Source organism: Podarcis pityusensis, assembly GCF_964106645.2.
Source record: "Podarcis pityusensis genome assembly, chromosome: 8".
Classification (NCBI taxonomy): domain Eukaryota; kingdom Metazoa; phylum Chordata; class Lepidosauria; order Squamata; family Lacertidae; genus Podarcis; species Podarcis pityusensis.
This window is the reverse complement of record NC_138033.1, coordinates 23,207,577-23,279,426: the sequence shown is the minus strand read 5'-3', so window position 1 is coordinate 23,279,426 and position 71,850 is coordinate 23,207,577. Positions and strand designations below refer to the sequence as shown.

The following is a 71,850-nucleotide window of genomic DNA, read 5'->3' as shown; positions in this document are numbered from 1 at the left end:
CATATTTCCTATAGGGTGAATTTTTGCACTCCTGTGTTTGTGTGGATCGGATAATCTCATACATACAAACACACGTTATTTGAAATTTTAGAATCTACTTTGCTGGGGTGGACACAGAAAAAAGAAATTTCCACAAAAAGGGAAGACAGAAATCACTAGAAAATCTGGTGAAAATATTTATTTATGTTTATTATAAAATATTTGTGTTTACTATAAAATAAAAATGGAAATGATGAGGGGCGGATGGAAACAGACGCTGGGGTCCCTCCTGTTCATCGTTCAGCAAATGGGTTTATTGTTTGTCTGAAAGCAGACAGCTAGAGACAGAGGCATATATACCTACGGAATCTATTTCGACCCAAAGACCGTGATGATGGCATTTTATTTCACCAAGGCAGCGATGAAAACAGTCGAGCGAAAGCTCGCAGCCGAAGCCCGCCCGCCCGCCTCCTCCTTGCAGCGCTTGGCTTTAAGCCGATTTGATGCGCGGCAACGCTTTACCTTGCGTCGAACGACTGGGGGCCTTAACTGGGTTGTGGGTGAGACCACCAATCGCCCACGGAATTTCCTCCGCCTCCCTTGGCTCAGAATCCCTCCTTCCAACCACCGCCACACGCGACCCCCAGCCTCAGTCCTGACCACAATATGCTCCCAAATCTTCCCAAATTCTTCTACCAAAGGGCCGAGGAGGGATGTGGTAAAAAAAAAAGCCATTTAAAAAATCTACCAAGATTCCACCGCAGATTCTCTCTCCCTCTCTCTCTTTCTCAGGCCTTGCGAAGGCTCTCCCGGCCGCCCCCTTGCCATTATTAACATATTAGGGGGTCTCACCTCTGCCTGAGTGAGCGCCTTCATTTGGCAAACTTTACGCCTAGGGAAGTGTCTCTTTCCCTCTCCTAAACTTAAGAGAAGGGTGAGGAACACCTGGGCTCGGCGCATCCTTCTCTAAGTCGCAGCGGGCGGCTTGCCCGAAAGGGTTAACGTCTTTCTATAGGGTGAACCGGCGTCTCTATTAATATTTATGCGAGGCTACTGAAGCCACAGCACACACGGGGTCGGGGGTGGGGGAGGTGGGGGCTCAATATTTGATATAGGCAGGCACATATGTGCATCTATGGGCATTCGTGTGCGTGTGTGCAGATGATAGATAGATAGATAGATAGATAGATAGATAGATAGACAGACAGACAACTGGGAAGAACGGAGGAGGGGCGTCCTATGTATCCCCTAGCAAAGCCTTTTTATTTTTCAGGAAGGGGAGGGGGGAAATGTATTTTCAAAACCACAATTCGAAATACTCCCGTTAGCTAACATCTGCTTTATAGCTACGCTCTCGGTCAGTAGAACTGACGGATCTATCACACAATTTTGTACCATTTTTGTGCATTCAGTCAAAAAAAAGAGTTGCTCCTGGTTGTTTTCTCTCTTCCACCCCCCACGCGGCGGGGAGGGGGGGGGCGCAGTTTATACACGTACACCATATACAGTATATATAATTTTCGATCATGTCAATTTCACTTCCATTTCTGGGCTTTCCATAGATCAATCGATCGATAAAGATACGGCTGTGTATGTGTGTGTGTAGCACATCAACATAGGGGCAGGTTGTGCTTGTTACACTGCTATTTTTAAAATGTACACAATGTCGCTGCAGGCATGCCTTACCTACATATTTGGGTTTATTTTTAGAACAGAACGCTGCAAAGGGTGAATTTATTTTCAGGTTGGTTTCCTCTGATATTTTCGGTGGGTCAGCCCCCCCCCCCCCCACTTCCCATCCCGCATTGCCTTATCCTGCTTTCCCCTCTCAAAGCGCACGCACCTCAAGGCCAAACTTTTTCTCCTACCCAACAGTGTGGGGGCGGGGAGGAGAACCCTTAACATATTTTTTTCTTTTTAATGGCTTTTCTTTTAGCAAAATAATTTAAATAAATATACCTGACGTGTTGTCCATGTTTGAAAGTACAGAGAGACTCGTTTCATTAAAAAAAATACGTTTGGGGAGAAAATTGTGGAAGCAAAATTCATTGTTTTCAACGGGAATGTACTGGACAGACAGATAGACACGCACATCAGAAGGCAACTGTGAAAAGGAAACGCCGTTACAATTCACAGTATTTTGCCTCTGCTTTCTATGGTGGGAGAGAGTCCTCCCTTCCGTGTACATAATATATACATACATTTACACATGCATATATCAGCTCCAAATGGCCCATGGTAGTTTATGCCACATTAGCAGGAAGGAGATTCCTAAACGGATTTTTCCTCCGAAGTAAGTCTCCCTGTGCTCAGTGGGCCTTACTCCTTAGTAAACGCCTTTAGTCCTTTGCAGGTTGCGTAATCGGTTATGCTGCAGTCCTGTCTACGCTCGTTTTACTAGGACCTAAATCCCGGTGAACCTCAGCGGGGATTTGCTCCCGAGCAAAACGCTGCCTCAAGAGAACGATGCTGGTTAAAGTCTTTGAAAGGCTGCAAACTTACCCGGAAGTCAGTCCCATGGAGCGCAATGGGACTTACTTCTGAGTAGACAAGCACGGGGCTGCGCTGTGAAGGTGCCACTTCAAGATGCAACACCCTCGGAAGTGAAAAATACTAGGCGCGTCTACTCAGGAGTAAGAGCCGCTGAGTTAAATGGAACTGACTCCCAAGTTCAGAGGAGCGCAGGCTTGCTTTTTGTTTCATCGCTACACCTTAAGGTTTATTTCCCTCTCCCCCTCCACGCGCACTTCTCCCCACCGATTATGAAATAAACGAGGTGGGGGGGGGGGGGAATCGTCCTTAATCCCGAAGAGCTCACCAAGGTCAAGAGTCCTAGTCCTAGACAACGACCCCTTAGCCTCCCAACACACACACACACACACACACACACACACACACACCCCTCTCCTCCAGACCATTTGCTGGCTTGCTCGCTTTACTCTGGTTTTCCCCTTCATCCGCCCCACCAACACACACACATCCTTAGATGCGTTTGTTTCTTCCCCAGCAACCTAGCCAGCCTTTGCAAAATCAGGGGTTGCGGGCAGTGGAACTGGGGGGTGAGGTTGATATCGATCGGTCCTTCTCTGATTTTTTCCTGCAATAATTACACACCTCCAAGAGGTTAATATTGGGGGTGGGGAGGGCGCGTCCAGGATGCCTCCAGCCCTGTGTCAATAAACCTATCTCCAAAACTGCAAAGCGCTCCTCGTTCTCATCCTGGCTTCCAGTACAGGCCTAATCCGAGAGAGAGAGAGAGAGAGAGAGAGAGAGAGAGAGAGAGAGGGAGGGAGAGAGAGAGAGAGAGAGAGAGAGACTCTCACCGGACAAGGGAAGGAAGGTGATATTATTGGATCCGTTGATAATGCAGACTAATCATTCCTTCGCTCAATTCCCTTGGAATTAAACGGAATTGTAAATACTGTAGCGTTGGGAATTTTTACGTTATTTTATAAGATTCTCTCTCTCCCTCCCCTCTCTTTTTCCTCCCTCCTTCTTTCCTCCACTTGGCCCTCCCTCCATAATCCTGACCCATTTAAACAAGCTTCAAGCTTCTCAGTTTTAACTGGACGTGGATTTTTGGCATCAACCCTGTATGGTCATCGAGCTTTCAAAAAAGAAAGATTTTTCGGATGGCCATATAGTTTTGCCGCTGCGGTCGTCTCACACACTGATAAGGACACACAGAGTGGGGGGGGGGGTTGTTCGTGTTCTGGTTGGTTGATATGTAGGTGCCTATAGACTCTGCAGAAACCAGACAGAGAGATTAAATTGAACCGGCGTCTCTTCTTGGCGTACTTCTGGGGCGTTTCTGCTGCCATATTTTGTTTTGTTTTAAAAATAAGAACCGCGCCATCACAGTATGTAGGTCGCTTCAATAATAATGATGATGATAAAAAAAAACCACGGACTCTCTCCCTCCAAGCCTGCTGCTAACAGGCGACCTGTCTTTACTTACCTCGAGATCCTCCTGAGTATTAAATAAAAAGAAAATAAATCGCGTCCTTGACTCTCGCTCTCCCCCCGCCCCCACTCCCCGAAATAAAATATAGTGCAAGTTCCCTAGATAACCGCTTCCTCCACCTCGGAAACATCATAAGCCCTCAGACCACCCCCGCCCCACCCCAATGCCTCTCCTTATATCTCCCCCCCCCCTTGAAATATGGCATCCTCTCCCCGCACCCCCTCCAAAAGAAGGTCCCGTCCTCCTGTTCGTTTTGTGCTCGGCCTGCGAGTCCCTGGGGCTTCAGTAATCTGAGGCAGCTGAGGCTCTTCTACTAATCCTGCTTTCAGCATCATTTGGGTTGCGGGGGGGGGGGAGCGGAGCAGAGTGAGAAGAAGGGAGGGAAGAGGAGGGCGGGAGGAAGGGAGGGAGAGTGTAAATTGTACATCACAAGGCATTTTCCGCACAGTCCGCGGATGCTGGTCGCTGGATGCACAGAGAAGGAGAGAGAAGGACCAGGAGGATCCCAGGACGTTTCTTGTTTTGTTGATGTCAAGAGATCTCCCTCTGGCCGCCTCCCTCTCACGCCCCGCCGCTGCCCAGCAGAGGAGATGAGGATTTTTGACTCCTTCACTCGCTCGGCTTCAGATCCGCAGGGAGGGATGTTGCGCCGTGGTCCAGGGGTCACTGTGAAGAGCTGCATCCGACTCAGGAAGACCACCGAAAGCCTTTCTTTTGGCCCGCGACGGGGCTCCAGGGGTAGCGGGGAAAGATTGCTGGTCGCTTTTGCGCAAGAGAGACGGGAGAGGAGGAGGAGGGACGGACACACACACACACACACACACACACACGTATATATATTCCTTCCACGGAAGCCTGCAAGGCACTCATCCTGCCTTCCACTCCTCCCCACCCCCGCGGGGAGGAAAATCCTCCTTTCTAGAAGATCTGCCCTATTTTCCTTGTTGACTGAGCCATAAAATTGCATCTTCTTTTTTTAAAAAAAGAACCTCTCTCCCTCTTGCCAACCGCCATTTGTTTGTTTGTTTGTTTGTTTGTTTGTTTGTTTTCTCCCTCCTCCTCCTCCCCCTCCTCCCTGTTCTGTCCCTCTCTCTCTCTCTCTCGCTTCCTCCGTTGACCTCTGCTATCAAGACGCAATTCGGTTCCCGAGCAAAGCAGGAGGGATTTTGGCTGATTGATGCAAAGCTGAGAGGCGGTGGAAGAAGAGGCTCTCTCTCTCTCGCTCTCTCTCTCTCTCTCTCTCTCTCTTTCTCTCTCTCTCTCCCCCACCCTCGCTCTCTCCCAGGCATCCATGTGCACACGCGCACACGCACACACATATCCACGCCGCCCTCCCACACACTTGATTTCAAGCTGTAGATTTGAGAGGGGGGGGAGGAGAGAGAGAAGAGGAGCAGGGAGCAGCCTCGCCGCCAAGAATTAAGCAAGCAAGTCACAACAACTTCGAAAAGAGCTGGAGAAGAAAATGGGTGGGGAGAGGAGGGGGGGAGAGAGAGAGGGTGGGGAGGGGGGGAACCCTCTGGAAGCGGGTGCCGCAAAGACCTGGAGAAGAAGCGACGGCAGCGGCAGAGAGAGAGAGAGAGGACAATTAAAAAGCAGCGACGGCAACAGCAAGAACGCAGCAGCTCTGGAGACAAGAAGAGGCATCATCCGCATGCAGCAAAACGGCCCCTTCCCCGCAATTGACACACACACAACTTGGATCGCAGCGTGATGTTCCCTGTCTATTTCTGCTCCAGAAGAAGAATAAGAATAAGAAACGGTGCAGTTCAGCCAAGAGGAGAGAAGAAATTAAGGGAAAACGGGGATCCGGGCTAATCCGCCCACCAGCAGCGCATCACCCAGACACAGACGCAGAGAGACGCAGATGCCAGTTATAATAAGAAGAGAGAGGCTTGAGAGAGCCTTCTGCAAGATTGGGGGGGGGGGAGTCCTTCGTGCTCCCTTGCGAACGTGCGGTGGTGCCGTTTCCCTCCCGCGCTTGGGCTTAAGCCCTTCGTGTTCACAGCGGACTTGATTTAATTTCAATACAATTAAGGCACGCGGTGAATGCCAAGAGAGAAGCCATTGCCTGCCTGCCCGCCTGCCTTCACTTGCTGCCTTCACTGCTGGCCGCGATGCGCTCCGCTGTTGCTGGATGGGACCGCCGAGAGGCTTTCGCTACCTATTTTCCCGGGGATCGAACTCCAATATATATATATATATATGTATACATTAAAGAGATCAGATCCTCCCTGGCTGGTAAGAAAATGAGAAAATAAAGCACTTTTTCATTTTTATTTGCTGCATGTGTGTGTGTGTGTGTGTGCGCGCGCGTACCCGCCGCGCGTGCCGCAGAGAGCGAGCAATAAAATATTGTCTCTGTGAACGATTTCGGAGAGTGCGGGGTTTTGCTTCTTGCGCGAAGACTCCGGGCGGGAGGGACCTTCGAGTCTGTAAGGCGTTGCGGTGCTGGCAGCGATCGCTTGCATTGAGGGTGGTCGCGCTAAGAGGCTCTCGAGACTCCCCGTCCTTGCCTCCCCCTCTTAGGCACAGATGACTAAATGTAGGTAAAGGGAAAGGAGAAATTATTTGGAGGGGGGCAGAGAACCGGCTGTGCCTGGAGGTGGCTGGTCCCCACTCCTCTTGCTGTGGGCGGCAGGTGCGGAGGGGAGGCGAACGCGTAAATACAGTTGAAAGAGGATGTCAATTCCAGGCAGGTTTTTTGTATATTAGAATACGCGGAGCAGCAGCGCCTGCCCGCAGCCTGCGTATTGTCCTGCGCATACAAAAAAAAAAAAAAAAAAAAAAAAAAAAAGTCGAGGGGGTATTGAGAGCTGGAGAGAGAGAGCTGGCTTTGTGGATCTCTTGAAAGAGCAAGGAGCAGCTTGAAACGGGGCGTCGGTGGCGCGTGTGTTGAGGTGGAATAGCAAATGCTGCAGTGAGAAGGCATCTGTCTGTTTCTTCTACCTGATCGGGTTTCTGTAGCCCTCACAGAGTGAGGACCGGGCCAGGTTGGAGGGATGATGGGATGGATGGATGGAAGGAAGGAAGGAAGGAAGGAAGGGCAACGGGTTTTCTCTCCCACTCCTCTCACGTTTGTTTAAATGGACTTAACAATCAAAACCTTTGGGGGGGGGGGAAATCCACGGCTGGAAACACAAAGATTGGCTAAACAGGAAGAGAGAGGGTGAGAGATTTTCTCCCCCCCCCCAGCTCCATTTTGTCACACGATCTGGAGATGGGTGAAAGGGACCATGGAAGACCCGTGTACATGATAGCTTGGATTTAGAAAAAACGTGGGTCTCTTGTGTGTTTTTAAAGTCTAACCTGCCCCCAAACTTCACACACAACCACGATTTATTTCATGAGAGGCAGCGACCTAACCTCAGGCTCAAATATGGTCCGATCTCGGATTTTAGCAAGAGACCCAAAGAGGAGATTCTAATTTCAGCACCACGGAGAGCTCCTCGCGCGGTCCTTGGCAGGGCTGGGATAACAGGTCTTTGTTGGCTTCTCTCCCCCCCCCCCCATTCCTAAGCAAAAGAAAGAATAAGAAAACCGGGCATCATAATCCCAGATGGTTAAGGTTGCAACCCGACCTCCCATTTACCTGGGAGTGAGCCCCTTTTAACTCAATGGGACTTGTGTCTGAGTAAACACGTGACATAGGACCGGGCTTTAAATGATTCCAAAGAGCCTCTCTGCGTAAAATCATTTAAGCGGTTGCTTGGCGTCTGTAGGGCAGATATATACAGATATAGACACTACAGTTGATTGAGGTCCCTTTCTCTCTGTCTGTCTCTTGCAGCATCATAGATTGCAGTAAGGAAAAGATAGCGTTTTCTTTCAACTCCGTTATTTTATTTTATTTTTAGCATAATGATGTTAATGTTTACCAGCGTTGCTTTACCTCTCGGTGCCGGGCGCGTTTGCCCATTACCGTAATGCCCCCGCTGTGCGCATCTCTTGTGCTCATTTCTGCAGGAAGGGGAGGAGCAGCCGTTCCCCCCGCGGTCCGCACCATCTGCCTGTGTGACCTTTAGCTTTCTTAAGGACAGAATCGCGGGGGAAGGCGCGCGGGGAGGGCGGGGTGCAGAGATGAGCGAGCAGCGCCTGATGGACTGGCTTTAAAAAAAATAAATAAACAGGAGCAGATTTTGGACAGCAGTTGTAGGATTTCAGCCATGGAGCCTGGGTTTCAGATCTAACGGGGAACATTTTGCTCTGTTCCTTCTCTCGCTCGCTCTTCCTCGCTCCCTCCTCCCCCGCTTCCCTCCTACCCCCGGCCAGCTGTTCAGGGGATTCCGCCCAGATTATGCAAAAAAGGGTTTTAGCTCCTTTCCTTTCCTTTTGTTGATTTGAGCTGCAGCCCCACACCCTCGTCCAGAAGGATAGGGCCCCGATCCTCAGGGCTGAGATACAAAAGCCATTTGTTGCTGTCATTTACCTGGGAAGCTCAGGGAAACTGACTTCTGCTTAGATCTGCATAGGATTGCGCTGTTGCTTGCTTGGGAGTAAGCGCCATTGAACTCAATGGGACTGACATCTGAGTCGACATGCACAGGATTACACCGTTAATCCAGCGGAAGCCGAAGGAGCAGTCTCAGCTCCTGCTTGGTGCAGAGCAAGGGGATTAGTCTGCCCAGAGGATGAAAAAAACCAACAACCTGCGTTTCCCTTCAAGGGGGAAATTATTTAATTTTTTTAAAAAAAAATCATCGTAACCAAACCATCTGAACGAACTGGGTTGCCCGTTCGGGTTAAACTACATAATCAGATAAGAAATCAGCCTAGAGTACATTCATCATAGGAGGCATATTTAGCGCGCGCCCCCCCCCCTTCCACCTCCCCAGCACATGCTAATAGCTGAAGACTCGGCATATCGCCATCTTTACTTCTTCTTTAATGGCTCTTTATTTAATCACTCATTGCTCGGTGCTAGTCCCATACTGGGCAGAGGGGGAAAGGCATTTTCCCACTGAGTTCTTAAAAACAGGGCATCTATGTGGATGGGAAGAAATGAAAATATGTGGTGGGGAGTGAAAACTATTGTTGCTCCTATTTATTGCATTAACATTTCCATCCCGTCTTTCTGTCAAAATAACCAAGGTGACAAATAATATAGTCATAAGCACTCATACTACAAAGTTATTAAACTTAATAATAATGGCAATCGTCATCATCATTACCATTGCTGCTGCTAGTAGTAGATTTGATAGAAGGGGATGCATCTAGCAAATCTGCATTTGAACTTTGTTGCTGTGTTAATTCGTGAGATGAGGTCTCTTTTTCTCTCAATAACCCAGGGCAAGGTGCTGACTCCTTCAATGATCCGTCATAGATAGATAGATAGATAGATATTTAAAAATTAAACTATGGAAGAAGAAAAAGACATCCAGCTCAATCCTATGCATGTTTTCTCAGAAGTAAATCCTATTGCGTTCAGTGGGATTTAGTCCCAAATATTGTCCACAGGATTGTTTGAAACCTATGCACCCTTATGTGGGAGGAAACCCCATTTAACACCAGAAGAGTTATTTTTGCATAAACATGCTGTTAGAAGTCCTTCTGTTGAGGAGCCTAATTTGTGTGTTGGTTATCATAAAGCATTAATCTAAACCTGGCACAGATAAAAAAGCAGTGGGTGGGAAGTCTTTCTTCTCGATGAAAACCAGAGTGTTTTCTAACTGCTTATTTCCAAGAATCACCTATTTTTTACTATTTCCCTTGCAGATCTGGATTTCTAGGGATCCCTTTATATGCACAATCTTTTATCATGTACACGGGTCTCCAACCTGGTGCCTATGGGCACCATGGTGCCCATGAAGGCTTTCACTGGTGCCCCTGTGCAGATGCCACAGAATCTGAGCCTTTTTAAAATTCAAAGTAAGTCTCTAGCCCTCCTAGAAAGAAAGTTATGGGACAAAATGTGCAGGTACCTTTTAAGTGAATTTTGTGAAATAAGGGTGAGTGTGGTGTGGTGTGGTGACCTTGTATCTTTTTCCTGGTACTGAGGAATGTTTCCTGGTACTATTAGACAGCAATAGCATCTCTGCGTATCTGTGTGCAATCAATATTGTGTGATGTCCACAATCAGGACCTGCAGCAAATAGCTGGCTTTCCACGGTAAGCGTTAGGTTGTTGGGGGAGGGAGATGTCTTCCTAATTTTTTTTATACCACACCCCTCCACAGCAGCTGTTTTGCAACTGGCAGCCCTGGCACTCACTCACAATTTGAAATGTGCACTGCAAAAAGATTGGCGGCCCCTGATATAACATTGTCGCAGCCGCTTACAATACAACTGATGCTCCTTGCTTGTTTTGTTGGCTTTTTAAACTATTTAAAAATTGTTTCTGTTTTAGAACTTCCAGGTTAAACAGCTCCATGGGACAAATAGGACAGTCCATCTTTCTTGGAGTCTGTGTGGATATTTTCTATTCTTTCACAGGACTTTCCCCTCCAAACAACTTTACTCAGAATGGAAAAGGCAGTGGTGAGAAAAGAATCAGGGGACCAGTTATTGCACACGTATGTGTGTGGGTGTGTGTACACGTACATGTACACACACACACACACACACACATATACATATTCTACAGTCTTTATAAATTGCTAAAGAACTCCACAGGAATATATTTCATCCCACTACTGAGGAAATCTGTCTAACAAACCATTCAAGCATGTGTCAAGCCATCTGCATCCTTGGAGATGGAGTGACAGCTAATTATAACCCTCCTAAATGGCATCCCCCCTCCTTCACTTCACCCCAATATAGGGCTACGTAACTGGCAATCTTTTGAGAGACATTCTTGTGTTAAGGTCTTTTCCCCCCAGCCATGAAAGAAAAACCTTGGTGTTCGGTGTGGTGCACCAAACCACTGATATTTTCACCGCAAAGTGAAGTCACTAAGATGCAGCCTTGGTTTCCAAGGGCAGCTGAGTGTTTGCTTGGTTTTTATATTCAAAAAATGAGCTTGGGGAAGATGGTGATGTATAATTTTGCTCCCTTGAGTGTCTTTCACAAAGGACAGGGGCTCTAGCTCAGCGACAAAGCACGTGATATTCATGAACACAAGGACACAAATTTTGTGTGTCTAATGAAGAGATTTTTGAGGCCAGGATTGAAGAAACCCTTTTGCCAGAGCTCTGGAGAGCTGTAGCCCAAACTCTGTTGTAGCTGTTGCATAGTCTGTTGAGAAATATCACATCATGTATGTTTTAATTCTCTGTCATTCATTAACTCCCTGCCCTTTGAAAGCTAGCGTGGCAAGGAGAAGAATTGCAGCCTAGTCTTCTCCCTGAGCCATTTGGGCTTTTTTTTTTCACGCACAGGGAGGTTTGCCTGTTTTTACATATTCAGCAGTGCAACACAAACATGCTGCCTGCAGCTCACCTATCGTATGATATTGCCTGAACATGCCATTCGCCTCTCAGTTGCTGAATCAGATCAGATGACTATTTATCCACCTGCTTGCTGTAAGTCAGGACCTTCCACAGACTACTACTCCAGCAAGCTGATCCATATAATCTAGACCTCAGTGTCCCTCTGGCAGAGAGCCAGAAGGAAAGTACACATACCAAGAGAAAATAGGCCAAAGCATTCATGTGGCGGGGTGGACCTGCGTCCCCCCGTGATGTTGTTGGATTACAGCTGCTATCATCCCAGACTATTAGACATTCCAAGTGGGAGGTGGAATCCACCAACATCTGGAAGGCCACAGGTTCCCCATCCCTGAATGGGGAACCTGTGGCCTTCCAGATGTTGGAAGCCCAAGTGCCACACAGCAAGGCATCTCATCCATCTCCAATCATCAGCCAAAGTGACCCACTTCAGGAGTACGGGAACCTGCAGCTGCCCAGATAGTGTTGAGCACCAGCTCCCATGAGCTCCAGCTGGCCAATAGTCAGGAATGATGGCAGCTGTAGTCCAACAAGAGCTGGAGGCCTACAGCTTCCCTCACCCCTGACCTTCCAGGAAATTTATTCCTTTCCCTATACCTTGGCTGTGGGCAAAAGCAACACACTTGAATCTTTTCAAGAGGAAAGTTACTGGGGCAAAACTCCATACCACCCAAACTCACGTCTCCAGTGGTATTTCAGCACTGCACCATTGATGTAAAGCAAATCAGCCTTCTTCAACCTGGTGCTCTCCCAATTCTTTTGGGCGACGACTCCCATCAGATACAGAGATCATGGCTGTGTGTTGGCTGTGGCTGATGGCAGGCGTAGTCCAAAACATCTGGAGGGCACCAGGTTGGAGGAGGCTAGAGTAACTTGACCATCACAACTGTAGGGTGGTCTCCTATGACTGGAGTTATACTTTACAGTATATAATTAGAATCATGTTTAATATTGCCTTGCTGCTCCACTTCCATCTCCTGGGACATTGGCTTGGCTTTCCTTCCTCAACCATTCAAAGGCATGGTGTTTTGGGACTGTGAAACAGCCGCAATGGACCATCAGGAGAGAGGTACTACCAACCAGGATGGATAAATATCCCATTTTCTCCACTTTGCATACCTGGGGTCTCAACCAAAATCCTTCGTCTTTTATTGGTATTGACTCATAGAATGCCACATGCCTGCAATCTGTGCTTCTGACAACCACTGGCAGTTTAAGGGCAAACTTCGCGTGCTATAGGAGATCTGTGATCAGGTTCACCGTCTTTTTTGAAATAAGTTTAAAGCAATTTCAGGGTTCTGATTTTGATCAGAGCAACCATACTGAGAGAGTGGAAAACTGGAGGGAGAATAAGCACCCCAATCTCCCCTGCCCCAAGATGCTTTGTGAAATTGGGATTAAGTCTCAGCATATATACTTTTTCCTACTCCAGTGCTTATAGTAGCTTCAAGGGATGACTTAGATTGAAACCAATAACATGGGCTACTTCTCTGATCAACCCTGAGACCCGGCATGGCTGCTTTGAAATATAAATAGACAGACAGACATTGGGAAATCTGATCACAGATCACCTACGTCACGTATGACCTGTACATTCCAGTGATGATCTTAGTATTGTTATATATTTTTCTGATTATATTCTTCTTGAACTGTACTCACACGACAGATGAAGGAAATAAAAACACAATTCGGCCTCAATTTCTTTTTCCACTGGTGTTATTTAATCTGCTTGAAATGCAGCAAGGGTGTGTCTAGAAATAAAATGTTATTGTCTTTCCCTGGCTAAAGCTGATTTTGACTGTGTGTTCAAACTGTTCCATTTCGAGTGACAGTAGGACCACTGACATCAAAGAGGTCTATCTCCTGGTCTCCTCAGCACAACTTCATAGCAATAAGTGCAGCTGGTGTTAAGAGTCGGCCTGAGGAGGCATCTGCTGAGCATCCATGGATTCAGGTTGTTCTCCCACTCCTTGCTCTGGCCTGGACAACAGCTGATGATGAGAAGGAGGAGTCACAGATGCCATTGCCTGCTTGCTCATTGGTTCTCTGCCTGGCAGGCAAGCAAGCAGATGGGAGCAATGATGGGGAAGAGGAGCAGGAGCATCAGCTGGGGATAGTGGCAGTGAGGAAGTAGACTCACTGATGGAGGGGATGGTGGGTCCATAGAGGGTGTCTTCCCCAAGGGACATCCTAAATTTGGAGCCACCACTGGCAATTAGAGGAAAATGTCATTATCATTCTTTACACTATAAGGATCAATGGCATTCACTGTCTTCACTGCATTCATCTTCACAATAGCCATATGGTGTGAGAGATGGATTCTTCTTATTCCCATTTTACTGAAGTCGAACTGATAGTGAAAGAAAAGGTTCCAACAAGTCATCAATGAAGCCAGGCTTCCCGAGTATATAAAAGTCAACAGTCTCATGCCTGTGCTCTGAAAGAGCTAGATACTCATTTGAGAGATTTTCATCCTGTTTGGTTCCAGCATGCCACACAAAGTTTTGCCTCTGAGCCCCGTAATAATGAGGCAAAATGCTATCACTGGGGTAAAGAAGGACCACAACTTTATTAATCTATAGACATTGTCTGCAACAGATTTCCTCTAATTAATACTATAACCCTCCAGTATGTGTTCAGCCCATGACAGCGTGTGTCATTTTCTCACCAGTTGCAGCTCCACAGGACAAGTCAACCTGGTTCAGTTCCACTGATCAGTATGAATGTAAGAAGTGTCTTTCTGGTTTGGATCAATGCAGCCAATCTAGCTCAGCATCCCATTTCCCACAGTGGCCCATCAGATGCCTCTAGGAAGCCTACAGCCAGGGCATGACAGCAATGGCACTCTCTCGCTGTTGTTCTCCAACAACTAGTATCCTGATGCGTATACTACATCTGAAGTTAGACGTTAGAACATTGCCACTATGTATTTGTCTAACCCTCCACTAAAGCCATCCAAGCTGGTGGCCGCCATCACATTCTGTACATGTCCAGCACCTCCTAGCTTCCTCTGTCAAAAGGTCTTGAGGGAGCTCTGTCCCAGTCATCACTTCCCTGAACTCTTAATACCTGAGTTGGTGAGTTGGGCAGCTCCCAAAGGGTTCTAGCCCTTGTCGCCCAAGCCCAACATCCTGAGATGTTGGTTTAGAGTGGGTATGGGGAAACCTTGTCATTGCACTACAGAGCCCAACATTCCTGGGCCTGATGGAAGTTGTACAGCAGCAATATCTGGAGGGCCAGAGGTTCCCCACACCTGGTTTAAAGAATCTCCTTTAACACCCAAGGTACTTTAATCTATACCCCCTTTTTACCTGCATTGGCCTTGCCAAAGAAAGAAACCTGGGAGGGGACTCAACTGTCGTGGATAACTACCAATAGGTTGTGTTGCAGATCCTTAAGAAATATATTATAACCCATATCTAAGAAGTGGACCCCCATCTGCCCAATACAATTGTGACATGGAATACTTCAAACCCAGGTGAGGCATGGCTACACACACCATGCTGCTCTCTGCTGCCTTGTGAACTTTTCTACAGCCTCAAAAAATGCACCTAGGAACACAAGGCCTCCTCAATGCTCTCCTTTGGATCAACTCATCACACAATCCAAATCGTGTGCTAGCATTCCACTATGGGCCAGATGCCCATCCTATGCTAGGAGGCTCAAAACCTTCCATGATCTTACCTGGTTCATTTTCCTCCAAATGAATCAACAACAGGTGAGGTGGAGGACACCTATGCACATCTGCATACACACAACCCTGAAATATGGACAGGACCATTCCATGGGACACTTGCTGAAGGGAAGGACTGGAGCTCCATGGTAGAGAATCCACATTGCACCCAGAATGTCCCAGGTACAATCCATGGCATTTTATGGCTGGGAAAGACTCCTTGCCTGAAATCATGAAAAGCCACTGCCGTTCAGTATACATAATACTGAGTTAGATGGACCAATAAGAGAAGTTCCTGGGTCATTGGGCCCTTATAGTTTAATACTGCTTTAACCAAACCACATTCAGATGCCTAGGCTTTGTGGCTGAAAGATTTTGAGGGTTAAATAATTGTACTAAGCCCTTTACACAGGGCCTCTCTGGGCTGTTTTTGGGGGCCGGTGGGCAGAGGCAGGCATGTCCAGCAATGTAGCATAGACCCAATAATCATGCATAAGTGGTAGACTGACTACACATCATTCTGCGTTATTAGTTGTTCTGTGATTCTTCCCCAACATCAGCTTCCTGTTTACCATCTGCAGGGGCACCCTTGCTCTGTAGAGTAACAAAAGTGGGGCAATAAAATAAATAAAATGAAATGAATAAACTGGAACATTTGTGGCATGAAACCTCACGAGACTTCAGCAGGAAGCTAATGGGAAATACACTGATTAGAAACAAACCAATGTGCCCTTCCCAAGACATTGGCAGATGCCAACAGGGTTGAAAGTGGAATTGCATAAAACACACCACCCTCCCCCAGATACCATCATGAGCATAAATATTCAGGAATGTACAATAGACAGGATGCCAGGAGGGACCCTTGGAAGATTTATAACCCACTTTTCAGTTTGCAAGTCTGAAAATGAGGTACAAGGTTAAACAAATACATTTTTTAAAAAATCAATAAAACAGGCAGAAGAACAGGTCAGAGCTATGGAAGCAGTTTCCAACTATTTATTTATTTATTTATTTATACATACATACATACATACATACATACATACATACATACCCTGCCCATCCGGCTGGGTTTTCCCAGCCACTCTGGGTGGCTCCCAACCGAATATTAAAAACACAATACAGCATTAAACATTAAAAGCTTCCCTAAACAGGGCTGCCTTCAGATGTCTTTTAAAAGTAAGATAGTTGCTTATTGCCTTGACATCTGATGGGAGGGCGTTCCACAGGGCAGGCGCCACTACTGAGAAAGCCCTCTGCCTGGTTTCCTGTAACTTCACTTCTCACAGCGAAGGAACCGCCAGAAGGCCCTCAGCATTATATCTCAGTGTCCGGGCTGAATGATGGGGGTGGAGATGCTCCTTCAGGTATACAGGACCGAGGCCATTTAGGGCTTTAAAGGTCAGCACCAACACTTTGAATTGTGCTCGGAAACCATGAACAGAACAAGTGATCTGTTCAAATAAAGCAATGGCCTGCTTAAGAGGGGCAAACAGCTGGAATCATTTGAACTGCTGGTTCCAGAATGTAGGGGCCACCAATGCGAAGGTGCGCTCAGTGGTCATTGGCCTTGGAAACAGCGGGACCATCAGAATATCCTATTAAAGAGCAGGAAGACACATCTGGAAGAAGGCATCTGCTCAAGTATCCCAGGGCTTTAAAGGTAAGATTTCCTGTACTGTATACAGTAATTGGCCTAAGCAGCTAAACCTTTTTCCTGCTTTGTGGAGAACATCTGCTAAGGCAGACTAAAAACAAAGACAGACCTTCTTGCTTTACCTCTATGACCCTGGAAGACCACAAGTGCAACAGCATTTCCTATTCCCCATTGAAATCAGCAAAATGGGACCCAAAGATAAATTCACACCTTCCTAATGGTAGAGATTAAACATAGGAAACCTCTTCACCACAAACCTTCCTACATATTTTACAGGTTCACACCTGACATGTGGTGATGGAAGCCATCCTACTGCCTGTCAGGATGATCAAAAAGAGGAAGTGACTTCATAGTAATTTGGACATGTGAATGGGCTCCCTCTTTCTAATAACACAGACAAGCCACATTCCTTGATTTGTCACGTTCATATCTCACCTTTCCTCCAAGGAGCTGAAGAGGATAGGTATATATGGTTCTCCCCCTCAGCACACTGCAAACAACTCCCCAGATTCTGCAGCAGCCCTAAATAAGCAGTAGAACAGGGGTGGGGAACCTGTGCCTCTCCAGATGTTGTTGAACTTCAACTCCCAGAAGCCCCAGCCAGCATGGCCAATAATCAGGGATGATGGGAGCTGCAGTCCCACAACATCTTGAGGACTATGGGTTCCCAGACCTGAACTAGGAGCTCTTGGCACATATGAGGCTACAATCCACCCTCTACATGAGGGATGGGAGGGCCACCTTTTTTTCCAGTCAAGGGACACATTCCAGGGGGTTGTAATATGCAGGGGGAATGGCATGGTGGCAGCGGGTGGAAGAGCCTGAGGCCATGATGGATGGAGTCAGCGACAAAAGTGTTCTGGATTAACTAGTCTGGATTAAAGACTGCCGTGCTCAGGGGCACTATCTCCTAGGGGTTAAGAGGAGGAGGAGGAGGAGGAGGAGGAGTTTGGATTTGATATCCCGCTTTATCACTACCCGAAGGAGTCTCAAAGCGGCTAACATTCTCCTTTCCCTTCCTCCCCCACAACAAACACTCTGTGAGGTGAGTGGGGCTGAGACTTCAGAGAAGTGTGACTAGCCCAAGGTCACCCAGCAGCTGTATGTGGAGGAGTGGAGACATGAACCCGGTTCCCCAGATTACAAGTCTACGGCTCTTAACCACTACACCACACTGGCTCTCCAGAATATTTTTTTTTTATATTTTAAATAATAATATTTATTAAAAGTTTGAAAATTACAGAAAAAAGAAAAAAGACAACAATAAAAAAGAAAAAAGAAAAAAATAGAAAAGCAATACAACAATACAACAAAAAGAAACAAAAAGAGATCTAAAACACACATCCAATATTCCATATCTTTACCTTTCCTTTACTTGTTTCATCGACCTCCTCACACCTCCCTTTTTTTGTATTCTAGTTCGATTCACTATTTCAGCAAATTCTTCCCATCTTTCTTAATTTCCCCCCTATAATTTATCTTAACGGTCTAACCTTAAGTTTTTTCATTTTAACCCGTTATCAATCAGCTTTTACTTAATTCTTTGTTGCATTTCTACTAAAACCATATAGCTTCATTACAGCATCCTTCTAACACTCATTAATTTTACAGTGTTTCTGTAAGTATACTTTGAATTTTTTCCAATCTTCTTCCACCGACTCTTCTCCCTGGTCTCGGATTCTGCCAGTCATTTCCGCCAGTTCCATGTAGTCCATCAGCTTCATCTGCCATTCTTCCCTGGTGGGTAGATCTTGTGTCTTCCAATGCTTTGCAATAAGTATTCTTGCTGCTGTTGTAGCATACATAAAGAAAGTTCTAGCCTTCTTTGGCACCAGTTGGCCGACCATGCCCAGGAGAAAGGCCTCTGGTTTCTTCAGGAAGGTATATTTAAATACCTTTTTCATTTCATTATAGATCATCTCCCAGAATGCCTTAATCTTTGGGCATGTCCACCAAAGGTGAAAGAATGTACCTTCAGTTTCATTACATTTCCAACATTTGTTATCGGGCAGATGGTAGATTTTTGCAAGCTTGACTGGTGTTATGTACCACCTATAAATCATTTTCATTAAATTCTCTTTTAAGTCATTGCATGCCGTAAACTTCACACCAGTGGTCCATAACTGTTCCCAGCCGGCCATCATAATATTATGTCCAACATCTTGTGCCCATTTAATCATAGCAGATTTCACCATTTCATCTTGAGTATTCCATTTCAACAGCAAGTTATACATTCTTGACAAATTCTTAACTTTAGGGTCTAACAATTCTGTTTCCAACTTTGATTTTTCCACCTGGAAGCCTAGTTTTTTATCCAAATTATATGCCTCCATTATTTGATAATAATGGAGCCAATCTCGTACTCTGTTTTTTAATTTTTCAAAGCTCTGCAGTTTTAATCTGTCACCCTCTTGTTCCAGGATTTCCCAATACTTCGGCCATTTGGCCTCCATATTGAGTTTTTTCTGAGCCTTTGCTTCCATTGGTGACAGCCATCTTGGGGTTTTATTTTCTAACAAATCCTTATATCTTATCCAGACATTAAACAGTGCTTTTCTTACAATATGGTTTTTGAACGCTTTGTGTGCTTTAACCTTATCATACCACAAATATGCATGCCAACCAAATGCATTATTGAAGCCTTCTAAATCCAACACGTCAGTGCTTTCAAGAAGCAGCCATTCTCTCAGCCAACAAAAAGCAGCTGATTCAAAAAGCAGCTGATTCTCCAGAATATTTTCTGGGAGGGGGCCATCCTCCGTGTCCAGAAGTGGTGGAGGAGGCTGAGCACGGAGCCAAGCATGGCCCCAGGTTGGCTCTTTCTCCTCCTCCTCCAGCCATGGAGGGGAAGGAGGCGAGAAGAAGCCCCAGGGTGGTGGTGGCCATGGTGGCAGGATGAAGAAGAGGAGGAGACAAGGCAATCGAAGCTATGCTGTACCACACTTCTGCCACATTCAGACCTGCCTCTGGCTCCTCCATCATAGTTGGGATATCACATGTGCAACGTTGTGGGCCACGTTCTGCCAGTCCCCCCCCCCCTTCTACTCTTCTTCGGAAGCTAGCACCTCTAGCTCTGCTTCAACTTTCACCATGACTATGTCAGATTGAAATTCCCAAGCTTGCATAGCTCTGCTCAGAAGTAAGCCCCACTGATTTTGATAGCAAAAATCTACCAATTTGTTTCCAGAGAGTAGAGGGGAAATATTTTTGCCCCAAGCCCAACAGGCCACCAGCACAAGGCTTCACTGGCCATCGGTGTGATGCCTCCAGGAAGAGGCGTAGCAAGCCCAGGTGGTACCCAGTGCGGGGGGGAAATTGTCAACCTCCCCCACATCAATAGCTCGGGGTAGGCTTGGGAATCACAGGTGGGCGCAGAATGTCCGTCCCCCCTTCCTATGCCTCTGCGCCCCCACCCCCATGACTCCCAAGTACCCCGAGCCATCAGGGGAAGTGGGGGGAGCTATGCTGCTTTGCTGGGGTGCTGGCAAAGCTGCGTCCTCTCAGGAGCCATGGCTCCCATCTGCCTCCCTTCCTGGCTCACGGCAAAGCGGGAGCCATTTACGGCAAGCCAGGGAGGGAGGGAGGCTGGGAGGGGGGCCCCCGGCTCACCGTAAGCGGCTACTGCTGGCGGCAGAGGGATCCCACCTCCATCTGTACGGCGCTCCAGTGGCACCTGTGGCAAACCGCTATGTACAGCGCAAGTGCGGCGTCGCTACACACAGCGCGTGCGACACCGCACATGCGTTATACGTAGCGATTTGCCACCAGCGCCACCTGAGAGCTGTACGGACAGTGGTGGGATCCTCTGCTCGCAGCTGCAGCTGTGAACAGAGGATTCTCCACATGTGGCTGTGGCAGTGTGATGGCTGCTCACACCATAGCTGTCAACGTTTTCCTTTTTTTAACGGGAAATTCCCTTATTCCGAATAGGATTCCTCGCAAGAAAAGGGAAAAGTTGACAGCTATGGCTCATGCCGCTGCACCCAGGCTGGGGTGACAGGGCAAGCACCCTGCGGGGTGCCTTCTTGTCACCCTCCCAGACTTGGAACCCGGGGCACACCACCGCCCCTGCCCCCACCCTGCGATGCCACTGCCTCCAGGCCACCAGCATGAGACTCCAGGCCACCAGCATGATGTCAACCACCCCCAATCTCCTTCCTGAGTCGGCGCACCTGGAGGCCACCATATCCAGCAATGTCCCATCTGCCCTTCCTAGGACCTAAGGATTCTTCCCTAAGCAAATAAAACAAACCTTTGGAACAAAGAAGGCCTCCTATCCATTTCAATGGGGCTGGCACAGAAGGACTTTCTGGTGGATCTTGTGCCCGCTTTATTAGTACCACTTGAGAAGATGGGTCCAATCCCATTATTCTATACAATTTCCTTCCCCATCATTATGGCTATTGGGTGAAAGCTTTCTCCTAATAGCTTCTATAACTGCAAGGACTGAAGTAGCTAGGCGGCTCCTTTCAGGATTTCTCCGATCTAATGTTCTTGTTGGTTGGTGCTGTTTACTTATTCAGTGGTGGAAAATATTAAGAAGTCTGTAAACTGTTTGCTTAAATTATTTCTTAATATGTTCCCCCCACCCTGCTCTCTCTCCCTCTCTCAATGTGTGTCTCAGCACAGAGAGCGTGTGTGTCGGCCCCTATATGTTGTTGCAAAAACTTAATGGAGTGGAAACAATGAATATAAATGGAGGGCATTTGGGGGAAGGGGGAGACGATGCTGCATTAGCTGAAGCACTGAACAATGAAAATAATTTATTCTTTTTTTAAAAAAAAAAGGGGGGAGAAGAGTGTTGTGTTCTTTGTATCTTTCTCTGAAATCCTGCCCTCATGAAAATGCATTTCCAGGACAGAAATTAAAGATCAACTACAACATTTATCATCTTAGCATGAACTGAAAAGCTGGGTGGTGGTCATTTTGTCAGTCTCAGCTTCTACATAAAGCCCAATGGAAATTATTATTTCCATTACTGTTATTACTGAGCCTGCAAGGCAATTCACAACCCACACAGAACACGATAAAGCTGGGATGAATTTCAAAGTGGAGCTTGATCTACATACACAGCTGAATACAGTGGTACCTCGGGTTACAGACGCTTCAGGTTACAGACTCCACTAACCCAGAAATAGTACCTCGGGTTAAGAACTTTGCTTCAGGGCTTAAACTTAAACCGTATGAGGAAATAAAGGATCAATTCACCGGTTGGCTACAATATCATCAGGTGAATGATATGTTAAAACAAGATAAAAGAAAAATGGGCTTTGAGGACAAGAAATCAAAATTCAATATAGAAATAATAGAAGGCAAAAACAAAACATTGTCTAAATTATATGACATATTACTGGAATGGCATACAAAAGACGAGGAAGTCAAAGAGGCAATGATTAAATGGGCAATTGACTTCGGTTATAACATCGAGTTTGAAAAGTGGTTGAAATTGTGGAATAGAGATATTAAATTTACGGCCTGTACGAGTTTGAGAGAAAATGTTTGGAAAATGCTCTATAGATGGTATCTTACGCCGGCAAAATTGGCTAAAATCTATAGATCAGAAAATAAGACATATACTTTTCCCAAGAGACCTGAGGCCTTTTTGCTGGGAATAATGGGTAAAGAAATAAAGAATGAAGACAAAAAAATATTTCTCTATGCCACCACAGCCGCAAGAATTATGCTGGCACAAAACTGGAAAATAGAAACTATTCCTAACATAAGTGACTGGCAGGTCAAAATGATCAACTATGCCGAGCTAGATAGATTAACAGGCAGAATACGAGACCAAGACGACCAGAAATTTCAAAAAAATTGGAGTAAATTTTGGAAATATATTGGAACGGATATATAGGAGGAACTGGCGGTATTAGAAAAACTTTATCAGCTAATAACTATAAACTTTAATAAACTAATTACGCAATCCGAGATTTATTTGACACTTACCAAAAGGGTGAAGGGAAGTCAAAGGCTAAGGAGAGCCTAACGGTTATATTATTATTTTTTGTATGATTGTATGTTTTCTTTTTGTATAGAATGAAAATAGGATGAATAATTTATGTTAAAATGTTTATTTTTGTATCTGTTAGTTCTTTTTTCTTTTTTTTTGTACAAATTCTGAATAAAAATTTACTTGCAAAAAAAAAAAAAAAAAAAAGAACTTTGCTTCAGGATGAGAACAGAAATCGCGCGGTGGCCCCATTAGCTAAAGTGGTACCTCAGGTTAAGAACAGTTTCAGGTTAAGAACGGACCTCCGGAACGAATTAAGTTCTTAACCCGAGGTACCACTGTAAGGTCATATACATTCTGTCCTGGACCCCTGGAGTAGCACCTGGTGGAGCAAGGCAGGACCACGGAGAGCTCCTAGTGAGATAGCTTGGAGCCAGACTGAAGCCTTTTATGCCTTGGCATTTGCTTGTCTGTTTGTTTGCATTTATATCCCACCTTTTTCTCAAGGTGGCACACATGGTTCCCCCCATTTTATCCTGGCAAAAACACCGTGAAGCAGGTTAGGCTGAAAGTCAGAGCAGTGTTAGAAATTAGCCAGGCGCCAGGTGCATTTTGTGACTTGCACGGGTCCCTTTGTGACCACATGGAGATCTCTGGGTGCCAGGTTGTTGGCTGATATCTCCATCTGCCTGTCCCCTCCAGCTTTCTCAAGCAGGTAAGCAGAAGAGCTTATTGCATTTATATCCCACCTTTTTCTCCAGAGAGTATATGGTTCACCCCACCCCTAAGTTAATCTTCACAATGACCCTATGAAGTGGGTGAAGAGGCTGTGACTGGCCCATGGTTACCCTGGGAACTTTAGGACTGAGTGTGGATTTGAACCCTGAACTCCCAGATCCTAGTCTGACACTGTAACGACTACACCACTCTGGCTTCCTAGCATACTTCTGCTATAGGGCAGCTATATAAATAAGGTAGGGTAAATAAATATAGGGAAAGCAAAATGTCACTGAATCTGACACTGTACAGTGGTACCTCGGGTTACATACACTTCAGGTTACATATGCTTCAGGTTACAGACTCCGCTAACCCTGAAATAGTGCTTCAGGTTAAGAACTTTGTTTCAGGATGAGAACAGAAATTGTGCTTCAGCGGTGCAGCGGCAGCAGGAGGCCCCATTAGCTAAAGTGGTGCTTCAGATTAAGAACAGTTTCAGGTTAAGAACGGACCTCCGGAACAAATTAAGTACTTAACCCGCGGTACCACTGTAGTCACATTAAATTTTTAAAAATTTTTGAAAATTGTTCAGTAGCACCTTTGAGACCAACTAAGTTTGTTCTGCGTATAAGCTCTTGTGTGCATGCACACTTCTTCAGATACCATGCACATGAAAGCTTATACCCAAAACAAACTTAGTTGGCCTCTAATGTGCTGCTGGACATTTTTTAAATTCTTTTAATTTATTTTGACTGAATCAGACCAACACAGCTACCTACCTGAATCTGTAGTCACATTGTAGATGTTGAGCAAGTTGAATCTACAGAGGTGGCAAATGTGTAGCCCTCAGCTGTCATCGGCACGGCCAGTGGTCAAGGGTGATGGAAACTGTACCCCAGGAAGATCTGGAGGCTCAAATCTTCCCCATCCCTGTATTATAGCATTGTTTCATTTTGAATTCCAAATAGTTCTTCAATCTGAAGGCCTTGTATGCCATCCAAGCCTGTCACAATGTTCATTTTGGCCTTTGCGTAATGATTTTCAGTAGCAATCATGTGGTGCCCCATCTGTTAGTGGGGTGTTGGGTGTGATACGGGTAGAAGAACACTTTGACGCTGGAGTTGCGCAGCGAGGTTAGCTCAGAACGAGGGTGCTGCTCATCCCACCGCTAACAATGTCAGGAGGAGGTGTTGTGACAACCATGCAGCCATCACAGGGCCATCACTGTGTGGGAGAAGCATGGTGTGCATCTCCTTTCGCCAGGAGCAAAATGTGATGTCCCTGCAACAAGAGGAGCAATTCATTGCCAAGCCAGGTTCAGGCTTCTTGCATTAATTCACAAAGCTCTAAACAACTTGGGCCCAAAAACTTGCAGGATCACCTGATTCCTTATGCTCCACTTTAGTCCCTGACATCTTCTGATGGGACACTTTGAGAAGAGTCACACCTTGCTTGCTTTCATGTGTCTTTTTATTGCTCTGTGCAGTTCAGACAGGCCTTTGGAATGAAAAATATTTTACTAACTAGTTTTTATTGACATGTTATTTTTTTATTGTTATCTTGTATACTGTCTTGTTATATTATCTATGAGCATGTGGTCTGGAAGCATTTAAATAAACAAATAAGGAACACGTGTACAGAAACAAGGATTGCCCAGAAAGACCCAGACACTAAGAGGGGTAGTATTCTTTAATTAACCTTTTTTATTTCATAAAATAAATTTGCTAGATGACATACCATTATTATTGGCTAGGAGAACAGCTTTAAGAAGCAATCTCAAATGAAAATGCATAGTTCAGCTCTCCTGTCTCTCCTCCCCCAACACACTTTAGATGAACTTGCCTCCACCCATTTTATTGCAAATCGGCGGCAAGACTGATTCTGACCCACAGGTCCATCACTGCCATATCTGCCATAAAGTGGTGGTGGTGGAGGAGGAGGACTAGGTGGCAAAAACTTTGCTGCTGCCGCTGCATCCTCAAGTAGCTGTCCAGCAGAGCTTTTCCAAGTGATGAAAGGGCTAGTAACATCTGGCCAGAAGACGGAGATGATTGTACTTTCAGAGGCCTGCAGTGACAAATTTGCAAGGCACTCCAAGGTTAAAGTCGCTCATAAACATACAAAAAGTGATACCAGCATTCACATAAGGAAGTGTCCAGAGCACCATCTGGCTGCGGGCCGTCTTGGATTAGTTTCCACAGTTGCAATCTGAGGATGTGGGCAAGCTGCTTGAAGGATTTCGGCCAGCACCATGTCCTCTCCACCCAAGCCCATCATGGCTGATAAGAGACATGGCTGACAAATGGATGTGGCAGGTTGGGTCCAAGGAGTGGTGGCTGCCTTGTTTGGGAGGGCAGGAAAAAGGTGTCATTGACCTTCAAGGACCTCCCTGGAACCAGGCACATTGAAAGATGTTTGAGCTGGTGAGAAACTGCCTTTCATCTGCATCTCTGAACTAATCATAGCACATTGGAAGGTGCTAAGGCGAGCAGATTTGATTTTGTCAACACTTTGGTTTGTTCTCTAAGTGCCTCCTTCCCCCCAACAATCCCACCCCCCTGGCTCCCAGCCACATCCCCTGGCAGGTCTTGAACAGTGTAGAACAGGAGTAGGGGTCTCACAACCTTGAGGGCCGCATGCTGGGGTAACATGACAGTGGTGGGAGGAGCCAGAGGCAAAACTAGGTGGAGCAAGAAATGCATGCTTTCCCTGTGTACATTGAGCTAGTTTTTACACACACACACACACACACACACACACACACAGTCCTCTCAAATCTCCATGCTAGCAAGCAAAAGGCATTCTCCAGGTTGAAGGATATGTTCCAGCCAGGGGAAAACATTTGGGGAGGGGGAGAAGATGGGGAGGTGTATGTGATGTGGGGTGAGTAATGAGGATCAGATAGAGAAGCTTGGAGGACCCTTTGACTTGTGGCTCCCTACCCCTGGCCTAGACCATGCTTTGGATGATAAGGAAACAAGCTTCTTTCTTCTCGCAGATTGATGCACTGACTTGCATTCAGGGGAAGCCCTGGCTGAGCTACCGAAAGTGATGGAGGGATGGATTTGGGGGTTTTAATTTTTTTTTAAAAAAAAAAACTGCCTGGACCGCATGCCTGCGCCTCCTGCTCTTGCCTACGCAGCAGCTGCACCGCCATATTTCCATGTGGCAGGAGCTAGCACAATGCCGATCTCTTGGGCTCGGCACTTGCGGGAAGGCTCCCCAACCCCCGACTCCCTCTGCTTGCAGCCTGGAAATGGACAGACTGTTGAGGAGTCGGCAACAGGAAGGAGAGGGAAGAGAGAAGGTACAGAAGGAGATGGTGCAATGCAGAGTCAGTGGACTGGTTCTCATCCTCACGCTTATCACAAAGGGTTCGTCAGAGCCTTACGTTGGTTTCAAACAGTTCTTTTTCATATTTTCATATTTCATTGCGTTTTAATGTTGCCCTTAGACTCAAGGGCAGGTAAATTGTTGTTGTGATTTATTCTTATGGCAGTCAGAAAATATACCGTATTTTTCAGTGTATAAGACGCCCCTATGTATAAGATGACCCCTATCTTTTTGAACCCTAAATTAAGAAATTGGGCCAGAGCTAGAGCCTGAACCCAAGCCCATGTCACCCCCTCCAGATTCCAAGCCCAGGCCAACTGCACCAGAGCCTGACTCCAAACCCCTGTGCATTCACCATCCGTGTATAACACAACTCCCAATTTTTGACTTAAAAGAATTAGCAAAAAACATAGTCTTATACATGGAAAAATACGATACAGTGGTACCTCGGGTTACAGACGCTTCAGGTTACAGACACTCAGACTGCAGACTCCGCTAAGCCAGAAATAGTACCTCAGGTTAAGAACTTTGCTTCAGGATGAGAACAGAAATTGCGCGGCAGCGGCATGGCAGCAGTGGGAGGCCCCATTGGCTAAAGTGGTACCTCAGGTTAAGAACAGTTTCAGGTTAAGAATGGACTGCTGGGACAAATTAAGTTCTCAACCCGAGGTACCACTGTATATCAAAGCCATTTACAGCAATATAAACAAAAACATACAGCAAAAACCATTTAAAAGAGCCAAAAACAGACATCAAGAAACCTTTGTGGAAGGATGCATTCTTAATGGCCTGCCTATGCCTGGCGAAATAGAAGGCTTCCTGGGGACTTAGAGCGAAGAGCAGAAAATTAATACTAATGATAACAATAAAACCTGTTATTATTATTATAGCAGGGGTGGGGAACATCAGGCCAGGGGTATGGTATGCGGCTTCTCTTCCTGGCCCATGGCACTCTCTCGAAGCTCACTCTCTCCACTGCTCACACCCCTTTCTGGGCATTGCTTCACATCCAGAGCGGACTGCAATGGATCCTGGCACTCTGAGAATGCCTCCTGCTTGCCTGAAGTTGGGATAGAGAGAAAGGTGAGTGGCTGTGTGCAGAAACTAACCTCCTGCACAAAAGTAAAAATTATATGCATTGCTTCACCCACTTTTGCATCTGGCTCTGGGCATGTGGCCCTCAGAAAGCTTCCCAGAAGGGAAAGTGGCCCTCGGACCATTAAAAAAAACCCCACCCTTGAGTTTTAGGTGTTAAACAGGCATTAGCCACGTGTGACGGGTAGTTGAATCCTTAAAGCTGGTTGTAGAGGAAAGTAGGAAAAGGGCTTACGTTGCATTTCTTCCTGTGGTCAGCAGACACTTCTGCACTAAGCGACTGGACTCCTCCACCCACCTCGCCTCTCATTGGTCGTTCCATTTCCATAGCAACCACAGCCATGGAGCAGGGTGAGGGGAACAACCTCAGGGACATAACTGAAGTCAGTTTATCTGCTTTTTTTCTTAAAAAGTGTAAAGCTAGAACTAGAGTCCAGCTTTGTGATGGTCATTGCAATGAGCCACAACGGCTATCCAGGAAAAGTTTATTCTCCTTGCAAGATGCAGCAGATTTGAGATTCGGATCCACCATTATGCTGAGCAGAGTCTTTCCCAAACGGAGCAATATGTGGAGCAAATCCCACATGGCCTCCAACTACCCCACCTGCCAGGGGCAGACTCTGTTTTCTGGGACAAATCCATGTCTGTATTTTGCCTTTTGGGGGTGCCTGTGGGAGGGAAAAGAAGGAGGAGAATCCACTTCTATTCTACTCCTTTGTGGTTGCAAGATACATGCATTGAGCAATAGGGTTTGTATCTTTTGTAGCAGAAGGAAATAATCTTTTGCTCCAGCCCTTCCATGACACTGATCTCAGTAGGCAGCACTACACCCATTATATTAATAATAATAAAAATAATTACCTGTCCATCTCTACTTCTTCTATCCAGCATGAAATTAGGCCAGCCAGCCAGGGGCCTGGATATGGCCCTCAGACAGAAGGTTCCCTAACCCTGGTTTAAGCAGAGATGCCAAGGATTGAACCAGGAACCTTCTGTAGAATGCCCTACTGGACTCCTCCACCCACCTCGCCTCTCATTGGTCATTCCGTCTCCATAGCAACCACAGCCATGGAACAGGGTGAGGGTAACAACCTCAGGGATACGGCCTAGGACCCTCGTACCTACGGGACCGCCACTCCTGGTATCTTCCACAGAGGAACTTACGGTCTTCAAACAAAAACATCCTGAAGGTCCCAGGCCTCAGAGAGGTTAGGCTGGCCTCAACTAGAGCCAGGGCTTTTTCGGCTGTGGCTCCGATCTGGTGGAATGCTCTGTCACAAGAGACTAGGGCCCTGCGGGACTTGACATCTTTCCGCAGGGCCTGCAAGACAGAGCTGTTCCACCAGGCCTTTGGCCAAGGCACAGTCTGACTCCCTCCTTTGGCAATCCTTACAGAACTCTAGCCCAATGGTTGCCATTTATCTGATTGGAATTAATTTTATAATGAAAAGATTTTAGAATGTTTTATCATTTTGCTGTTGTTAGCCGCTCTGAGCCTGGCTTCGGCTGGGGAGGGCAGGATATAAATAAAAAATTTTATTATTATTACCCCAACCTGGGATAGGAAAAAGGGGCCTAGGAAAAGAGTCGTTGGATGAGGAAGCAAGGAAAGCAAATGGGAATGGGGAGTGGTCCAGAATAATGAGTAGGAGAGGACCAGGACCAGGAGACGAGCCCGAGGATGGAAAGAAAGCTGCAAGGTTTAGCAATCAGAAAGGAGAGCCTGCCCAAGGACAGGATCCGCAGGGCACTGAAAAAGGTTACACAGAAATTCAGAAGAAGCATTGCTCCCTTTGCTTACTTTTGCAACAAGCAATGCACCATTTGGCTTCCTCTGGACTTTCCACGCAGCCACACACACACACCCCACACGCTATTTTTAAAGATCCTCCAAACTGTTACGCATCATCAGGGCCTCTTTGCCTAAATGCTGCGCTGCCACTTACGTAATTGAGCCCATTCGCTTCCCTCCCTCCCTCCCCTGCCCCCATCCTGGTCCCGGCTTTGCAAACATGGCCAGATTGCATACAAGAGGCATCTGCTCCAGCACAAAGAACATTCTGTGCAACTGACGTACTGCAGAGGGGAAAGTCGCACTCATCGAGACCGTGTTGGCAGCGGCTGCGGAGCAGTTTTGCAGGCTGACGAAGCATGGCTGTGCGCTCTCTCTCCCTCTCTCTGGACCACCACGCACACACCCAGGTCCTGCTATATATAAAGGACTTGGTTCACGGCACTCCTTCTCCCTGTCCACTACACATGCAGATACACAAAGTGGGTCACTGTGTCGCAGTGGCGTAGCGTGGGTTGTCATCACCTGGGGCAAGGCAAGTAATTTGCGCCCCCTAACCCTGAGTGAGCCAGGTAGGGGCAGAGAGCTGCGAGTGCAAGCGCGCCCCCCCCAGATGTTGCGCCCGGTGCGGCCGGCCCCCCCTGCACCCCACACGCTACACCACTGCTGTGTCGATTCAGTGGATCATTGTAATGCATTAACTCTTGTCACCTGTGAGGGCAACCCAAGCTATCTGTGCTGTACTCATTCCAGCCGCACAATATTTATGCTATACGGTGACATTTTGCATACACCTCTACTACAAGCAGAACAGCCAGTGCTCTGTGTCCGATTCTGACAGAATGTTTTAACTCTCAAAAGTCCATACTCTGAAAAAATGGGCATGCAAATGTGTTTTATGTGTATGTTTGCCATAAGATAGCCTGCTTGTCATAGCCACGGAGAGGGACGTGCATGCAAAAAGCTATTAAGAAATGTCACTTGCCATACAATATACACACAAGCACACACTAAGTAACATTTTGGAGGTTTCACCTTATATACTTCCAAGAATTTCTCAGCCTCAGTAAGGACTAGGTGCTTATTTCGAAAACCAAACAAATGCCGACCACCTGCAGGCCCTACAATATAAGCCATATCACAGAGTGCAAATTTTTTTGAATGCCACATCTAGTACGTAGGTAAAACTACAGCCAGCCTATGTAGATGTTTTAGAAACCACAAATCTACAATCTTTTCCAAAAAAGAAAAGGTGAAGCAGCCAGTTGCTAAACATTTCAGTTCTGAGAACCACAGCTTGTCAGACTTATCAATAATGGCTACGGAGATACCAACAGATCTAACAATGTTAGCAAAGAGGAATAACTTATGAGTGTACACACTGGACACATTAACAGCACATGGGGGAAAGCTCAGTCGGTAGAACATGAGACCCTTAATCTCGGTTCGAGCCCCATATTGGGCAAAGGATTCCTGCATTGCAGAGGGTTGGACTAGATGTGCTTCCAACTCTATGATTCTGTGGTCTCAGCCATCACTTAGCTTCAGTGAATGAAGCCCCTCTGAGCACTGCATCCTCAAAGCTCTATAACTGCTACCTTGGAAATAACATCATTTCATTTTTATCAGAGTTGTTGTTGTTGTTGTTGTCGTCGTCGTCGTCGTCATCTATACCCCGCCCATCTGGCTAGGTTTCCCCAGCCACTCTGGGTGGCTTCCAACAAAATATTAAAACTACAATAAAACACCAAACATTAAAAAACCTCCCTAAACAGGGCTGCCTTCAGATGTCTTCTAAAAGTCAGATCGTTGTTTATTTCCTTGTCATCTGATGGGAGGCCATTCCACAGGGCGGGTGCCACTACCGAGAAGGCCCTCTACCTGGTTCCCTGTAACTTCGCTTGTCACAGTGAGGGAACCACCAGAAGGCCCTCGGTGCTGGACCTCAGGGTGAATGATGGGGGTGGAGATGCTCCTTCAGGTATACAGAGCAGCTGATGAATGCAAAAGCCAGAATGTGTTACCATGTAAATTTGAAAAAAACCTCTGTTTGTTAATCATAGTAACAGGTATATTATGCTAACTGGATCCTAAAAGGGATCTAGACCAAACTTGCAAGAAGTGCTGTTTGATCCTTTTACAACTACCGCTCTATCTATAAGACAAAATGCAAACATGCTGGTTTTGTTGATAAATTTTCTTACCCACAAGGCAGCATCTTCTTCTCGTCTCATATACGGAGTACAAACCAGCCCTATAGAAAGACGAATGGGATTCTGCCAAGAGTGTTAGGCTGAAATGGGCTCTGGTTAGAAACAGCCTACTTTCCTGGATGCACATGGCTGACCAAGAAGGGGGTATATGCATGCACACACACACAAACAAGAAAGGGGCTTATGAACGTCCTCAGAAGACATGGACTTCGGGTGGGTAGGTTGACAGATGGACCAGCAGCCTGATCCAGACAGCAGCTGCTGCATCAACAAGAAGAATCAAAGGAATGCTTCTGACATGGTCTCCAGTCTGGTCTTCTGGACAATTCCCTCCAAACAGAGAGAAGGGATGAGTTTGCAGTGGAGGAGGAAAGGGATGAGCAGGGACTTTGGGGCAAGGGCTTTGGGGAGGAGGGACATTTTGGCCCAGTCTAACCCATTTGGGTTTGACAGTAAGTTTGATTCTATTCATTCAAGGCGCAATAGAAACTAAGGGTTTCCCTTCGTGGAACATTTACCACCCTGGGGATTTGTTGAAGGGCAGGATAGAAATCCCTGAACCAAATAAAGAAGCAACCCAACTATTATTTATGTGCCAAAATAGCTCTGTATGGAGCAAGAGGTGTATGGAAGAAATCCATCTCCATCTAGGACAGGGGTCAGCAACCTTTTTTAGCCACCATCCCTCGGACCATGTGGTGGTCTGGACTATATTTTTTTGGGGGGGAGGAATGAACGAATTTCTATGCCCCACAAATAACCCAGAGATGCATTTTAAATAAAAGGACACATTCTACTCATGTAAAAACATGCTGATTCTTGGACCGTCCATGGGCCGGGATGAGAAGGCGATTGGGCCGCATCCAGCCCATTGGCCTTAGGTTGCCTACCCCTGATCTAGGAAATGGGGCTTTGCTTAGAAACTCAAAACAAAATGCAGGAAATTGTTGCACCTTACAGGTGCACAATATTACCTAATCCCCTTTGTGATTAGGTGACTATCTACCTGAACTGAACTACTGACATTTGCAATAACTTTATTGCCTCCCTATAGCTTAAAATATGTCAGCTACCCTCCCCAATGATTCCAGCTGATATGTCAATGCAACTGCAAGAGAGGTTTTTCCAAATATAAATCACTGTTTGGAGTCTCTTTGAGAAAGGAAACATGCTTTATACTGAGACAAGCCATTGGTCCATCTAACTCAGAATTGACTGACTGGCAGAGGCTTCCCAGGGTTTCAAACAGGGAGCCAGACAGCACTTTTTGTTGAAAATAATCTGGTAACTACCATAATATTCTTCAGCAAATGAAGGGGAAACAATAGACATTGGTTTGACTTCTTCTGAGTTCTTGAGTTTTCCCAGCCATAGTTTACTGGGGACAGTGCTCCATTTAAAGCATGTTTAAAGCATGACTTCCACCAAAGAATACTGGGAGCTTTAGTTTATTAAGGGTGCTGGGAATTATAATTCTGTGGGGGTAAACCACAGTCCCCAGGATTCTTTAAGGAAACCCTTGTGCTTTAAATGGATGGTGTGTATGCAACACTAAACTATGGCTGGAGCAGTGTCCCCACTAAACTATGGTGCAGCCACTGCAGCATATAGGAGAGGAGAGACTGGGGACTAGGGCACAATAGTAAAGATACAGCAATTTGAATGCACTATAAACATGCAACGCCTGATGGCACCAGAGAGCAGGAAATTTCGAAATGTGATTTTCCATAGGGATTCCCCCCCCCTCTTGCTTTAACAATTTAATTTCTGACTTATTTATAGGGTCCCACCCCACCCGTATTTAGGTCCACCCTGGAACTACTGGTGATGAGGCGCTGCATGGTTGTTTTCAAAATACAACCAAGAGTCTTGTGGCATCTTAAAAGACTAGCCGATTATACATTTTGTCGATGAGAGGCCACATCATGTGATGCGTTGTCTTTAGTCTGTGTATAACATAGGCAAGGATGTGTGTGCGCACGCACACACACGTGCAGAAAAAGTTCTACATTGTGGGGCAAGAAGGCCATGAAATGCAGGAGTTGCTCAGTCTGAAACATTTCATGAAAAGCTCAAATCTGTGCCGCACAAGCACAGTGACCGTTCACAAAGTCAGCAATGGGCAACATAGCAGTCTCCCTACCTTGGCCATGGCTGATTTGACCCTGGTTGTGGGAGGGAGAGCTTTGGTCTCAGTTGAGTCCTGAATGAATAGGATCAAACCTGCTGATATATTTCAGCGCAGTTCCAGGCCTTGGTTATAGTAATCTGACAGAGCGTGGATGATAACAGGGAAGGGAAGGGCTGCTCCCCACTGTAGAGAGGCCAGCAGTTCATAAATAAATGCATCTCATACATAAATGCATCACTCGGAGCAGCTACAGGCTCAGAGAGAGGAACACACAGACCAACCTCCCAAGGGAACAGACTGTAAGAGCTCACCAACTGCACCACTTCCCGCCCCCAACTGGGTTCATGCATAGCATTAGGTGTTTTCATTAACCCTTTCTGTTCTTTCCCCATCCCCCCCTTTAAAAAAAAAAGATTTACAAGGCTCACATCTCTCTCTAGAGAATACTTCTTTTGTATCTGCCACCTGGAACTCCCATCTCTACCTGACAGGCAAGCAAGAAGAATGAGCTATTTAAGCAGCAGAGGCAATCAAGGGGTCTTGGGCGCATCAGGAAAAAGTCCTGGGCTTGCCATTGTTATTTTTATACACGTATCAAGGATCAGAAATCTGTGGCCTTCCAGATGTTGTTGCTCAGCTCCCCATCCGCCCCAGCTAACATGCCCAATAGGCAAGGTTTTGGAGGGGAGATGGAGTCACAGAGAACCTGGAAGACCACAGATTCCTCACCCTTGATACATGTGTGTGCATGTCTATTCCCTGCCATTTAACCTGTGTAGACAGGCTCCTAAGTTGACTTGCTTACAAGCTTCACGTTGCAGCAAAAAAAAACTACATAGGAGTATTGTTCCACCTTAAAGATGAACACCTTTATTTATTGTGGCATCAGATAGTCACCTTCAAATACCTGAAGAGCTGTCCCATGGAAGATGGAGTGAGCTTGTTTTCTGCTGCTCCAGAGGGTAGGACCCAAAACAATGGATTGACATTACAAGAAAGGGGATTCCAATGAAACATTAGGAAGAACTTTCTTATGGTAAGAGCGTTGAGCAGTGGAACAGACTCTCATGAGAGGTGGTGAACTCTTCATTCATTGGAGAGTTTTAAACTAAGGTTAGATGGCTGTCAGGGATTGCTGTGATTCCTGCATTGCAGGGGGTTGGATTAGATGATCCTAGGGGTCGCTTCCAACACTGCACTTCTATGTGTGGGATGTGATACATTAGTAGCAGTCAAGTACAACATTCCTTGTTTTCCTAGAGTGGATATACAGGGGAATGTTTGGTCCAGCCAGTCAAAAACTTCCTGTTTCCTCCTGGCTGGGACATACTTTCTTTGCATGTGACTAGAGGTGGGCGTGACCTTTCCTGCCCAGGTAACAAAAGGGCAAGGCATGCAGCTCTTTGACTTCCTCTGTTTCCATCTTCCTTTCGTTGTGTGAACTGCAATGACTGCCAGTCTGCACTCACTGGGATTAACCCCCATATGGGGTAGATCCACATGTACATACAGTGGTACCTCGGGTTAAGAACCTTAACCTTAAACTGTTCTTAACCTGAGGTACCACTTTAGCTAATGGGGCCTCCCTGCTGCGCCGCCAGAGCACGATTTCTGTTCTCATCCTGAAGCAAAGTTCTTAACCCGAAGTACTATTTCTGGGTTAGCGGAGTCTGTGACCTGAAGCGTCTGTAACCTGAGATACCAGTGTATTTGTAACCAAGTCTGCCTTCAGGGATCCAACTGTGAACTGATGATGTGAGTAAACTTCTTTTATATACTTTACACAAGATTGTGGCATGTTTATTCTTTTAAGAGGGATAAAAGGGAACTTTCCAGGAACCAAACAAGCCTGTAACCAGCTACCCGCTGTGTGTTTAAAAGGGGAATGTAAAACTCTGCTAAGGTATAGAACTTGCTAGCGCAGTTAGGAAGGATATTAATAAACAATATATCCTCTCCTGCCTCCCTGAACATTCCCACATGATGCTATGTTAAACTTTCATAGACTCAAGCCCACTTCATCAGATGTATCTTATGCCACACACACACAAATCAATCTGTTAGACTTTAAGGTGTCACAAGGCTCTTTGGTTTGCTTTTGTTTACAAGTATTCCTTTTGAGGCAGTCATTTGATTTATCAAACGTTAGTCGCTTTTCCCTCACTTGAATGCCTGCTACTTCCTCTCATATTGCATCTTAAGATGGTGACCAGATGCAGACTCCATGGCTTCCGTATCAGCCTACTTGCTCCCTTCTCTTCTCCCTCCTTTGTTTGCCATCTAGGCCTGATGAAGTTCTGAAAAACTCAGAGGCTCACACCCTGTTTTGTTTGGATGTTTGGATGATGAAAGCATACCCCTCCACTATCCCAATTAAATCAGGACATCCAGGTTTGGACGGCATGTGAAAGTACTGTTCTGGTGCAGATTTTGGAAGTCTCCAGACTTATTTGCATTTCATTAGGCACCTTTAGGCACCAGGCAAAAATGTTCCTCTTTAAGTTGCCGTTAGTAACACACACAGCTTGCGGACCTAACACACAGAATAAGAGAACAAGAAGAACATACATTTAAAGAAGACTGGAAAATGTTTATCGAATATATGGGGGGAAATTGTGTGCACTTGAAAATGTTGGCAGCATTCAGATAAATTCAACAGTGTAAATATTTTTTGATGGATGTAATAATGGAATACTGAATGGTTTAGTTTATATAAAATATGCAGGGATCTATGATATGCAAAGTGAACCATGGAAAGAGAAAAGGGGAAGTTTTTGATATTTTAGGGTTGTTTAAATGAATATTCTAAATTGTAAAACAGAAAATTTAATTTAAAAGTATATATCTGTAAAGCAAAACATTCTTCTTTAACCAGGCTGATTGACATCCAATGCCCTTTTAAAATATGTGGGTTGGGGGAGGGTTATTGGGTTTTTTTGTTTTTATTTTGATTATGTATTATATTGTGATTTTATCTTGTGAACTGCCCTGAGACCTGTGAGTATAGGGCAGTATACGTTTCATTTATTATTATTATTATTATTATTATTATTATTATTATTATTATTATATTACCATACCTTTAAAGCAGTATTGACCCACTTTAAACAATCACGGCTTCCTCAAAAGCATAATGGGAATTGCAGGTTTTTAAGTTCAAAAGCATGTCAAAGTGCAAGTAGATAAATAGGTACCGCTCTGGCGGGAAGGTAAACGGCGTTTCCGTGCGCTGCTCTGGTTTGCCAGAAGCGGCTTAGTCATGCTGGTCACATGACCCGGAAGCTGTACGTCGGCTCCCTCGGCCAATAAAGCGAGATGAGCGCCACAACCCCAGAGTCGGTCACGACTGGACCTAATGGTCAGGGGTCTCTTCACCTTTACCTTAAGGGTGCTGAGAGTTGTCTGGAAATGCCTATTTCTCTCGCAGAGCTACAATTCTCAAGAGTGGTTCAACAATCCTCTTCCCAGGGGGACTCTGGAAATTGTAGCTCTGTGAGGTAGGGTTGCCATATTTCCAAAAGTGAAAATCCAGACACAAAAGAGGTTGGTTGATTTGCAAAAATTCTGGCCGAATGCAATTTTCCCAGGCTGGGAATTTCCAGACGTATGGCAGCCCTATGTAAGGAAAATTGGGGTCTCTTGACAACTCTCACTGCTCTTCACAAACTACAGTTCCCAGGAAGCTTTGAGGGAAGCCGTGACTGTTTAAAGTGGGGAGATACTGCTTTCTTCCCAGCCAACAGGGCTACATTTTTATATTTCTTTAAAGGTTGTCTGTAAAATAAAATTTACAAAATTGTAGTAAGGTAAGGGGTCCCTCTGCTGGTTGGCTTTGGAAGCACACGTTGTGGTTACAATCAAGATGAGAGCTCTGAATAAGACATGGCTGAGTACACACACCCCATAGAGTTAAAGCGTGTGGCTTCCCCCAAAGAATTCTGGGGACTGTAGTTTGTTAAAGGAACTGGGAATTATACTTCTGTAGTGGGTAAAGTACAGTCCCAATGAAGCCACATCCTTTCAATGCAACTGTTTGCATAAGGAGCCTTCCTTTGGGTTGTACCCCAAGTTAGAGTAAATATACTGATAAGCAGATTGGTAGCTTATCAACAGACCTTATCTGTTGATAAGCAGATCTGTAGCGAGGTGGGGGATGGGTGCTTCCTCCTCCCACACAGGATTTTTCTGGGGAAATTGTCTTTTTCATTTGTGACATGATAAGGCAGCCTCCATTTAAGGAACAGCCATTTGCTTTAAGAGCAGGAGCAAATTAAGAGCAGGATCCTCTGAAAAATTTGGCAAATAAGGCAGGGTGAGTACACAGCAAAAGTCTCATCTAGAAGAAACCCCAAGTGTTTACTCACTGAAAACTTTCGCTGGCAGAGGATGGATTTTGCATTATCGCAAGCAGCCCGTATAATTACTTTGGTGACCGTGGGAAAAGTCAATCTGTGTAGCAACATAACACTTGACGAATTAAATATTAGAACTTTACATTGTGGACTAGAGTAAGATTCTACCCTCTCGATTTTCCTTTGCTTTTCAGTTTCAGAATAAAGAAGCATGTTTGCTTGCTTGCAGCAAGAAGTAAGAGTTAAAGAGCAAAAAAAAGATAAAACTTCAAGTGTTCTGTAAAAATATCCATCCTAAGTTATCCTTCACTCTTTTAAAGCACTCCCTAAACTTACAAAATGGCTGTATTTCGTTCTTTTTCTTGAAAATTCTGAGTGCACAGAGAACGTGGAATGCACAGAGAGAGGGGGCTTACATTTTCAAATTGGATTGATGCTGGCTTGGGGAGAGCAGAGCCATCAAAATGCAGTATTTATGTGGAATATAAATACATCATATATACATGGTTTCACAAGCCAGCAGCTGGAGTGCATTCATGCGCAGAGCCTGAGATTTTTCTATGCCTGCATTGGAGGCCTCAAGTGAACATCATGGATACTATCTTGAAGAAGTGAGTTGTAAATGTGTGTAACCATTGTAGTGATTTAGAGACATGTCCTTGCAGGAAACATTGGAATGAGAGTTTAGAGATGTTCCCTGGAGAATGGTGCAAGCAGGCTATAGAGCCTGACTGGCTGAGAGGGCTCCAGCGAAAACCACTTGTTTTAACTTCTGCTTAATAAACCCTTGTAACCTCTTGCCTCAAGATACTGAACCCACACTTATCATAAGCGGAGGCCACAAGCCTCCCAAAGCTGTACAGCTTTCTTCTGCCTTGTAGCAGCTAGTGGTACCTCGGATTAAGAACTGAATTCGTTCTGGAGGTCCGTTCTTAACCTGAAACTGTTCTTAACCTGAGGTACAACTTTAGCTAATGGGGCCTCCCGCTGCCGCCGTGCCGCCACCGCTCGATTTCTGTTCTCAGTCTGAAGCAAAGTTCTTAACCTGAGGTACTATTTATGGGTTAGCAGAGTCTGTAACCTGAAGCGTCTGTAACCTGAGGTACCACTGTACAGTGGACAAGAAATAACTGTGGCCTGGTCCCAATTTAGCAACAGAACCTCCAGCATCAGAACTCTTGCAGCTGTCATCTAGCCTGCAAATGTTTGGGAATGTTGCAGGAAACAGACTGGGGAACCTCAGGGCCCAGGGACAAATGTGGCCTTCCAGGCTTCTCTATATGGCCCTTGAGACTTGCTCTAGGCAACACCTCCTCCTCAGTCCCCATTCCTGGTTGGAATGTGTCCTTGCAACTGCAATAATGCCTCTTGTTTCTTTGGAGGAAAGACGTGTGCATGTAAACCAGAGCTTTCCAAACTTTTCTTGTTGGTGACATGCTTTTTAGACACGCATCATTTCACGATGCAGTAATTCCGTTTCCCTAGCAAACTGGAGGTTTAACTACATAACCCCTTTCCAGCATGGGGAGCATTCGTGTGACACACACTTTGGAAAGTTCTGATATAAGCCTCTTGTTGCGTATGGGGTGTTAGGGGAGGGGTGGTATCTCTGGGGTAGTTTGTCTGCCTTTGCTCCCCACCCTGCACTCAGCTCTCACCTGTGGCTCTGAGAAGCTGTCAGAATGTGACAATGGCCACATCCCGAGAAACAGCTTCGACTGGCTGGCTAAACCAGGTGAGGGGAGCCAGTGGGTCTCAAACCCTCAGTGAGTCTAGGTCTTCCCCTGCATGCAGAGACAGACACTGGCGGATTGAGCAGACGAGACCAACAGTGGGTCCAACAGTCGAGGAAGTGGTTATTGCACATGCTGTAGAGGGAAGTGATGATGATGATGATGATGATGATGATTTATACCCCGCCCATCTGGCTGGATCTCCCCAACCACCCTGGGCGGCTTCCAACAAAGTATTAAAATACAGTGGTCTATTAAACGTTAAAAGCTTCCCTAAACAGGGCTGCCTTCAGATGTCTTCTAAAAGTCTGGTAGTTGTTCTTCTCTTTGACATCTGGTGGGAGGGTGTTCCACAGGGTGGGTGCCACTACCGAGAAGGCCCTCTGCCTGGTTCCTTGTAACTTGGCTTCTCGCAGTGAGGGAACCACCAGAAGGCCCTCAGCGCTGGACCTCAGTGTCCAGGCAGAACGGTGGGGGTGGAGAGGGGCAGATGGGGCTCATCAACCTGGGAAGGTAGCCCACCTAGGAGAATTCTGATCCTAAACCTCTGCTGCCTTGCAGAATATATGGGGGGGGGAGAGAGAAAAGGCTAGGGAGTTTACCCCACACAAACCCAGAGTGAACACCCTAAAACAGCTGGATGGCACCTTAGGAGTTCCTTCCAGCAACTCCTAAAGCCAAGCTGGTGCCAGACATATTGCTCTGCTTTCCTTTGGGCCACATCAGCAAGGCCAAGGAGGTGGTATTGTCCTCTGGGCAGCCCAGGACCTCCACACACAGGTGCTCAGGCTTGCGCTCCAGGAAGCTCACTTTGGTGCTGCTAATGCAGCGCTTTGACTTCACCCCCGGAGGCACACTCCATTGGCTCTCGAGACAGGCAGTTGCCCACAACCACCACCATAATTGTTTTATTCCGTGGCTGGAATACTGGACAAAGGTCCATTACCCAAGGGTCAGATCCATTGCTCTGCCCACGTTTGCCTCTGATTCTGCCCTCCACTGTAATGCAGCTACCAGATGGTTTGCAGCTCTTGGGCTGAAAAATGTTTCCCATTCCTGATAGAAGTCCATCAAACCATGCATTATTATTTAGGTTCATCAGGGCTTTAAACCAAAGGGAACCAGCCAACAACTTTGCAAAAGGATGGCGGGTGGGAGAAGCTTGAAGGTTAGCCTGTTTGTCAGGAAATTCAGTGCGATGGGCAGGTTGAAGAGCAGGTGGCTGAGCTGGGAGGCGGCAGAACCACCTGACAACACGGTGGCCTTGCCAAGCCACACGACGCTTCTAGCAAAATGCCTGCAAAGTGCTTCTGCTCCACTAGCGTATACAAGCTGGGGCAAACGAGAGCAGTGGCACGAGATTCTGTTGCACCTGCAGAATACATACAGCCACACCGTTTCATTTCCAATCAGTGCAGGTCCACAGCTTTCTATTGAAATCCCGTAACTTTTCATACCACAGATGTTCCACTGGAGCGTCTATTGCCCTAACTTCATTGTTTTTCTTACACAAGAGCACCCCCTGCAGATATCAGTGGAATAATATAGGGGAAGCATCCATAGGCATAGCCAGGATTAATTTTAACATGGCAGGCTTTATGTGGGGGGGGGGCAGAACCGAGATCTGTGATACAATTGGTCAGTTAGCTAAGTATTTTTATTTATTTCTTTGATTGGGAGGGGGAGCTGCCCATGGAAGCATCACAGAAGAACTAAGGAAGTATGGATGGACTGTCCAGTCCAAATCCACTAAAAAGGTAAGGGTAAAGCACCCCTGACAGTTAAGTCCAGTCGCAGATGACTCTGGGGTCGCGGCGCTCATCTCGCTTTACTGGCCGAGGGAGCCAATGTTTGTCCGCAGACAGTTTTTCTGGGTCATGTGGCCAGCATGACCAAGCTGCTTCTGGCGAAACCAGAGCAGCGCATGGAAACACCGTTTACCTTCCCGCCAGAGCTGTACCTATTTATCTACTTGCACTTTTTGGTGTGCTTTCGAACTGCTAGGTGGGCAGGAGCTGGGGCAGAGCAATGGGAGCTCACCCCGTCACGGGGATTCGAACCGCCGACCTTCTGATCAGCAAGCCCAAGAGGCTCAGTGGTTTAGACCACAGAGCCACCCACGTCCCATCCAAATCTGCTACTAACACAGTATTCTTGTATCAGTGAGTTGTTTCAGAATACGCCTTCAAAAAAGCAAGCACCAGTTTGGAAGGGCCCCAAGACAAACTAAAGCAAGTCGCTGCAGTTGAGTTAATTGTAGCTGCTGCAAGCACAACTAGTGGAAGAGAACTGAAAAGGCAACCACTCACTTCGCCTCTTTGCGCAATGATGGGGAAACTGCAGCCGTTTGGTTGTCGTTGGGCTACAGCTATCATCCTTGACCTTTGACCAAGCTGGCTGGGGCTGAGGGGAGTTAGAGAGTCCTGAAAGACTAAAGGTTTCCCATCCTAGAACATGTGAACATAGGTACTTCCCACCCTAGAGAGACAAGAGGTGAGCGTCAATCTCACCCTGATTTAAAGCTGTAGAAGCATCCAGAGTTAGCTCTGCACAGGGGAAGATTTTATCAGCATCTGCACCATTCCCAGCCATGATTTTCATAACCAAGCAGCGACTCGAGATGACATTCTCAGTTAATCTGTAGCGGTGGTCAGAGGAATCTCCAGCAGAATGGAGTATACTGAGATTGTCAGAACACGCTCAGAGAATCCTGCTTTCTTTACCTGAGGAGAGCGGCAAGATTGTCTTCTCCCTGACTAAAAGCTCTAGAAGAGGGAGTAAGAGCTTGCGCTTCCATGCTGTTGGAGCCCATCTCCCAACCAGTATGGCCTGTGGCAGGAATGAGGGGGGCTGTAGTCCATCTAGAAAGTCACAGGCTCTCCATCTCGACCACAGAAAGGTCTGCAGAGATACAGAACACAGTTGTGGGACTCAAGCAAAAAGAGAGAGTATAAAACTTGTTTCAATCAATATATGCAAGTCCAAACCATGGCTTTGCTAAACCAGAATCTAGATCTGATGACAGGCAAAAGCTGAAAAATGAATCTGGCTCTTTAAAGAACTTAGTTCATGATGAATACGCTGAAGTTGCAAGAAATACCAAGTCATTTTGCTTTGCCGTGTTTGCAATATATAAAAAAACTGGCCGTTCAAAAGGTTTTTATATGAATCTTAATTGATGTAGCTCAGTTGGCAGAGCACATGCTCTGCATGCAAACAGTCCAAGGTTCAACCCCCAGTTTCTCCAGGTAGGACTGGGAATGCATCCTGTTGGAAACCCTAAAGTGCTACTGGAATCCTAACCCTGCAGTGTGCAGTCAGTGTGAACCACATTGGGCTACGTGGACCAATCGTCTGTCTTGGCATAAGGCAAGTGTCTATTGCCTGTCACAGAACACGGTAGAATGTTGGGCACTAGCTTTGAGAGCCAGTGTGGCGTAGTGGCTAGGGTGTTGGACTAGGATCCTGGAAGACCAGGGTTCGAATCCTCAGCCATGTGGCTCACTGGGTCACCTTGGGCCAGTCATTCACTCTCAGCCTAACCTGCCTTGCAGGGCTGTTGTGAGGGTACAATGGAAATATGTACATCACCTTGGAAATGTAAATGCAGTAAATATGTAAATATGATCATTTGGGTTGCCGTTTTCTGAATCGTTTCCAGCTCTACAATACCTTTTTCAGGTGAGGCAACAAGAACGGTATGCAGTATTCAAAGTGTGGTCACAACATAGTTTTTTTTACAATAGCATTAGGTTATTGGTAGTGTTATTTTCAATTCCTTTCCTAATTAAACTTAACATGGAATTTAACGTTACCACAGCTACTCTGTCAACATCGTTTTTGAATCGTCTACTATAACCTCAAGGTCTTGTCCCTGGTCAATCACCACCAGAGCCTATGTGGTTCAAGTAAAACTAAGATTTTTTTTTTAACCTTGATGTTTATCACTTTATGCTTGTACAATAAATTGGATTCGCCATTTTACTGCCCGTTCACCCAGCTCCAAATATATACTTTTGGAACTTTTCACAATTCCATTTTTGTTTTACCCACCTTGAACAACTGATACTGGCAGCAAACCTGTCTTACCTCACTGCCCACCCCTAATTCGAGATCATTTAGGAACAAGTGTCCCAATATAAATCCTTGGATAGGGCTCTCCATTTTCGACATACCTCCACTGGGAGAACTGTCCATTTATTCCTATCCTCTGCTTCCTGTTTCTTAAAGAGTTATTGATTGTAAGAGGACTTCTTCCTCTTACAACTTGGCTGCTAAACTTACTCAGTAGTCTTTGAGGTACTTTATCAAATGCTTTTGGAAACTGTAAGTATGCAATATTGACTGGATCACTTCTATTTATATGCTTTTGGACACTCTCAAAGAACAAAAAGGTTAGCGAGGCAGTGCTGCGGAAGCCATGCTTCAGCAAGACTTGTTCTTTTGTATGCTTGGCGATTCCATCTTTAGCCATGCTTTCCACCACTTCCCCCAGAAAAACATCAAGCTAACTGGCTTGAAATTTATCAGATTTCCCTCTAATACCTATTTTAAAATTGGTGTTACTCTGGCCTAACCAGTCCTCAGGCACAGACATGGATCCTAAGGACACCTGCTTTAAAAAGGTAACAAAATGACTCCACTCCACAAACATAAGCACACATACACAACTTACATAAAAAGCTGGGGTGGGGATCCTCATGAATGGGGCTATATGTGGAAGCCTCAGAATTATTTAGTTCTATGTGAATGCCATTTGCACTGGTTGGTACCCCAGCTGGTGGATGTTGGGGCTCTAGTAAAAAATAAAGCAGATCCACAGCAAATCTGAGGTCTCCCCAGAAAGTGGTTCTTTATGGTTTCAGAGAGAAGCCCTATCTGGAGATGCCAAATACTGAACCCGGCACCCTTTTGCATGCAAAACGTTTGCTCCACCACCAAGTTACAGCTCTTTGCTCTCACACACCAAAAGAAATGAACAAGTATGAGCAAGCTACGATTCCAAAGGATGACTGAGCTAAATGGAAATACTTGTCTTTATAATGTACAGTCAGATAATGCTTTTGAACAAATGGTCTAACGGAAAATGCATTTCTCTGTTAAGGGGAACACACTACTTAAGAAAAACCAACTTTATCTTATGAGGTCACCCTGATCCCCACCCCTGGTTGAGGCCAGCAAAGGTAGATGGGGAGGAGGGAAAGTCAGCCTGTTTTGCTTTAGACACACAAGCCACTCTACGGCTAAGTGCTCCATTTGATGTTCAAATTGAATTCTGAAAAACCACAAATAAGCTAGAACATCTGCTACCAGCAGCAATACAAAGCAAGTCTAGAAGAGGCTACAAGGAGCAGAAGATTAAAGTCTCTTTTGCCTTAGATCCAAAAAAAACCCCGTGTGCTTGTGAGCCATGGCCACCGATATATCCCCCCATCTCACTTCACGGGACATATTTCACATGTCCTACCTGCCATTTCCGTTCCAGCAACCTTTGCAACTACCCTGCAGTGGAGGTTTCACCCGCAAGTCTGGCTATGAATAATTAAAAAAGATCTCTGCAGCAATTTCATTGCAAAAGAGCCAGCATGCGGCATATGCAGGGCTATCTCTGTGTTAACATGTACAAATTTTATTTGTGGGGGCTTATTCTATAATTTATAAGGTTGCACTCTTTGCTCAGTTATGATTCATAGATTTAAAAACCTTCTGAGTGACCAAAAAGTGTATTTGATAAACGCGTATTTTTTTTTTAATAAAAGAGCAGCATTTCTAAAAACTGCAAATAGCAAGAAAAAAGGATTCTCCTTCCGCTCCAGCACAGAAGGTAATGAATGGTTCTTCAATGCACTCTCTAAAAACAATGTGTGATTTTTTTTCTATAGCTTTTTTCTTCCTTTATATGCAAACTGAATCTACTAGAACTCCGGTAAGATTTTTTTTAAATCATGCAACAGCTGTAAGTATATTTTGCTGTTGCAGCAACACCACCAAACAACTAGAAATTGTTCTCTGCCGTCCACCCCATCTCTCCATTTACGCACACGCCCATTAAACCTTTGCAGTCCAGGAAACTCAAATTGCCCAATGATAATTTCTGCACTTGTGTACTGCAACAGCAGAAAATACATACCACCCTGTTCATATGCAGGGATCTATCCTGAGTTTTGGAAGTCTTTTTAAAAATAAAAATCAGAGTCCAGTTCTCCATCATAATGGACAAAACAATATTCAAAATCTGCAGTATTGCCATGCACAACTTTTTGTTAGTATATATCGTGCCTGCCTAAAGAGCAGCACTCCACACACATTCAAATCAAGGTCCATGTTTGCAAAGACATGGGTATTTAGTGCCATACACAACTAAGTGATGTCATGGTCAGGATTTTGCAGACGTTGGGAGGACAACAAAGTATATGCAATTAAATGGAACACATACCGAAAAGGTATCCTTTCTAGAACATTAAGCAACGATACCTGGGGTATTCCAAAGCATCTGGAGGGCAACTGCCATTAGCTCCAGCTATCATGGCCATGTTGGCTGGGGCTGATGGGAGTTGTCGTCCAAAATATCTGGAAAGCATCAGCTGGCAAAGGCTTTCCTAAAGGGAATGCCCTTTGCAAAACCACTAACGCAGCAAGAAATTCAATGTCTTTTCGCCACAAGTGGCAGAGACATTTTGAGTGTTGTGAATTGCTTTAGCTGGTTAAGAGTTGGAGATTCAAAGCTAATATGAATCTCCTCTTTGCATCTTTTATTAAGCCTAAAAAAGACAAACAATAGGAAGTGTTATATAGCTCTATGGTCTGGCAAGGCCATGATATCTACCTGCAGCAAAGTTGCTGCATTTATTCATTTATTAAATTTATATCCTGCCCTTCCTTGCAAAGGAGCCCAGGGTGGCAAGAAGGTCTGAGTTAGCGCTTGGTGGTGAAATAACTTTGTTCTTCCTCTGCTCCTGCAACACTGCCAGGAAACAAGCCAAGATTTGGTTTGTCCAAACTGAGGCTCATGGTATGTTTCACTCCAAAGAAACCATGAGCTTAATTTTGAGACTGACAAATACACAGAGGCAAAGCAAGGGGCAGCGTGTTAAAAATGAATGAGGTAAGTCAGAAGTATAGACCTTTGTTTGCCTCTGTATCCTTGTGAAGCACACCCAAAAACATGCAGAGCAAGATCAAAGGAAAATGGACAGGACATTTTTTGTTCCTTTAATTTTGAAAACTGAACATCCCACCACTCGCAGCCCTTCAATTGCAAGGTCACATGTGGTAAGTGAGCTCAATTACCCATTGTTAAGACCTGTTTATATAGCACTTTGAGCAGAATAGTCTATAACCTGTGGGTTCATTTCTGTTCAATTGCTATTGACTTGGTCAAATTTCTGCAAATTTTTACATGAACAGTCATGCATATATTGTTGGAATGGTCTTTTAGACATGTCACCTGAGCCAATCGACTGCATGGAACAGAAGTTTGGGCTAATGGGAAAAGAGCAAATGTTGTTTGTCTAGACAAAAAGCTTACAGAGGTCACATTAGTACTAAACACAAGCTCTCACATAATTTTACAGCCTCGGTCGTATTTGGCCTGAACTTTTGTCATTATTTCTGTCGTATCATCTCAATCCTAATCAAGTCCCTTTGTCCTTCATCCCCTACTGAAACTTACTTAAACAGGTATTACTTAATCCTAGCATTGTTCTACTTGTCAATTTGGTCCAGCTGCATTATGCTGACAATGAACCTCAGCAATTCAGGTAATGCTTCAAACTTGGGATAGCCCCCCCCCCCCCGGAAAACAGCAAGAGTTCGCTTACGTAGGCAGGAATGCCCCATACCACCAGACAAATCATCCCCCAATATCAAAGAGACCACCACTGTGATGTAAAGCAGGTCTGCAATTACAAACACCTGGCCTGTAAAAGGAGACCTCATAAATGCTACTTGCCTTAGAGTATGGATCACCTTTGGTGTTAAGATAATAGTCAGGTAGCAACTCCCTGAGAAGTGAATTCTTAAAATGAGAAAGACCAGAACTAGCCAATGAACTAGAGGCTGGAAAGCCTCGCTAAAGTTCATCACACCCACTTTTATTCCTCATACTGAAGCTTCTCGTTGCTGTGCAGAAGCGCTAAAGCAGTGGCCTACGGACTAAAAACTAAGGGGCCAAAAAGTGATGCTCAACAGGATCTCACGTTTATTATTGAGAAGTGATTAATGGTGAAAGAAAGGCAGCGCCCATTCCTCATTGGCTTAACAAGAAAACTGAAGAAACATTCACTACACAGTTTACAATATTTTTCTTCCAAAATTAATGTTCCTGTAAACAAACAAGTTTTTACCACTGTTCTCAGCCTTCAAATCAAATCAAGCCAGACTTAATCTGTAATCCATATAATGCACAAGAACAGAACATTTCTTAGGACTCTTCGTATTTGACTTTGAGAGAAAATGAACCACCCCTCAGACACGACCTTGCCGACAGATTCCATTCAAATCTTCTAGGCATAAAAAATCAAATTCTTCATAAAATTCCTCTTCCGGTCCATGGAAAAAATGTTATTTATTCCACTTTCCATGGTAGATGTCCAAAAGAAAGTCACAACTCGGTGTTCCAAGTGCAAATGTCAAAAAAACCAGAGGGAAGAGAGGTTTAGAAGGCCAGGAAACCAGGGAAGCGGCAGGTTTAAAAATTAGAGAAAAAGGCATATGCCACTTGCGGACTTTAAAATCCGATCAACATAGTAAAAAGACAAAAAAACAAAGCGTATGCTCTGAAATCACAACCAAAGCCAAAAGAAAGGGGACAGTTTTCACCTCTACTCTACCTAGAAGGGTTTTTTTTGTTTTTGTTTTTGTTTTTAAGTCCTATGTCTCTTGTGAAATTCCAATACTTTTTTTAAAACTGTAAGTTTATAAGAGTTTGTATGAAGTCAATGAAACAAGTTCTAATTTTCTCTGGTGTAGTTTTTCGTCCTTTCTGAAAGATATCCATGTTGCAGCATGTCTGCTGCAGTCTCTGTGGAAGGGCTCAGCGTTTTACTTGACACGGCCTTGACGTTCCTACAGGAGAGAGACAGACAGAAAGGAGGCGGTTAGTGGCACGGCAGTTTTGTAAAACTTTTAACAGTATTATTTTCACTGCTGAATAGGTTAATGACTTAAGATGAGAGTCATTCCGTGGATATTCAGCTGAGCTGAGCTACCTCCTCATATTCCAAATATACCAGACAGCACCTGCTTTGTGCACATTTTAATCCCTAAAACATCTTTTGAAGCAAGCCAATCTGTATCATGAAAAACATTCACTTGGGTCTGCGTCCTCCTAGAGATCCCAGTATTTCTAAAAATCAGAAAATTTTTGGACCTTAACTAGATCAGGGTAGGCATCGTGGCTCCCTCTAGATGTTGTGGACCACAACTCCAGTCATCCCTGACCATTGATCATGCTAGCTGGTACTGATGGGAGTTGTCATTCACAACACCTGGAGAGCACAATGTTGGCTACCCCAGAACCAGATAGTGGTAATTTCTGTTTCTTCTTCCTCTTTTACATTGTGAAAAAATTAGTCAACAAGTGGCAATGCAATAGCTGGTATAAAGTGTGCTATCGACACACCAGCTGAAAACTAAGCTACTAAGGCATAAAGCTCTCCAGAGGTGAAGGCAACTGAAAACATAACACTCCCACTCAAAAGGTGTCAGGATAGAATTTAGCTGCATTCCATTCCATTTATGTGAACAAACTATATGTAATCATACTGCACCTTCCATTTACCTGATCATTTTATAATTTAACCGCTAAAAGCAGAAAGTTAATGTGGTCTGAACCTATATATTGCAGGACACTCAGCATGCATCCCATCTAAAAGATGAAGGCTAGGCTGCTAACTAGCAGCACTTCAAGAAGAGTGCAAAGAAATCCCTTTACTATTCAGGCATAACTGATCCCTTCAGGCTACTGAGAACATCATGTCAGCTGGTTATCATATGTTTGATACCAAGGCAGGGATGCCAACAGAGCAGACTCTGCTCCCATGTAAATCTAAAGGAATGCAGAGACAACCTTTAAGTTACATACTAATGCAAAGCTCCTTAATAAAAATTGTACTGATGCTTTAAGTTTGTACTCCCATCATAGAAGTTTGCCTGGGCACTTTGCTGAACTATGCTAGACTTTTGATAGGCCAGCCTATTCAATAGGCTATCAACAGTTCAAATCCCCATTTTTTTCATTAACTTTCAAGATGGTCTTGGCAAAGTTGTAAGAAAAGAAAAGCTCTGCTGGGTCAAACCATAAGCCTATCTTATCCGCCATGTCATTCCCTTTGTGGCCAACCAGATTACCATAGGGAAACCCCAATTGTCTGTTTTACTCCTCTGTCAAACAGGAATGTGAAAGACAGGACTATAATCTATGGGGAAAGGCTATTAATTCCACTTTCCCTTAAGGCTATTGATGAAACACAGGAACAACCCAATGCAGGAAAAAACAATCTAGGACTCAGCCCTCAACACTGTCAGAAGAGGATGACCGAAGAGGTAATGCTGCAAGATGTTATCTATCACAGAGTAAGTAGAAGAGCAGACACAGGTTACATGGGAAGACCACCTGACTTGGGACAAAATTTGGAATTTTACTTATCGGCAAGAAAATTACTTCTCCAGAGCAAAAAGCAAATGTAAGGTAAAGTACATCCTTTCTGATCTCAATGGATCACAGCTGCAACTGAGTAAGATATCCTTCCATAATTTATCCAGTGTTGTCTTTTGTTTTGGAAATCGTATCAGGTATACTATTCCAGAATGTTTCCTTTATAACATCCTGCATATAGACATTCCTGATCTAATTCCATCCCACAACACCCTGCTGCAGCCTTCCCCAACCTGGTGCCATCCAGATGTTTTGAACTCCAACTTTTATCAACTCCAGCCAGCAGGTCAGGGATTATGGGAGTTGTGGTCCAAAATATCTGAAGAACACCAGGACACCAGAAAAAGACTGCTTTAGAGGGTATACAGTGTGGCGAAGATGCAACGCCTGGTTTTAAGACTAAAACAGTGTAATACTCTAGCTAGTTGCAAGTTAACATAATTTAGTTGAGAGATTTGTGCCATAGTTTAGGAAATGTATGAAGGTGAATCAACAGGAAGCTTGATTTAAATGATGTTAGCTTTTTTCACATTTAATATACTGGAAAATTTGTGGAAGGAGTTTAAAAACAATAACAACAGTAATAACCATAAACATTTTTTTCCTTTTTGCTAATTTTAATTAATCAATCTTGCCTGAGAGCCCAACAACATTCTTTCTTAATCTTGTTTCAGAGACAAGTGAAAATGTTTTATTCTACCAGGTGTTAGGGATTTTACTGAAAGTGTGTTTTTGTTTTAACTGCTTTATTAAAATTTTTCTGCAATTTTATGCATTACATTTTTAAATTGTTTAATTCATGGTAACCTAGTTTGGGACTGTGTTAAAACATGGTACAGAAAAGTGGTCCTATATAAAAAGGTATCCAGAGTCTTCAAGGGAAACATCACAAACAACACTTTAGGTTGTATCCAAGTAAGTCCCACTCAGAGGAGACCCATTTAAATTAATGAAACTAAGCAAGTAATATCCATTAACTTCAGTGGGTATACTTCGAGTAGGACAAGCACTGAACACAAACCATGGGATTATTGCAACCTAGCTGTAATCCAGAATTCAAGATCTGTGGCCAAGCTCTGCCTATCTAGTTTAAGTCCTGGAGGTGATGCCCTCTACCGCTTGATTCCCACAACCATGTGTTTTCTACAAATTGAGTGTAGTTACTATAAACACCAAAGCCAATCTGAAACTTCTATAATGCATTAGCTATCTAACACAGCATTTCAAATACTATATAAGAATTTAGCTTCTGATAGATTTATCACCATACAAATTATATAGATTTACCATAATTTGAATGAAGTCATCGTTGTACAGCACCTAGAAAGCAATTAATGCTATTAGCTTTCATTGCACTGATAATAGTCTTGAAAACAAATGCTAGGGGCAAATCATCTGTCATATTCCCAAACCTGATGCCTTATGCATATGAAAGTTCTCTCTTCTGGAAGAAGAACGTATGTACACTATCAATGCAAACAAAGCAATGGACTAGGGGCCCAACTAAGATGTTGTATGTAAATGTATGTAAAATTCTCGTCAGCCATCTTGTCCCAATAGCTACACTCTTCAGCTTGTTCTATGTAAAAATTCAACTATGCTTAGGTCACTGGAATCATGCTTTCACATTGCATGTTTCTCCTCTCCTATGTTCCAATTCACTCCCCACTTCTGGCAAACCACGGTGTGTCAGCATATCCAAAACTGAACAAACTGATTTGTGCAACCTCTGTTTTGCCTCCAAACAAGAACTAGAACTATACTATGGTTACACAAAGCAGAGGTGCCCTCCTTCACTTTGAATCAGGAAATCTGAGTGTGCAAGAGGAATAGGGAACATGGGAACTTGAGACACAGCCCCATCAGCCAAACCATGGTTTGCAAATTGCTTAATAGCCAATGGCTTGTGTCCAAAACACATTTGCTCAAGCATCTAAGCAGAAGTGCTTTTCAAGACAGCCCTCAAGATTTCATCAACTTCACCAACCCATGACATATGCTAAAGTGTTTGATGGGACAAACCCTCACAAGCAGCTTTGATTTGCCTTTAAAAGAAGTGCTTTACACTTTTGCAAATACAACTTTGTACACAAGAGAATGCATTGTGAGCCAATGGCATGGCAGTTATCATAATGTAGAACAGGGATGGGAAAAATCTGATAGCCACATTCTTTCATAGATCTTTTCAAGGGCTGCGTGCATGGCACAAGGAAGGAACTAGAGGCAAAAGGAGGCAGCACAGTGGATGTGACTTTTCTGCTTGTGTAGTAGGCTACATTCTTGCCAGGGAAAAGCCAGAGGTTTTTATATGGCCACATGTTTATCCCACATGCTCATCTCTACATCCACTGTCCAGGCAAGAAAGAGACATTATCAAAGTTCAACAACACATGCCAATCACAGACACCCAAGGAAGGCATGAAGCAGCACAAGTTGGGGGGGGCAGGTTGAAGAGGGGAGTAGCCAAAGAGAAAGCATCAAGGGCCAACCAGAGAAGCCTGGAGGGCCACATTCAGTCCCCGGGCATGAGGCTTCCAACCCTGACTGACTACATTACACCAAACTCCTAACTAAAATGGCAGTGATGCTTCTTAACAAATCCTAGTAAGATACCTTCAAAAGAACCTTTCAGAAACAACAGAGTAAGGAAACTTTTTGCAACTTTATTTCAGGAAGCAAAAACGTGACAGACATGAGGTGCTATTTAGAGATGCTTTTAAGAATTGGTAGCATTAATACACTTTGAAGTCCTATCAGAAGTTAGAATGAATAGTGTCTCACAAACTATTTTAATTACGTATTGTACAAATACTGACTATGCTTTGGGCACTGGGTTAATGGCAGTGGGCGGGGAGGTAAGGAGAAAGACCTATAAGGAACTGAAGGTTGCGTCAATGCTGCGCCAATGGAGTTCCACTGGTGCAATAGCATTTTCCTTTTCTCTCCTTCACACGTGCGCCCCAAAAACCTGCTCTGGAAGGTCCCCCAAATCTCCAGCACTGATTTTGAGGGTGAACAGGGGACTGGAAGGAACAGGAGAGGAAGAAGAGGTTCCATTGTGCCAACAGAGCTGCAGGACTCTTACAAAATAGGTAAATGACATTTTCTTCATTTGTATCCTACCCAATGAACATGGATATAAGTTACTCTATTTTATCCTCACAAATAACCTTCTGTGTTGGATTAGGGTAAGCCAAAATTACCCGGCTCCTATCAGCCCCAGCCAGCATGGGCAAATGTTCAGGGGCTCTGGGAAATGGAGTGCAATAACATCTGGAGAGCACCAGACAGTGGAAGGAAAAGCTGGGAGAAAGCAACTGCCCCAAGGCCATCCGTTGAGTTTCAAGGCGGATCTCCCCAACAGCCTCCTCTAACCAGCGCCTCATGCTAGCTCTCTAAAGTTATTTTCATCTGTGAAATTCTGCACCATGGCCATCCTGCTCATATTTCACTTACCGTGTTTTTCCGTGTATTAGACAAGGTTTTTTGACTCAAAAATCATGTCAAAAAACTGGGGTCATCCAATACACAGATAGTGGCATGGGGGGCAGAAGCGGGAGCACAACTTCCCCCGATGCCACAGTGAGCAGGAAACAATCTAGGTAGTGTTTCCTGCCCACAGCTGCGTGGGGGGGAGAAATGATGTGCCTGCCCGCCGGCTGGCAGGAACACAACTTTCCCTCATGCCGCTGCGCATGGGAAACGGGGGGGGGGGGGGGAGCTCGCAGCTGCATGGGGGGGAGAAGCAACAACTCTGGGCCATCTCCCCTCATTTTCTTTAAATTGAGTCGCTAAAAATAGGGGGGTCTTATACATGGGGGCATCTTATAGACTGAAGAATACGGTATCTTCACTCATTTTTAAAGAAATGTTTTTAAAACAATCACAGGAACATAGGAAATTGCCTGATACTGAGTCGAACCACTGGTTCATCTATTTCAGTATTGTCTACCCTGACATGCAGTAGCTCTCCAGGGTTTCAGACTGAAGACATTTCCAGACCTAACTGAAAATGCTGAACCTGTTGATGCTCTATCACTGAGCTATGGCCTTACCCCCATATGAAGGCATTCCTTCTCACTGCCCTTGTTCTCCCAATTACATGATCCAAAGCTGTTTTTTACTTTTAAAAAAAGTTGAAAGATGCTCCAATTCATATCTTGCATCATGTCTCAGTTTGGAACTAGCCCTCTGTTAGCAACTTGCCAAAATTTACTTTCAAACCCAAGCCTGTAGAATTAGGTACACACACAAAACAGAGAATATTCTAAGGGGATCCAGTAAGGAGATTGAGGCACTTGCTAGTGATATTACCCAAGTAAAATTTAAGTAGTGGCAAAATCAGGAAAAGTAGTGAAGAACTTTCTGAACCCTAATGCTGTAAACCAGGCTTCATCACAGGATTCTGAAATATAGTTTGCCTGCTTACTGTTCAAACCATTCTGCTGCAAGAAGGAACAGCAAGTCTAGCTTGGCGATGGCTCTGACTCAAGGGCAAAGTTCAAACCAAGTTCCAAGTGCTGAGGTATAGTATTTATAGAATGTGACTATTCAGTGATTTATATATCTGATATTTTTGGAGGAATGGCGCTCCCTTATGTGAAACGTGGTCTCCACAGTTCATAGTTCCTCACTTCGTGGTCACCACACCAGGGAATTTACAGTTTTTCTATACTTGCTTGAATAATAATTTCAGAATTCTTCATGGTTTGACATTCAGCATGAAGTTCTGAGCACTCATTTTTGTGGGGTTGGGGCTTTTTTTTTTCTTTCTTATCCTGCTATTTTATTGATTATAGCTATCAATAAGCATAGAACAGAGAAGGCTTTCTTCCTTAAGTATGAATGGGAGATAGGCCTCTTGAAAGGAGTATTCTCCAAATAACTCTCTAAGGAAGAACTGCTCACCTAAATAGCTGCTGAGGCTATCAGAGGTGTGCAAGTCTCCAAGTGATTATGCCCACTCCTCTGGGCTTCTCACCCTCAGTGTTTCTCTAACTTGGGTCTCCAGATGTTGCTGGGTCTCCCATCATCCCTGACCACAACTTCCTGATGGGAGTTGTAGTCCAAAAACAGCTGAAGACCTAAGTTTGAGAAACATTGCTCTAAGATATGCAGAGAGAACTCAATACTTGCTGCGAGGCTTAGACTAACCCCTCAAATTAGCAAATTCATGCTTAATGAATCTCAAGCTTTTTGAGAGCTCAGAATCATTTTGGGGTTCTGTGAAGTACTAAAGGGTACTAGATGAGAGGCCAACATAGCACATACCAAATAGTGTACTGACATCACCATCTTTGGACAAATTATGATTATATGCAGTGTTGAAATGGGCTATCAAATTGTTCTGAATCAAAAAGAGTTGCTGCAAATTGTCCAAAATTGGACCCAAGAATTGCCACCTAGAATGACTCATTCAATTTAAAGAAACACTCATTTGAATAGATTTCACCAAAGATCACATACTCACATTTTGAAACCCTAGTATTGTAACACCTAACTCAATTTGGCTCTTTACTGTTGACTCTGGCTGGTCTGATTTACATTATTCAGGTGCCCCTCTGGACAGCCAAAAACAAAAAACCCCATTGCAGAATGCAAATCTTTAGGCAAATTCTTAAAGCTCTAAACAATATGTACAGTGTGTACTTTGCTTACATAGTTCAGAGCTCTAAACAAGATGAACAAATATTTTCTATAAACAATGGAGTACTGTGGCACATTAAAAACCAATTTCACTGAGATTTACTTCCAAGTAGGTCATTTAAGGCAGAGATGGCCAACTGGCAGCCAATGATCCTGATATTGCATGTGACCACAGTTCAGTAGTACAGAACATGCTTTGCATGCAGCAGGTCCTAGGCTCAATGTCTGGCATCCCCAGTTAAAGGATCATGTTGCAGGTTATGGGGAAGACCATCTGCCTTGAGACCCTGGAGAGCTGCAGGCGGAGTAGACAAATGTCCTATCTTGCAGCTTCCCAGGTTCCTATGATCCAGTTTTATCCATCCTGAGAACATTTTCATAAGGATGTGGTAAAACATTAAGAACTTCTCTCACCATGACTTCTGAAACTATTTTTTAATAGATGTTCCACTCACTACAGCTTTCTATTGGTTTTACATATGATGTCTCAGATATGCAAGACTGCAAGGAACTCATAAAAATGTTTAGTACTTGCTGCCAGGTGGTGCTTTATTATAGAACCTGATCACTCATAAAGAGGTTGGTTGTGTAGCAAAATATACCTCTGCCCCCCAAACACTGCTTGGAACATCAAGTGGTTCATGAGAATACAAAAAACAGCTGCTCTTGCCTGGGTTTAAGACTGTACAGTCAAAACTCGGTTGTCGGACGTTCAGCTTCCGAAAAACTTCGAAAACCAGAACACTTACTTCTGGGTTTTCGGTGTTTGGGAGCCAAAATGTTCAACAATGGAGGAGTTTGGCAACAGAGGTTTGACTGTATCCCTACATTCTGACTGCTGTTAGGGTGCTACAGTTTCACAGAATATTGTTATAAATCTAAAGCCCCTTGAAAATACAAGTTTTCCCAATACTACTATGTCAAAGTAGCACTGAAGGAGTTACAGTATTAGGTGGATCCCCAACCAATGAAATTAACTGTAGCTTTAAAAAGTTACACATCAGGCAAATTGAAGTGTTGATCTTTCAAAGAGCAGGGATGGAGAATCTCTTACCATCTTCCTGCCAACTGTCAAGACAACAAGCTCTTTGAAAAACGACCTCTGTTACAAATGGCAGTGGACCAATAAGCCTTATGCCACTTTACAGGTGCCTGGACAACTTAGATGTGGAAGTTCTTCTCCAGAAGCCAACAGAACAGGCTAAAGAGGATGACATGCACCACTTCTGCTTAAAACCATTACTACATTCCATTAAAAGTAAAAGTCAGCTCCCACTTAAAGAGTTTCTGCCAACTGTACTGTCTTGCCTATTCATGGCTAGGGTCAGATTCTCATAACATGGAGGACACATCCAAAACTGATATGCTAAACACTGAACTATTACAAACCAAACCACTTTTAATGTACTTCTCAGACTGTGGCAGTCTTATATAAAACAAATGTGCAGACTTTTTAAAAAAAATCACTTTGCTTAGACAATACTAGGGACACAATAATACTGTTTTTACTTGTCCATTTGAGGGCCCACTGATCTAACTCCAAGGAGGAACAAAAGGCAACTCATGGAGCTTTTAACTTAAAAGCATGCTTTTCCAGCAGCGTATCAGCTTTTAACATTGTCTGCATTGCTGTTAATACATAAGCTGAATTTTAACAAAAGTACTGCCATTTTTAAAAGGAGTGCCTGAAACCATCAAGTACCCACTGGACTTGAAAGAATTAATACACTTGTCCTACTCTGCCATTCTTCCTTCCTGCACCTTCTTTGAAGTTCTACAAACCATAAACATAAGCACCTCCAAGGTCTATTTTGCCCACTTAGTTTTTCTTCTTTGCTCATTGCATTTTTACAACATAGGTGCCTCATAAGCCACTGTTGTAAAAATGATGGAGGTCGTATTTCAGTCTTTAAAAAAACAACACCCTTCAAGGTTCGCGAAATAACCTGAGACCCATAGGTGGTTGTGCACATTAACCTTTCCCATGCAACATTTTTTAAAGAGAGTGTGCCCTATTATTACTCATTCAATTTATTACCTGCCCTTCACCATGAGGTCCTAGGGTAGGTTACAACCATTTCCTCATCATCAGTGCCAGAAAACCTGCACTTGTGTATACCAAAAGGGGAAGCAAACACTTATGCTGGTTTACAGTGGCATACATTTGGAATTATGCAATTATGCTAGTCCATACATGCGTCTGGTGAAGGGAGTCTATCTTGTGAAGAGTTTAGGCCATAATAAATGTGTTAGTCTTTGAGATGTCACAGGATTTATTTTAGTGTTAATGCTGTCATTCCACGTGTTTCTGATCCAGCAAAGGAGATAGGGAGGAAAATCTTTTATTTCCCTTTCAGTCCTCCAACCCAGGGTTGCAAGCAGAACAGCAGCACTGGATTTCATTCTTACTCTGTACCAGGAATTGGGCACCTGCAACCCTCCAAATGTTGTTGGGACTACCCATCAGCCCCAGCTGGCTCAGCCAATAGACAAAGATTATGAGAGCTTGAGTCCAACAATATCTGGAGGGCCAGAGATTCCCCATTCCTGATGTATATAAAGTATCTTTCAAAGACCTACATAAGAAAACGAATGCAACTGGCTTCCGATGCCCAACATGGGTATGGACTTGTGTTCCTAAAAAGGCAATCCTCATGTCATATGACATGCCTCTTTTGAAACAGTGAAGTTTCATAAGCAGTTTGATATGAAATAAGGGCCTCCTATTCAGAAGTCAAGTATTCCACCAGATATCAATGTCATCTCAATGCCTTGGACATGACCAAAGTAGGTGTTTGGAACCTGCCCTATGTTTCTACTTCCCATTTATTAGCATCTTCTCACCAACCACCCAAGAAGCAAAACTTTCCTCAGCATATCTTTTAGAGATGTCAAGTTAATTTTATTGCTCGAGTCAAAAGACCATAGCTATAGAAATACAAATTGCAAGTACAAAATGGGGAAATCATATTAAACGTTTTGGCCAAAAACAAAAATGCAGTCACACTTTTCACTGAAGATCAACAATCTGATCTTCGTTAAAGTCACACATGAATAAGACTGCAAGAACCCTCATCTAGCCCTTTCACTGTGTGTCCATGGAAAGAGGCCTATTTGAAGTTTGCTAACAGTATTCCAATATAATGTATTTGTGTGCTACACAAGCTTCTCAATAAATGTTTACACAGCAATGACACCCCCTTCAAACTCACTTATAAGGAGGAGGCCATGGTCAACTTCATCTCATATAATCACACCTAATTCCTCCCCTTTGTTTCTACTCCCTACCAAATCCTGGCAGTCTGGCAAGTTACCTTTTTCACATTTTCCTCCTCCTCCTGGCGTTTCTCATAGTGTGAGAAGTCATCAAAGATGGAAGTGGTGTGCTTGTAAGTAGCAATGATTTTCAGCACCTGCTTAGCCTTTTCCAGAGGAACCTCCTGAGTGTCCCTGGAGTTGGTCACTGGTTTATTCTCATTGTTCTCTAGGCGAATGTGCCGCAGTTGGCTGTTGGGAACGTCCTTCACAAAAATCCACCGGACATCAAAGCGTCCCTTCCATTTGTCCTGGGACCACACGCCTGCGCATGTGTTGTAGTCCACAGCAGATTTCATTTCTGCAACTCCGCAGAAATGACCACTGCCATTGACACTGAAAAGTAAGTAAACAGGACCTTTTCCATTCATGGAGCGGTAAGCAGCATCCAGTCTCTTATTACCATGCTCTGTACTGCACCAGATATTATATTTAATGGAACGGTGGATATCATCCTCAGAGTAACTCTTGATAATGAAAACCCGACCATGTTTCGGGTTCCAGTCAAAATCCTTAGGGTTATAGTTGTTGATGGACCTCAACTTCTCCAAGACTGGGTGTGGCTCTGAAGGGGCAGAACCAGAAGTGGTCTGAGACTGTCCAACTGCACTACCATCCACTCCATTCTGGCCAAACCCATTGCCACGGTTACGAGGTGCAACCCAGCGGGCAGGCTGAGCTGCCTGTTGCTGCACTGGCAGCTGAGTTGGTTGGGGTGGTGGAGGTGGCAGGGGTTGTGGCTGTTGTCCAGCAGAAGGCTGCACAGCTGGAGGGCTGTTACTCATTTGCTGACCCATCGGTTGGGGAGATATTTGGGTTGGTGGTTGACCAATATTCTGAACTAAAGCCTGGGAAGCATTTTTTGTCACTGGCCCTTTGTTATCCCAAGTTCCAATATCCATGTTATGTTTTATGGGAGGTGGTGGAAGACTTGTCCCTGCAATGCCATTCTTGGTCTTCAACTTGGGTTGCTGTTTTGCAGGTTTGCTGGCAATATCAGCCCAGGATGCTGGCTTTGGAGGAGCAATGGTAGCTGGAGGCAAGCTATTAGAAGCTACAATATTGCTGGCAATAGACCCACTGCCAACAGCAGAGCCAACAACTTTTGGGACGTTGCTTGCTACATCAGTGCTGCCTAGCTTCAAAGCTGCCATCCCTTGGTCAATGGTATTCATGCCAGGTGCCTTATTCAGGGTCTCACTAGCAAAAGCAGACTGTCCATCAATCATGGCTCCACCCAATGAGCTTGGTGCATAAGCATAGTTGCTACTATATCCAGAACTTTGAGTTGATTGCCCCTGAGAACTGTTATTGCCCCAAGCTGAGAAGTCAATTCCACTTGGAAAAAAGTTAAAGCCATGCTGTCCAAGAAATGGTGTGCTGCCAAGGGCCCCTGGCTGTCCAAACATGGCATCTGGGAGAAAGTGAGGTTCTCCATTGCTTATCTGTCCATAAGATGTTAAGTAGGGCATTGGTGGATCACCCCCTGTAGACCAAGCAGCTTCACCCAAAGAGTAGGAGAATCCAATGGATGGACTGTAGTAATTCGGCATATAGGAATCAGACATTGCGGTGTACGCGTTGTTCTGGAAGAGAAAAGCAAGAACTGAACAGTTAAATGAATAGAACATTGCAGCATGAAACAGTATATGCTTTCCACAGACCTTTCCCCCCACATTGTACTTTCAAGGCAAGCCTATTTACTGAAACCTGTGGCTAACACTGAACACTTTCGTCAAGTTGCTTTGAGACTTTTTATTGTACAAAGCAACTGACAAATGAAATAATAAAATTAAAAATAAGCTACGTATTTGTTTTAAAGTATCAGTGAAAATTGGATCATTCTGCATTTTACCCTAAACCACAAAGATATTCCAAAATGTACCCACTTGTCTAGCACATGTGGTGTTTGCACTTCTTACCTATATTGTGGGTTAGCAGGATATAAACTAAGATTAGCTGGTCATACTACCCATTTAAAGCATTCAATTGCTACTCTTCTTAGACCACTGTACTAAAAGTAATCACAATTAAGGCTAAGTAAATTGATAAGTGCAGTAGACACCATTGATACAATCAAAGGTTGTTGGCATATTGATACCAGTGAAGAACAGAAAGCAATTAACAGGTTTCAAATGATGACTATTATGTGGTTACCAGGCTGATAAGACTTAATACTTCCTTACAAAGGCACTTGGAGGTCTTATTACAATCAAAATTTATATATTTAACAAAATTTATACATGTAAATACTTCAAACAAAAATGAAAAAGTGAAGGGAGGGCTCAGTTCTTGCAACTCTTTTTTTCTTTCTAAATAATTTGGTGCAGTTTAAACTTACATGCATTTGGGCTCAGAAAACATTAAGATCCACAGTGGCTCAAACATTTGAAAGTATCTGGTTGGTGCTTCACAAAGCACTAGCACATTAATGACTTTAGCCCAAGACATTATCAAGATCAGTGTATTTTACCACTGATAAAGAGTTCTGACCAGGTTGTATTTTAACTGTGTTCTTTCCACTTGAGTGTGGGTGGAAAATTCACTACAATTTCAAATTTAAAAATCCAAATAAAGTTCAGAATAGTTTTTAATTATGTGTTTATTATTTGAAGTTATTCACATTATTTAATTATGTGTTTATTATTTGTTAAGTTGTTTCTGGGGTTTATACCCAGAGTCTCTGCCAATAACTAAGAATTAACCTTACACTGCACCCCACTCTACCAATAAGAAAGGATAATGCATTTTCTATGATCTACCAGTAAGTATAAGATTTAAAGAGATGTAGACAAAACCCACGCTCCAGTTAGTGGGCACATTTCAAGTTCCCCCTGTACAAGCGACAATAAGATGTGCACAGCTGTTGGACAGCACCCATGAATTTTTGTATGTCTCTTGATCTTCCATCAATAAGCCCAAAGTAGTGGGGCAGACTAGGTTGAGATACTAAGTAATTTGCCTAAAGCTTCATCTTGTTCTAGAATGCAAGTTCTTAGGTGAAAGTTATTTGATCACTCAGCTACAATATAAGTTGTTGACACCACAGCAGCAGAAACATTCCTTCTTGATAAAGTGTCATTTAAACATCTCTCAGCCCATTTTACTTGTTCAGCAGACCCACATAAAGTGAGAACAGCAACAAGCTTTGAAAGGATAAAATCTTTGTCTCTGGACCTACAAGAATGAGTAGTTTTGTATTTGACAAGTCTCAGATTTCAAAGCCATTTAAACCAAGACCCTCTTCATGTATTTTGCTGTGTAGTCTGAGTAGATTATAAGACTGGGCACAGGACACCCAGCTCAAGGGAACACCTTATGGTGTCACTCTACACCTGGGAGCCAACCCAACACTCTGCAGCAACTGGTGAGTTGCCCAAAGGGCTTTTGGAGACCAGAGAGAAGCTCCCTGCAGGAAGCATAGGATAGATTCAACTAATGTAAGTAAAACATTCAGATACATTGGGAAAAGGGCTATGGCTATGCTTCATCAGCCAACAAACAGTTTCCAGAGGCTGCAGCAAGGATGCCTCCCTTGTCAACAGTAAGGTAGTACCTGTAATTCATCCCCCTATCCATGAAAGACACAGACACCTTACAGAGGATGTGCCATGAATGCTGCAACTTATATTTATTGGCTTCAAATAGAATACAAGCTGTGATGGAGGGCGAGGGGATCATACACTTTTGAATGTCAAAATAAAAAAAATCCTTCCAGTAGCACCTTTGAGACCAACTAAGTTAGTTCTTGGTATGAGCTTTCGTGTGCAAGCACACTTCTTCAGATACCAGTATCTGAAGAAGTGTGCTTGCACACGAAAGCTCATACCAAGAACTAACTTAGTTGGTCTCAAAGGTGCTACTGGAAGGATTTTTTTTATTTTGACTATGGCAGACCAACACGGCTACCTATCTGTAACTTCTGAATGTGTGAGCAGAAACTTTGCAGGTGGTGGAAAGAACTGCCTGATTTATGCCAAACAAGGAGACCACACCTGCTAGAATTATCAATACCCGACTGCCTCTTTAGCACCATGTGCACAGCGGAAGAACATATGCAGTTCTGCACATACATCTTTGCACATTCAACCTTATGGTTTCTAGAAATAGTATTAAGTTATGAGCAGTTCAAAAAGTAAGTGGCATCTCCGCCTTGTGCAGCTGCATTGTATATCCCTGAAGTGCAATCTTGCGCTCACAGCACTAACCTTTAGACTGGCATAGGATTAGGTTGCAAAGGTACTATAGCACTGGTAGGAAACCTATGACCCTCCAGATTTTGTTCAGCTACAACAGCTTCCCAATCATGCTGGCTGGGCTGACAGGAGTCCAATAGAATCTAGAGAGCCACAGGTTGCCCACACCTGTACTGTAAGCAAGAAAGTTCTCATTCATTCTCAATAATTCTGTGATATATGCTCATCAATGGCCAATGCCATAATATCTGTACCATAACTGCTGCTACTAAAAGAATGAAAAGTTGGCAAATTCAACCTCTCTCTGCTTCAGGAACCTACATTGCATTTAAGTGTTGACTTAGACCCAAACATAACATTAAAGGCAAATTATGGCTGTCACAAACCCACAACTTCCTAATGCTTAAGGATAATGGCTTGTATCCAATGCTAGTACTACTCAGACTGGACCCATTGAAAATAATAACCATGATGAAGTTCAGTTTGTTAAATTTGGTGGGCCTGCTCTTAGTAAAGTTCAGCTGGACACAACTCAAAAATATGGCATGATAATGTTCAGTTTACCCACCACAAAACTTTGTATCACAGGTGTGATGTGTGGCAGGAGTAGCAACTGATCATATCACTCCACATTGTTCAAGTTTTTTAAAAATATCATCAAGAAGTGAGGCGGGGAGGGGCGGCAGACAACAAGCATGTCTGCTTCTTTTGAGAGCACTCATGGTGATTCCCATGTCCAGTTTGGGCTTCCCTACCCGCCAGTTTCAAATAGGACATAACACAGTCACCGTAGAAGCAGGAAAACCAACTGTGGTTTCTTTCAGATAACTGAACTGATCAAAGAGTGAGAAAATGAAGAATCTGACATGCTAAGAGAGTGAAAATTTGAAACTAAGGGTTGTATCCAACTAAGTTCAACTCAGAGAAGACCCACTGAAATTTGTGGACATAAGTTAGTTATGCACATTAACTTCAATGGGTCTATTTTGATTAGAACTAACTTTGGGTGCAGCCCTAAGCCTTCAAAGGATGAACTTGTGACCTGCAAGTCTCAGTCATTAAATTGAAATATCAGTTGCCAGCATGGCATCACATTAAATAATCATTGCAAAATGTTACTTTTGTAAGCTCTTTTGAGGCTATGCATTTGAGATGTACTCCAGGAACCAAACAGCTCCCCCAAGGACCAACTGCTTTAACAGTGTAAACATATCTCTCAAGCCTGCCAGAACTCTTCCTTTTAATGCCAGCAAATAAACAGGCATTAATGGCATAACTGAGCATACTGCTGCACACAAAGACCATGAATTTTTAAATCTTAATTGAAGTTAATCAAGAATATGTTCCACCACCACCTAAAGATTAAGGATGCAAAGTGATAGCACTGGGGTCACTGTATGCTGGATGTGCTCCACTTCACAAAACACTGACAATGGTCCAGTTCACCCACACCCAAATTTATTGCAGAACCCCTCATAGATCTTGATCAAGGGTCAGCAACCTTTTTCAGCCAAATTCCTATGCCCCAGAGATGCATTTTAAATAAAAGCACACATTCTACTCATGTAAAAACACCAGGCAGGCCCCACAAATAACCCAGAGATGCATTTTAAATAAAAGGACACATTCTACTCATGTAAAAACACACTGACTCCCGCACCGTCCATGGGCCGGATTGAGAAGGCGATTGGGCCGCATCCGGCCCACGGACCTTAGGTTGCCTACCCCTGATCTTGATAGTGAACTGTCATTGAACTGCCCCAAATGCAAAACTGACCACAATAATCACCCACTACTTAACAAAGTCTCTCTTGTTTACAGAAGACCTACTACTTAAGAAATTGAAGAGCTGAAGAGTACAAAGATGACATTCCATATCTAGCAATGCAAACTTTCCAAGGCGAAGACTAAGGACTATAATGTAACAACCCAGTTACAAGGCCCAGTTAATGAAGTGGTTAAACCAAGGTTCCCTACAACCAAAGGCATAATTATCTCAAGCCTACCAATATTAGGTTGACATCTACTTCACAAATAAAGCAATGCTTTAATTTGGAGTTGAAAAGTCGGCATCTAGGGGCTTCCTCTCATCTTGATTGACTTTTTGTTGGCATTGTCTACCAGTGGTGAGGGGTGTGATGATAGGAACCCAGGCGCAAGTAGCACCCATGTGCACTTTTTTTTTTTAATTAACAAAACACCGGGCAATGATCAGGGTAGAGGGGATCAGCGTTAAGCAAAATCAAATGAGATTTTAAACTGTCCAGGACTCTGCTCTGCTTGAGAGGACCCTGGATAACTCCAGCCAGTTGTCACAGGCTGCCAAACAGATCCATTTTCCTATCACTTTAGATGCATCCAGATGACTGTTTTCTGGGACTGCCACTCTAATGTTCAATCATGTCCAGTAGGAATACTGTTTTTGAGCCCCCAAATCTAATTATTTTTCACCAATGGCACAAATAAGTAATTGCAACATACTGTGCTCTGGAAGAACAGATCACATGGTTTTGCTATCACTACTACAAGGCCTGTAAGATATTTACACAATTACTCAAAAATTTCCATTCATTCCTGGCAGGGAACTCCTGAAGCACTATGAACCACCCAGCTCCCTGTAAACTTCCAGGCATCACAGGATTCCACCCTCTAATATTTAACATGTATATATAACATAAGGCCACTAAGCAAGATCAAGTGAAGACCTGGCATGAGGTGTCATAAGTACGCTGGTAACACCCAGCTCTTTTCTTTTCATCCGACCAAGGTCCTGTAGTCAGTTTACTTGATATCCAGGGTAAGTGGGGAACGGGATGCAGACAAGCCAACTGGAGCTGAAGCCAATAAAAGTGAGGTAATGATGAGTAGCAGACCTTTGATTGCAGGAAAATAGGAACATCCAGCATGTATGGGGGATGGTCTGCCCTGGGTTCCTCAGGTTTACATGCATGGAATGTTCATACAGCTGTAGCTTCAGTGGCATGAACACTTTTCACAAAGTTATCAGCAGAAAAGGCAACTGCCCCTTCTTATCAATTCAGAATTGAAAGCCACCTGTTGTGCCTTTGCAACTTTGAAGCTTGCTACTGCAGTGTTTTTAACTGCCTACAGCTAGTCTTGACACATCAGTGATTGGGAGCACATTACAACATGATTCAAGAGGCAGTGGTCTTCTGGGAACAATTCAAGATACTCATGTATCCAGGCTACTTTAATCCTGTCACAAACTCAAAGACTGACTATATGTGCCTACATGATCATGCTAAATGTGCACTAGAATACACTATGGCATGTGGCAATGTATTATTGGACAACTATGGAATTCTCTCCCAGCAGATCCCAGCCACAGTGTGAACCTAAACACCTTCCAGAAGTAGGGAGAATAATGGCTGTCTTTAAGTAGTCAAAATGAAACTGATATTAAGGTTTAGCTCTCATCTAAATCAGAAGACTGAATCTAACTAAAGTACAAGCACCCCTCCTTTCACACACAAATAAACTGCTGGTGAAGATAAAAAAGGTAAGTGTTCTAAATGAAATCTCCTAGAACTAAGTCATCCTGTACTCTGATTTATTCTACAATTCTAAGCACATTTACTTCAAAGCAAGTCCTAGTGAAATCAATGGCACTTTTATAGTTTAGCTAATTGCAGAATTTCAAGCATAGAATTTAGGAAGTAAGTGTGCTGAGGATTGTGGCCTTGGTTCACGAAAGAGGCTTAAATGATTTATACAGATAAAAACAGAGACAGAAGTTTATATGTAGTCTACACTTCCTTTAGGAAGCTGAAATAAGTTTGCACCGGGACCCATGTTAAGGAGAACTGGGTGAGGGGTTGGGGGGATTATTTATTTAATGCTAGGTTTGCAACATTTATAAGCATTGTGCAGCTAACACTCAGTTGTTACCACATGCTTCCAGCACAGTGCACTGCATATTTCCATATAAGTTACATATGAGTATCTATATAGCATTGCCAGTTCAGTCAGCCCTTAGTTAACTGTACAATGTCAAGCCCAAAAGGCATCCTGAAAGCTAGATAGCAGAAAAGGAAACAATTACTAATAATGCGCCCCACCCATTAAACAAATAGGTACTTTTTCTATCACTCACCGGTCTGGCCTGAGGACTCAAATAAGGTTCAATATCATCATCATTTAATCCATCTTTCTGATGCACCGATCCATTTTGCACTAAAAACAAAAATGTATAACAAGCATTATTCAATACCAATATAGTTTATTCTATCTTGTCTAAAAGCCACACCCTGTGTCCTAGAAAGTCTTGCCACCTGATCCCTATTCCTGCACATAGAAAATGAAAGATGCCAGTTTTCCTTCTGTTTCAATTCTGCCCCCTTCCACTGTAAAGGTTGGGGAACTAAAGGGCAAATTACTCCCTGTATATGCTGCCATTATCAAACACAAACTGAACTCTCTTTACACTGTTTACAGCTACATGAGCCACAAAAAGCATCTTTTAGTTTTACATTTAAACTTAGGGAAGGAGCAACTTCATTAATAGGAACTTTCCCCTTCGAGCAGCCCATCTCATATGGACAAGCATTTCAAAGTGAGGGAGGGAGAAACACAGGTACAGGCTTTGGCAGAATTCTGTTCTACAAGTGGAACCCATGAAATTACCCCCTTAACTTTTTTAACATTACAAACTATTCTCATTTATATGGCCTTTTAAAGCTTCTCTCCTTTATGTTCACCTTAAAAGAGCTGTAGAAACTTAATGAGTCCATTCCTTCTCCTTTAGCCTGAATATTCAGGCAAACCACCAATCTCCAGTTATTCACTGCCACCAGTTTTGCTTACAGGACCTCCTCCTGAAAAAGCTGTCAAAGGGCCCTTTTCTGTGCTGTTGTCTTCATATTGCAATCCAAGGATAGCCAATGGGGCAGTTTCCAGATGTTGCTAGACTACAACTCCCATCGTACCTGACCACTGCCCATGCATGCTTGGGATTGATGAGAATTAGGGTCCAACAACATCCGGACGGCACCACAATTACTACCCCAGCAGTAAGCCATACATTATCTTTTTATTACAACTTGCTGTGTTTGTGTGTTGTTGTTTTTTTGTTTTGTTTTGAGGGTGGGTGAAGCCTAGAGAAAATGGGAACATGCAATACCCCCTCAGTCCACTAACATAAACTGGCTACTGCCACCTTTTAATGTGCACTGCATCCTCTTAACTATGACTCACTTCTGCAATTAGCTCAAAACGTTAATTTCCAAGCACCCAGCTCCTTGCTCTACCGAATTAAAGAGCCCATTAAATACGTCACACTTTCCCTCTTAACCAGGGATAACTCGTCACTCTCATCTCAATCAACTAATTTGGGATTCCCTTACACCACACACACACACACACATATATAACTAGAACGAAGTTTTAAGCCATAAGGCAATGATGACTTCCTCCAGTTTTTTCCCCCCCAAGGGGGCATCATTGCTTACGGGAAAACACGCTGCATTCCTCCCTGCCACGTTCTGTTTCATTTTATTTCTCAAAAGTCACACGGATACGTATGTGTGTTGCCCATGCGGCAACCCACGCTACGGTTTCCTGGAGAGACGGCGGCACGGCAGGAACTCACCTGCATGCCTTTCAGGAAACAAGAGGTCCGATCGAAAAATGGGACGGGAGGCGTCCCTCCCTTATCCTCCATGAACGGAAAAGGCGCTACCTTTCCACCACTCACACTCCCCCCACCCAAAAAAAGGAAGCCACCACCTCCCCGGCCACCCCTCATGGATCTCTCCCGGTCCCGCCTCGGCGGCTGGTCCCTCAACTCACCTTTGGTGCCTTGGCCCTTAGGTCTCTGCAGCGGCGGCGCAGCGGCGAGGAGAAAAAGAGAGAGAAAGGGAAACATAAGGCGATGAGGCAAAAAGAGGAGGAACCCGAACCCTGAGTCCGACGGAGACGCGAAGGAAGGGAAGAGCCGGAGAGCAAAACCTAGGCCTCTCCGCCTGCCTCGGGGAGGCTTCGGCGGGAGGAAGGCCGGGCCCTGCTTGACGGCGGGGGTTCGTTTGAAACGGGAGCGACGCGAGGAGAGGAGGGAGGGCGCGCGGGGCCTCCTCGCTGCCCGTTTATGCTCCCCCCACCACAGCCGCCCGGTAGGCCCGAAGCCGGGGCCTTTCCCAGCGCGGCACCTCCAGCTCCCCGCCGCCGCCACCGCCAGCCAGTTTCACCCCCCACCCCGGTTACCTGCTCCAAGAGGCTGCTGGCCGACATGGCTCCGTGCGGCGGCGTCTGGCGGCGGCCTCGTTCCGAGGTGAGCTGCGCCGGTGAGGCGAGGGGGGGCCCGGGGGGAAGCGAAGGGGCGGGGGCGGTAGTGGTGGCGGAGACCGCGGCGGCTTTGTCCGGGGAGCGAGGAGGAGGAGGAGACACACCGCGCGGCTCGCTCTCGGCTTCCTGGCGGACTCTGACTGGCTCGCCCCGCCCGCGGCTCCGCCCGCTTCTCGCCTCGACGCTCTAGCCCCCGTCCCTCCACCACAACAACCCCCACTCTCTATGGTCCGCCCCCGCGCGCGCACGCATGCGCGCACTCGGCGAGGGTTAGGTGTCACGCGGTAAAGGGAGCGCGCGGTGAGAGACCGCGCTGGGGGGTGGGAGAGGGGAAGATGCGGGGGCAGAGAAAAGCATGATGGGTAAATGTGTTGAACCGCTCTGGGAAAGGGGTGGGGCGATGGAAGAGGAGGAGGGAGAGTTGTCACTAGCGCCCCCTTCTGGAAAGGTGCTGTAAGTTATAATATGTATAAAAATGCAGCCAAGGAAGATGGGGGAGGCTGTTAATTTATTGAAAGGGGGCCTATGCCTTTAACAACCTTGGCTGCTTTTTTATTTTATTTTTAATGAAACGCACACACACACGCGCACAGCCATGGGCGTAGCCGGGGGGGGGCAGTAAAAAAAATAGAAATGCTTAACTAACTGAGGTCAGTTCTGCCCCCCCCCCCCCAAACAAAAATCCTGGCTTTGCCCATGTATATAGCTTAAGGCCCTAGCAGATGCAGGTGACATTGTGCACAGCAGTTTGCAGCTGGAGCCTAGGCTTTTCTCCGGAGTCATGGAATTATAAAGTTGGAAAGGATGACCCAAGGCTCATCTAGTCCATTCCCCGCTGAAGTGAAGACTGCAGCAGAAATAATAAATGAAAAAAGCCTGGCAAATAAAAACACACGCACACAACTTTAAGTCATGGGGGTGTTAGGTTTGTCTTCCTGGTGATAAGGTTCCTGCTTCCATCTAGGATTCTAATGTTTCCTTTTACACTGCCTTACCTGCTGCCTTATGGAACTGGCCTTCTGATGGATATACCGGCCGTGTCACGCTAAATCTTAAATTGCAGGAAATAGCTATATGCAGGGAATTGGGATGCCACCCCAAATTCCCTCACAGGAAATTACAATGCAAATTCCTATGATTTTACAGGTCAATGGGTGTTGCAAACAGATTTTTCTTTTCCTGAAGCAAGCAACATGGATATGAACACTAAACGTCTGTTAGTTTTCCCGAAGGGACTTTTACATCTTGTGAAATACCACGTAAACCTTGGAAATTATCAGGTAAGGAAACTTTGGGGAAACAGAATAAAGTGCTGTCTGAATGCAGCCCTAAGCGGATGTTATAAGAATTTTAAAGTCTTATATATACAAACTGCGGGAGGCGGTGGAAGACAGGAGTGCCTGGCGTGCTCTGGTCCATGGGGCCACGAAGAGTTGGACACGACTAAACGACTAAACAACAACATATACAAAATAGATGTTCATAAATGTACCAAGCAAACACATACAAATATGTAAACCACATGTCTGAAACCCACAGAAAAGTCCTGAAACCATTTTCTCTCTCCCAAAATGACCTCAAATATTTCTCTGCAAGGTCGAAGGAAATGGGATATCTCCCCATTGTCTCTTTCACAAATCCTGTCTTTAAGGGCACATTTAAGATATGAATAGGGTGTGAGCCTGTGACCTGTGACCTGTATTTAGGAACGCGGGTGGCGCTGTGGATTAAACCACAGAGCCTAGGACTTGCCGTCAGAAGGT

General features: G+C 44.6%; 1 protein-coding gene across 4 annotated transcripts; it reads right to left on the bottom strand.

The window, feature by feature from the left end:
• Window positions 1-48,150: 48,150 nt before the first annotated feature.
• On the bottom strand, window positions 48,151-70,267 carry YTHDF2 (YTH N6-methyladenosine RNA binding protein F2). 4 transcript variants are annotated; one of them, XM_081015744.1, is made up of 7 exons: window positions 70,007-70,252; window positions 69,596-69,620; window positions 67,902-67,981; window positions 66,493-66,621; window positions 59,591-61,177; window positions 51,918-51,950; window positions 48,151-49,039 (listed from the first exon to the last, which is right to left on the bottom strand). In XM_081015744.1, the coding sequence occupies exons 1-7, from the start codon at window positions 70,031-70,033 to the stop codon at window positions 49,016-49,018; spliced, it is 1,905 nt and encodes a 634-aa protein (XP_080871870.1). In that variant the 5' UTR covers window positions 70,034-70,252; the 3' UTR covers window positions 48,151-49,015. The 4 variants fall into 4 exon arrangements, with proteins under 4 accessions (XP_080871870.1, XP_080871867.1, XP_080871868.1 ...); XM_081015741.1 differs by lacking the exon at window positions 51,918-51,950 and having other exon boundaries at window positions 70,007-70,267; XM_081015742.1 differs by lacking the exon at window positions 66,493-66,621 and having other exon boundaries at window positions 70,007-70,267.
• Window positions 70,268-71,850: the final 1,583 nt, after the last annotated feature.

Bases quoted from the DNA above. Each gene is read 5' to 3' on its own strand.
- YTHDF2 (XM_081015744.1), bottom strand. From the start codon at position 70,033: ATGTCGGCCAGCAGCCTCTTGGAGCAG. The intron at 67,982-69,595 runs GTGAGTTGAGGG...TTTTGTTTTTAG, and splicing joins TAAGGGCCAAGGCACCAAAG to TGCAAAATGGATCGGTGCAT. The intron at 61,178-66,492 runs GTCTTCACTTGA...TTTCTCTTCCAG, and splicing joins CTTATGACACCTCATGCCAG to AACAACGCGTACACCGCAAT.